The 72,089-nt window shown below is 39.1% G+C and overlaps 2 protein-coding genes and 2 long non-coding RNA genes across 5 annotated transcripts in view; 3 read left to right on the top strand and 1 right to left on the bottom strand.

The window, feature by feature from the left end:
- Positions 1-2,856, top strand: part of galt (galactose-1-phosphate uridylyltransferase) — a 142,127-nt gene extending 139,271 nt beyond the window's left edge. The window contains exon 11 of the mRNA XM_065290227.2: positions 2,477-2,856. Within this exon, the coding sequence (XP_065146299.1) occupies positions 2,477-2,548 (72 nt within the window). The 3' untranslated portion in view covers positions 2,549-2,856. The remainder of the gene's footprint in view (positions 1-2,476) is intronic.
- A 9,167-nt stretch (positions 2,857-12,023) lies between these two features.
- On the top strand, positions 12,024-15,164 carry LOC135779504 (uncharacterized). Its single transcript, XR_010544806.2, has 5 exons — positions 12,024-12,334; positions 13,897-13,953; positions 14,094-14,155; positions 14,443-14,504; positions 14,664-15,164. It is a non-coding gene; the product is annotated as an uncharacterized lncRNA (long non-coding RNA).
- Positions 15,165-22,176: 7,012 nt separating this feature from the next.
- LOC141282858 (uncharacterized) lies at positions 22,177-36,719 on the bottom strand. Its single transcript, XM_073815946.1, has 4 exons — positions 36,628-36,719; positions 31,453-31,599; positions 29,827-30,075; positions 22,177-22,753 (listed from the first exon to the last, which is right to left on the bottom strand). The coding sequence occupies exons 1-4, from the start codon at positions 36,698-36,700 to the stop codon at positions 22,197-22,199; spliced, it is 1,026 nt and encodes a 341-aa protein (XP_073672047.1). The 5' UTR covers positions 36,701-36,719; the 3' UTR covers positions 22,177-22,196.
- Positions 36,720-37,738: 1,019 nt separating this feature from the next.
- Positions 37,739-41,259, top strand: LOC135779824 (uncharacterized). Of its 2 annotated transcripts, none has more exons than XR_010544870.2 (3): positions 37,739-37,818; positions 38,744-38,951; positions 40,491-41,259. It is a non-coding gene; the product is annotated as an uncharacterized lncRNA (long non-coding RNA). The 2 variants fall into 2 exon arrangements; XR_010544871.2 differs by lacking the exon at positions 40,491-41,259 and adding an exon at positions 40,222-40,315.
- The last annotated feature ends 30,830 nt before the right edge of the window (positions 41,260-72,089 follow it).

The raw sequence follows: 72,089 nt of genomic DNA, 5'->3' as shown, positions 1-72,089 counted from the left end.
AACAAAATCTGAGATGACATGGACCTATGGACATGGATTGTTTTCAAATTATTATTATATTGCTGTCTGTGATTCTGTGAGCCTGGAGACTGCTGTGTACATTCTTAGTATATGTCATTTTCACTTAAATGTGTAATATGAATAAGTAGAGCTCATATATCCTTTATTAAAATGAGTGGAGGCTTGGACCCGGAAACAGTATTCCTAACGTCATGACTTAGCAGAAAGATCATGATCACATGGTCACTTTCAAGACCTAATTTCCAAACTTGCACGTAAGACCTTATACATAATGCGGTTACTGCCATGTGATTTTTGCAGGAACACAAAGATAATGCTGTGGTCTCTCTAACTTCATGACTGAGCTGCTTCTGTTTGATATATCCAGCAGCAATCACCTCTGGGGTGATTTAATGTGCTGTAACATTTATTAAGGCTTTATGAATGCGACTCTCCCGGAGCGGGCCCAGCTGCCAGTGTTTATGAGACTGACCTCTCACTCAACGGCGGCAACCAGTCCCCGTCAAACTGTGCTGCGTCGACAATCGCTTAGGAATTAAAAAGTGTTGTGACTGAAAGATTGGATCATAAGGTGACATGCAGCAAGGACGCTTAATCACACTCCCTGCGGGGACTTATCTCATCAGAGGGCGACCGGGTGGTGGTTTCTCTGCTGGGTAAATGTAAATATGTAAATGCTGGCTTTTAATTTTTTTGTAAGCAGATTATTATAAGTGCTGATTGACCATTTACATAGTAACTGTATGGTAAACAGTCTTTTACCACTGTGCCTTTAAGACTTCCTGGTAAATTTCCAGTACTAGTTTGCTAATTTACTATGGACTATTGAGATAGCAAGAGTCTACAGTAGTATATTTATTTATTTTGTATTAAATTATAACATTTATTTAGTATTCAGTACAACTTTCTTTTCAAAGTAAGCTCGAGTACTCAAGCTTGTAACCTCAAGCTTTTATAAAATGGTTTACTCACAATACAAATATTAAAGCAAAAAATATGTATCAATGCAACTTTCATGAAGTAAAATCTCTAAAACATTTCTTCCAATGGAAAAAATAGTCCCTGACTCACTGTGAACAGGAACAGTATAGTATGTTTCACACATGTTTACTTTGCTAAGGGTGCTGTGCAGTGATACTAAGAATCATTAGCTGTGTCCCAATTCAAAGGCTGCGACCTTCTAAGGACATATTTTAAGATCGATTGAGGCTAGTAAGGCCGTCCCAATTCAAATGCTTAGAATGAAGCCTCAAAATGCGTCCTAATTTCTACGTGCTGTTAAGGATAGATTGAATGGATCCTTAACAGCCTAGGCTATCCCAAGATTCATTGCACGCCTGCAACGTCTGCATATAACGACTGGATATTCTAAAATAAACAATTAAAACCTTTATTAAATAAAAGTGTGCATTTATCAGAAAACATTTTTCTTGTCACTGTTTTTGTATTTTAAGTTATGTTTTGTCTTAATATTATTAAGCACCGATGTGCAACAGGGTTTGAGATACATTTTCTCTTGTTTGGTGGGTGTGTCAGAACTGCAGTCCATTTAGCAGCAGCGTAAATAAACCACGCAGTACTAAAGAGACAGCTCGCACAATGGGTTCAAGTTGGAATGTTCTCTTTCATTCTCGACAGCAAGGGCAGTGACCGTAACATCATGTGTATTTTACAGTATTAAACACGTATTTATAATGATTTCATCAGGCTCCAGAAACATTTAAAAAAGAACACAAAGCATGGCCTCTCAGCTACCGTGGTTGCAACTCTTGGGTCATCACAACAGGGTGTTCAACGCATGACTATTTCTGTTTTATAAACGCAGCCCAGGTGATGCAAATGATGGGTCCTCCGAAGGTTAGACAGTCTCAATTCAGTTCTCTTTGTGGACTTCTGAGGCTGCCATCTTGAAAGATCGAGTGCTCGCCTTTTAAGGTTGCATGGTTAGAAGGTCAGATCCGCTTGAATTGGCACACAGGTATTGAGTGCGTGGTTTTATTTACCTTAAAACACAGCTATTGACCAATCAAAATCAAGGACTGAAACTAACAGTTTTATAAAATAAATTCTAAACATAAATGGCTATAGTTTGGAACTGTGTTGGGCACTATGAATACAGCATATATATATATAAATTTGTATCTATTATATAGTATATCCTCTATTTCTGTCTCTCTCTCAAGGTTTTTCTACCTAGGACTTTTTTCCCACAGTGTTTTTTAATCCCTATGGAGTCAGCTGACATTGGCTTAACTTTGTGAAACAGTAACAATTGTGAAAAGTGATGTATGAATAATATTGAAGTGAATTGAATTTTGGTGCACTGTAAGTTGCTTTGGATAAAAGTGTCTGCCAAATGCATACCTGTAAAATTTAAATGTAAACTAATGTGTTGTAGGGTGTGTGTTACTTACTGTGTTATCTATATCTCTGTCATATTTTCTCATATCAACAGGCTGCTGAACAGTTAAGAAAAATCGGAGAAGAACATTATAAAATGATAAAGACAAAAGGAATGGAGAACTAAGAAGAGTGTGACCTGTCGGCCTTCATCTGTCTAACAACCAAATAATGAGAACATGAATCTGGGAGAAACAGATGGAGCTGTAAGATTGCATTGTTGGAATTTGACCTATGAACTACTTTTTGAACTACTTTTATTTTGCTCTTTCAAGTAACAAGTTAAAATTGGCCCCAAAGTTTCTGTCGAAGGTCTCTTAAGGCCACATGATGTGAACTGTAATTGGAGGAGTTGGAAAACGGTAACTGGACAACGTTAATTATGTTCTATTTGTAAAAATGTAATAAATAAAAAATAAACCATACACTTTAAAAACCTGATTGACTGCCTAATTGAATGCTTCAGATCATGCGGTTTGTGGAAATGGTTGCTTTATCATTCATCTAAAACAAAGATACTTACTAAACCGAATCACTCCAAACTAAATATGTCAGATTGCAAGTTGCCCATAGACGGCTGCACTGTGATGCCATCTTCCACAGTGAAGAACCTAGCTGTGATGTTCGACAGCAATCTATCATTCGATAGTCGTGTGTGTGTGCCCTGGAAAGGAAAGCAGGCACCATAACTGAGGTTTGAGCTGTTCGCTTTGGCAGGGGCTACCCTTGATTGTCTTAACTGGCGAGTTTGGATTGCTTTTGCTCGCCATTTCCGAGTCCCACAAACGAAGACGCTCACCATCATGATGCCCTGTGTGTACGTTTGGTCATCATGCACAGGCTACTGTTTGACGGAAACAATCACTCTTGTCTGAAGGGAACTGTCAGTGACATACATTCGCAAGTAAATAAGAATTTAGATGTCATGTTTGCTGCAAATGGATAAAACAACTCAGCACGGCACTGAATACAGAGACTGGATTGAGTGTCCATTGACTGTGGGGCGTGACCAATGCATATGGATCGTCTTTGCTCTATAGACATTACAGTTTTTCTCAGTCGCTTTGGTACATTTCTCGAATCATACTCACAATTTGCAAAACAGTAAGTGCATTTCTCAAAACAATTCGTACAAATAGCAAAACACCATGGATAACCTGCAAAAGCCACTCTTTTACTCAAAATCCTTAGTTCATCTCTCAAAATTAAATATCTGTGTCAATGAACATGTCAGTGCCATCAGAATAACAAGTCCTTGTGTCATTGTGTACGGATAAGACAGTCAAATTGTTTAGTCATGTTGTCAATATAACAGTTTACTCTGGAGGGATGTTCTGATGTAAACTATGGCTAAAGATTTGATGACAAGTATTGTAAATTGTAAGTTATACCTTAGTCTAAGTTATGTGGGAGTTTGATTGCAAGAGACTGGACAAAATTTACATTTACGCTTTTACTGTTTGTACTGTAATTGGTTGACAGACCATGTCATAATGAGACAGAAAGGAAAAGACAGCACTGCATAACATAAAAGTAGAAATGTGAACATGGGACAATATCTTTAGGGAAAACTCTTCCACCTCCTGACCCAGCAAGCATGTTTGGCTAAAACAAGGCTAAATTTTGGCTGCCAGTAAAAGTCTAATAGACGTCTAACCATGACCCAAGAATAGACGATGTGTATACTTGTAAAAGAAATTAAAGCAAACACCTTGAACACTTGTTGACTTTGCTTACATGTTGGAATATCATACATCTTCAAGTTATTTTGGCAAAAATGGCATGTAACCAAATTCAAGGTTATTTAGGGTAGAAGTGGGTTACTATTGGGTCTATAGTTAGCCATCATTTCAACGTCTCGGTTTTTGCTTGCTGGGGGACGTTTCTGTCTGTTAGAGAAAGTCAAAATTCACCTGCGAGCAATTTACCAATTCAGGACAGATTTAGAAAAAAACGTCTAATGGAAATGTATGGAAATATGTTTGACCAAACCCTGTATTATGAGAACTTGTTCAACCATTTTGCAAGTAAAGACTTATACTATGAACCAATGCCTAAATGTTGTGTGGAGTGAGACTATTCAACAGAGACCCATTATAATACATTTTGATCAACATGACATAAGCAATTGATAATGTAGGAAAAAGCAGAGAATTGTACATAATCATTTGCATGGATGTACCAAAGCATTTGCAACTTGTTCAAAGAAATGAGAAACTGCTTTTTTGATGTGCACAAGTGACACAATGATGTGAGAATTGAACAAGTAGTTTTGAGAATTTCAATTCTGATCTGAGAATTGTACCAAAGCGACTGAGAAAAACTGTAACTGTATAGAAAACTGAAATAAGTATTCGTTAAGTTATAGTAAATTTTTCTGACGCGTCTGAGCAATCAGCCACCTCAGCTTCACCCATGTCCCACCTCTTTACCCATTTTCGGTTATCCGTGAGTGATTTGCGGTGACACGTGGCCAAGATGGCGACGGCACGCAACGTCTACTTTAAGTTTCAAAAACGATCTTCAGAAACCAATGGGTGACATCACGGACACTACGTCCATATTTTTTTACAGTCTATGCTTCATACTCGTTTAAACACACTAGCATTCTAAATGAAATCTCTGTGTTATGAAACTGTTCAAATAATCACACTTATTAACATATGAATGAATGCATGTTTGATATGGTAACATTTTGCTGTCATGTTTATACTTTTTACATTCAGGATAATGCCAATGGTATTTCAGAAAGTGTTTGGTAAGTGGAAAATGCATAGATGAAATTCTAAAGACAAAGTTAAACTCTGTACTTTATGCTATGCAAATGAGTTCCTCACAGTGAAGAGAGGGGGGGCACATTTTGTTGGCTTCCTCTGACATAAACAGCTAGTCAAGGTTCTGCATCAGGAGGTGCCAAGATGCAAACTCCTCCCTATTTAAAGTTATAAATGTACCTTTTTTCCAGACATTCCACGTTCTGAGTCTCCTGCCTGTGTGCTAGAGATTGTAACAGGACAAACCAACACCTCAAAGCTCTGGTTCTCACCCCGAAGAGACATTAACAGAGTACCATCCCTCTGAGTCCTCCTGAAAAGAGAGACATTAACAGAGCCACTACCGGACTGCTTATTGGACCGCACAGAACGTAAATATCACATAACCAAACCTCTTACCTAAAACCATGGCATTGGTCTATTCTATTAGTAGCTATTTACCATAGATGCTTTTCAATATTGCATAACCTATTTATTTAATGTTTAGCAGATCATTCTTTGATTATTTGGGTTATTAGAAATAAGATTTTCATCTTATCAGAAACAGAAAACATTCTGCCATGAATTCATCTCATTCACTTCAATTTTCTATTCTTTGCATTTTAGTTTCTATCTTTTTCTATTATTTAATATTTTAGTATCATTTAGTAGTGTTTTTAGTTATTCTTGATCTATTTAGATGATTTTTATATTGTTAAAGTGAAATTCTTTAGCTGGTGCCCCGAAGTAGAGGATGGAGGGGTCAACTGACACAGGCACACACTTGAGGTGAAACCTTTAGTGTGTACGGCACACTACACAATTGTTGTTGTGTGAAAATCACTAAATTAATTGGTGCCCTTGTCAAAATCACTACACAGCCACACAGAAACTCCATAAATTACAGTACATATAGTCAAAATATCCAAGCAACCACACACTCTAGCAACCTTGTAACAACACCCTAGCAATCACACATTAACTAGTGTAACTGCTTTAGAAAACAACACTAGCAACTGTGCAACAACATCTTGTCAACTACCCTGAAATGTCAGAAACTGTGTATTTCCATCACAACAACCACACAGAACACCCCAGGTATATCTAACAACACTAGCAACCACACAAAACATCTTAATAGACATATGTTAATGGTACAAATGCACTAATAAGTAAAATTTTGTTCATAACTATCAGCAATAGCTGGTATTGATATGTCTTCTACAGTATGCTGGATACAGCTGAGTCTGAACACTGAAAATGCTTCGGGGGATGCATGCTTAGGTAGGAAACATCAAGAAACATCCGAATCCAAAGTTTGCTTCACATCTCGTCTCCTGAGATATCTTGTTCTGATTAAATTTTTGAAGGCAGCATATATGTATCCTTCACTGCCTTTGATATTGCACAATTCAATTGCTTGTGCGTCCTTAGGGGAAGGGAATTGGTGGAGCAAAGTCGACCTTGAAAGATTAAAATGGCGTCCAAGAAAGCAGTCACAGGACAGTTTCTGTATAAATGAGTTTTATTTTGTACAACCTTTGGTTACAGTTATCCCAAGAAAGGATCAGATTTATTAAATGGCAAATAATAAAGCACAGATGCCGTTGGAATAAAGCCATTGAATTATTAGAAAATAATGCACACTCAAGGTGGTATTATGGCACGAAGCGGAGCAGACATTGCTCTGGTGGTTATTTTAAGACATTTGACAGGTCATGTGTGCGTTTTACAGAAAAATAATCAACATCCATGGAACATTTCTCAACCAAACAGAACAAAGCATTCAACAGCCCTGTGGTATAATGGCACAAATACAAATGACGAGTGCAAATCTCAAGTGCGCATTATAATTCTGCTTAAGTCCTACGACGTAGCCTCGACAGCTTAGGGTACGTGTCGGTTTTCATATACTTCTGCACACATGTAGAGTGCTGGTAGGAAGTATCCACGCATGTACCCACAGTAGGAATCCAACAGCCAAAGAAGAAGCAGCTTGACCAGTAAACCCATAAAAAAGGAAGAAGCTTGTTGTGCATGATTTGAGAAGACCAGCAGTGATGAAGGTAAATAGGCAGCGACTTGTTGCAGTTTAAATCACACCTCAACTTGGCCACTTTGTTCTTACCATCGCAAGCGGAAAGTCCTATGAAGAAAGGCGACACAGATTCTTTTGACCTGACAGGAGGGGTTTTATCGGACCAATCACAGCGCTTGCGTCTGAAAGGGAAACTCGTACAAATGCATATGCAATAAGGTCAATCGCAAAACAACTGTGTCCTTGCATTTACAACGCTAATATTTTACTGCATGTCTTTAGTAAATCCTGACAGTAGTTATTTAATGGCAAAAGAGGTGTTTGTGCTGATTCAAGCTGATAGTAATTCTGGCCCTTACCTGTTTATTGTCTATGTATAATATAATTTATGTTAAGCCATCTATAAAGCCTGTCTAAAACGTGCAAAATATGCCCTTGATAATTGCCTGATAATAGAGCAGCGAGGGTATAAGACAGCTGCCTAAGATTTTAGGTGCAGCCAAAGTCTCAAAGCTTAGATGTCTGTAACAGGAAAAAATGCTTAAAGGTTTATTTGACTATCATGGTCCCAGGGCAGATTCCTTAACGAGGAAAATGTGTGCAGCAGAACCGTTTCATTTTTCAGTACTGCACCTGCCAGACAGGAGTTCGATTTACTGCAATGCCGAAACAGCTGACATTGAGAGGTGAAATGTTTTTTTGTGTGTGTGGAGCCAGTTTACAGTGGCATAACAGAAGGTTTCTCTTCTTTGCCAGGTGCTCCATCTTTCTCTCTGTCGTTTTTCAGTGTACTTAAGAACGTGTGCAGGCCCAGTCTGTCTGTGGCGGCATCCATCTGTTCAGGTGCGTGTTGTCATTGAAAACAAGGGGTTAGAATTGTTCACAGCAGAGGCGGGGACGCTTGAGCTCTTAGGGATGCTGCTTTGAAATCATAAATCATGAAAGGAAGCATTTACGTGTTCGGTTTGAACACACATAGGTTTTTATTATTTATTTATTCATTTTTTTTTTTTTTTTTAAGAAAAAATACTTCTCCAGAAACTTCTTGCATCATCTGAACTTTTAGAACACATAGGCACCTGTCCTTGATTTGTATTCTTTTCAATGACACTGCAACAGTATCCAACTTTTTTGTCAGATTTCAAATGTTTTCAAAGATGGCACTTAGAGAAAAAAAACAAGAAGCAGAGGCAACTGTTGTTCGTTTTTCTTAAGTTATTATTTTATTTTTGTTGCCTCTTAACTCCTGACACTTCTCTGCCGAATAAGTCTACATGATAACTGTCTTGATAAGAAGGGATCTTCATGGGTATAATCTATTCCCTGAGGTATCATCTATTCCACTGAAGCGTGTTGTAAACCCCACAAACATCTCATGAACCGCTCATAGGTGTTCATTTTTCTTTGATACAGTTTATATTTATATGTAGGTTGTCAATTCTGTTACTAACCAGGCCTGTCTAAAATCTTTAAGGAGATATGTGTTTATTAAAAATATGTTGTGCAATCGATCCAGGATTTTACCTTCGATAGAGAGCTGTAAGTTATCTCAGCAGTGAGTGACATTGATAATAGTGGATCAATTTTGGTTTTAAGAGACTATTTAAACAATCTATAAAATTGCAGGAGGGCTAATGCATCACGGTCGAGCTGCTCGCATTTGACATCGAGCGAGTTACTCTTGCTGTGGGGTTTGAAATAACGTGTTGAAAAATGGCTTTGTCAAAGACTCATGGGAGATTACTTGATGCTTGGCACTGTTCCAAGAAAAATGGGAGATATCTGCCCAGACATGCTTTAATTCCAGAGCGTTTGCGTGCGGTGTGAGAGCTTTGGTGAATTATAATCTTTTGCCTTAGAATAATTAAAGGAGGCTTTTTACAAGTACTTCTTTTAATGTCTTGCCAATAGTTAACGCTGTAATTAAAGGCAATAAATTTTATGCCAATTGCTAGTATAGATTTAAAAGAGAACTGTTAACATTGGGATATGTTGAGATGCTTTTTGAACCAACTGACCTTCAGTCTCCACGTTCTGGTCAAAAAAGTGATGCTGCAGGTGAAAAATCTTCATCTAGAACAAACTCATCCAGACCCAGTTTCATTTATTTACATTTTGTTTTTGAATGAAACAACCACTTTCTTGTCGAATCTCAATGAATAAAAGCAATTTTGTTGGATGTCCTTTTATTCTGAAATATCTCACATTACTGTAATGGGTTGCAAAGAACTGTTATATTGACTTGAAAATTACATTCACAGTTCTTGGTTTAAAACAAACTACTTTGCGGTTGTTTCCCAAATACCTAAATAAGCCTCTTAACAATACATATGGTATGTTTTGCCCATTTTAAACCAATTCCATTTGAGCAATTATTCTGACCTTCTACTGCAAAATCACAGTACATGTAAACACACACAATGCCAACTGTACTTTCACGCCTATCAACCAGATATAATCTGGAATTCCCATACACCATTATGATTTTTGTTTCATAGCACTTGGACTCAACATTTCCACAGTTTCCTTTCCATGAAAGGCTGGATGCTCAGTTTCAAGTATAAAGTTACAGCGTTTATTGCCTTGGCTATGTGTTACATGAACATCTCATACCAGTCTCTTACCACATTTTGTAGCACGTCCGCTTGACAACGATCAGCTATTCCAGGAACATCTGTCTAAAGCTGATGGAATCTTGGCAAGCAATTTCAAATGGCATTTCAGGATTCCAGAATGGGGAGATCACTCATTCAAAAAACATTCCCTGGAAGACAATCACTTCTCAGTGAAATGAGTGGTGCGTCAAATTTGTGCAGTATTCATGGTCTCCAATATGGCTCGCGTAGCCAGACCTTTAATCCTTAAGGTCTGGTGTTTTTCGCTGCTTTTTCTGGACAAAGCCCGCCTACCTACAAGCAATTCAGGAGAACGTAAGGTTACGACTGTAACCATGGTTCCCTGAGATAGGGAACGAGATGCTGTGTCATGGTAATGACATTATGGGGAACGCTATGCAGCGTGACGCACGTGAAAATTCTTTCCAACTAGGTCTATATATAGACGCCGGCGGATGACGTCATGTGACGTCGCAACGCGAGGCTATAAATAGGCGGAGAAAATGTAGGTCAAACAGCTTCTGCTAAAAAGAATCGAATGCTACAGGCACAAGGAGTTATGGCTAAGGGACACAGCGTCTCGTTCCCTATCTCAGGGAACCATGGTTACAGTCGTAACCTGACGTTCCCTTTCAAGGGATACTTGACGCTGTGTCATGGTAATGACATTATGGGGAACGAGATACCCACTACGCCATAATTAATTGTGACTGTCTGTAAGTGTGAAGGTGTCTACGCACAACTTAAGACGTAAAGACCTGAGATCCAGGTAGAAAAGGGAGGTCTAAAATCATAATACCTCAAAAAAATGTGTGGGGGAGATTATCCCGCCACACAACAAATATCCTGCATGGAGGTCCCTGACAAAGGGGCCAGATAAGACGCCATACTCCTATTCGAGTGTGCCCTAATCCGTAGAGGTGAAAGCATATTGCGCACCTCATACACTATAAAAATAGCCTCCACAATCAATTGTTGATTGTTTGTTTAGAGGAAGGATGTTCTCTCTTGGAGAACCTAACACAGACCAAAGGTTGGTCGGATCTTCTAAGGTGGAAGATCTATTAATGTAAACATCTAAAAACCCCTCAGGGCATAGAAGATGTAGCCTCTGTTGATCCGCCGACTCTTGAGGAGAAGGATGAAAAGCCTGAAAGACCAATGTTCTAGCCACATCGCTAGGAACCTTGGGAACATAACCCGGTCTCGGGTGCAAAAGCCTTAATTTTTCCTGAAGCAAACTCCAGGCTAAAGAAGAAGCTGATAAGCTTGAAAGTTGCCCACTCTCCTCGGAGAAGTGATGGATAATAAAAAGGCTAACTCCAGTGACAGAAACTTATCTGTACACAAGTCAATGGGTTCGAAAGGTGCCATAAAGAGCCCTTTCAGAACTACTGCCAGGTCCCATACTGGAACTCTGATTTGTCAGAGTTAAGCTCATTTGTGTTTTTTGTATAAACATTAATTACATCTAGATCCTCAGAACTAGAGTAATTCACAGCACTCGGTTAAAACGGGTGAAGCCGACTCACGGGCACCCGTTGAAACACGAGGCTTGCAAGGTTTGTTTGATCAAACAAAACCATCGAGAGCGGAGCATTTAAATAGTATTTTCTCACAATGCCCGCACGCCTCCCCCTCGGGGAAAGCGTGTGTGTATTCCGCACCAAACACACACACACAAAGCTCGTGCCATCCCCGTCAATAATAATCTAGGACAGGGGGTAACACACTTCTAAATCCCTTTCTTTATCCATGTTTTCCTAGTTTTTTTTAAACTAATCTAATCTAATCTCACTAGATATAGGGCCCTATTTAAACGATCTTAGCGCAGCGTCTAAAGCGCACGGCGCACGGTCTAAATGGGCGTGTCCGATGCCACTTTTGCTATTTTAACAACGGGAAAAATGGTTTGTGCGCCGAGCGCAGGGTCGAAAAGGGTTGTACATATTTTCCTAATGAGTAATGGGTGTGTTTTGGGCGTAACGTGCAGTAAACCAATGAGAGACTCAGCTATCATCCCCTTTAAAAGCCAGTTGCGCTGTCGCTGTGCGTAATCCCTATTTAGATAACGGACCTTGTAAACTGAAGAACTAAGCGGAGGAAGAAGGCCACCAGTTTAAGAATAATGTTAAAAAAGTGTTGTTTTCATTTTTATTGAATTTTTTATTATTAAAACCTTTAAAAGCCTTTTTCTTTTTCTTACACTGTTAGATGTCGCTGTAGATTTAGCAGCACTGTACTGTAAAAATCCACAGTACTATACTGTATGTGTACATTACAGTACAGTACTGCAGTTCATAATGCATTCTGGGTAAATTTGTTTGAGCGGGAACATTTTACAGTATATTTTGGTCTTGATGTAACCTTGCTGTAGCCATTGCTGTAATGTGCCAGGTGTACTTGCAATAATCAGAGAAAGTGCGCCAACGTCAAATCACACAGACAGAGGGAGCGCACAACTCTTGGCTGCAGCTGAAGGAGGACGATTGATTTCTGTCAGTTCGGTAAGTTTGAAATATTTCTGTTTCATGAAAACTTAATTTTTAGTTTAAGAATGTTGTCAATAGTTTGTCACAATATTGTTTTAAACGTGCAATGAGAGAGAAAAACGGTCGCCAACAAAGTTTCAATCTCCCTCAGAAAGTAAGCTCACGTTACACACAGATGTCTACCGCTGCTTTAACTTGCTTTACACCTTTTTTAATGAATATAGGGTTGTTTTAACTAAATTATGACGGTTTGTTGAGTTTATATTGTGTTGAAAGTGTGGTGACAATGAAACTATTTTTAACGAAATGGACAAAGACAACCCGCCAGCGCGGTCTTGCGGTCCCAGCATAACGGTCTTTAATCTCGGCGTTTCATCCGTTCAGTTAACGTCAGAGAAAAGTATGAAGTTCGACTGTTTGGCAAGGCTGACTCGTGGTTGTAAAACAGATAGGACTTGACACCCCGTACACAGCATAGTACCGAACTACTCCACAGAAGTGAAAACAAGAAACCTCATATTTAACTGGATACATGCATCGAACTCATCGCAGCTTTAACTTCGACCAAATATAATTCAGACCTGGGCTCATCTTAATATCAGATGAACGAAAGGGATTGCCGCGCTTATTGTTGTTGTTATTATATTACGTTATATCAGCAAAAGCAGAGAATATCTTCTCTTAAGCGTTTTACACGCCCAGTAAGTTGTCCAATACATTTTTATGGCATATTGTTTCCACCACTTCAGATGCATTACACGCTGTATATAAGTTTCCAAAACGCATCAAATCAATGCACGAAAAGAGAATGGGCTCCGCATTTACGTACCTTTGTCTTCTCGTCTCTGTCATCTGATCCTTCAACTCTGGATGTAAAATAGTCCATTATAACATCGTGTAGGAAACTGGCATCACCAGGATTGCTCAGATTTAGGCGATCATGTTTATCTTTAAAGTGAGCAGCTAGCTACTAACTTGTTAAAAAACTTTGCGTGAAATAGTGTTACACCGCAGCCGTCCGGGTAAAACATTAAAGGGACAGTCCTTTTACCTTGTCACTATAAATCGCTATTTTCTGCAGTAAACGAGACATTTTCAGAGATTTTCTGTAGACAAGATGTTATAGAATAATAATTAAAAAAGACTTATTTAGATATTTATATATAATATAACAACTAATATATATATATATATATATATATATATATATATATATATATATATATATATATATATATATATATATATATATATATAATGTATATATATATAATGTTTTACAACTGACTTAACACTTACAGTAATGTTTTATTTGTTAGCATAGCATGATATTAGATTTAAACACTTAATACATTTTTAAATCAATCACTTTGTCTCTGCACAATGAACATTATCAAATATTATTAATGTTGTAAAATATATTGTTCATTGTTAGTTCATATTAGCTAAGGCATTACCAAATGTTAAGGAATAAACTCTTATAGTAAAGTGTTACTAAGTTTTCTTTTACCATTTCCTTCACAATGTCTACTTATTTCTATGGCTAACAGATTTTGTAACATTTGTCTTTTTTACAGTCTTACCATTGCTTGTAAGTCGGATTGGGTAAGATGGATCATCTTTAAAGGCACCAGGCAAGTACATGATGTACAGTTACAAGTCATGTATTTTTTGACTGCAATATTAAATGCTTTCACGTCACATGTAAAAGTACACAGGAATGTGCTGATCACTTTTTATTTGTAGTTTACCTGAGTGTCATTGCACTTTTCAGGAGTTAAGGCAGATGTGGAGGCACAACGGGTGACACCAGACACACACCAAGCACATTGTTCGGTAAGTTTGCACTTTACCACTACAGTTTCTTTAAATACCCATGTATACACTCATTCACAATTCCCACACACAACACTGTAACACGACCATACACAACATGTACACAATTGTCTTAGTTTGCCATGTAGAAATATACAAACAGAAATATTCAGACTTTGGTTATAAGAAATTTAATTTAATAATTGTATTTATTTAGCAGAGGTGTCCCTGGACTTTATTGACAAAAGATTTTGTTTTCAGAATAAAAAGTTGTGTCCAAATCAGTAACAATTGTACTTTCTGTTCAGGACATTCAATCATGACATGATCCAGGTGGATGCTGTCCATTGAGGAAAGAGTTTGTTCAGCGGTAAGTGAATCTTCTGTATTTTAATGTAATTAGGTGTGGAACAGTAGAATAAGAGCAAAAGGTTTCAGAATAGGAGTAAATTCAAGGCTGAGTTTAGTTTTTTAAGAATCTTTTTCTATCTTATATTTGTTGACTTAATGTTTATGATATTTCTAACAGGTTTCTGGATAGAATTAATTCCAAAGATGGGAAAAAGTGCACATCCAGACAAGGAGCAAGCAAAAAGACAAGGAACTTGGTGCAGAGAAAAGCTGTGGCCATTAACCCCCATGTGAACAGCTTCATGCAGTCCCTGATTGAGTTCGAATGGACGACTTCAAAGTAAAGGCCACTGTGGTCTGTCTGCCACAGTTTAATGCATTTATTTTTAGTGTTAAATGAAATTCAAGTAGAATATTTAAAACTATGGGCCAGTGTTCTTTTTACCACAGTGAAATGTTACCTTTTAGTCGATGATGGACTTTAAACTGAAAACTTCAAACTATGGAAGAGTGTTCTATTTGCCAGAGTTAAATATGTTACAGCAGGGGTCTCCAAACTTGTTTATACTTGTTGATTTTATTTTATGTTACTTGATTATATGTTTATTATTGTTTAAAATCTTGTTTTAAATATGTTTTGTTTCGATTAAATGTTTTTTAAATAAAATTTTGATACAAACATTGCTTGGATTGCCTTTTAATTCATTATGTCATGTCAAGGATAGCATTTTTACCATATTAATAACTATAGATTTAAACCTAAATATCTAGCTATTTTATATAATATTATTGTATTAACTGTAATAAGTAATAAATAGTATTTATGGGTCAATATAGACATTACAGTAAATTACTGTAAAAATAGACTACTGTAATAAAATATTGTAAAATTACAGTACAGTACTGCTTTGTAACTATACAGTACTAGTTTGTGTACTGTAAAATGGTATTACAGTACAGTACTGTAAAACCAAAATACAGTAACTTACTGGCAACCGTGCTGCCAGTACCGTACTGTAAAAATACAGGGAAATCGTTAACAGTGTAGTCATAGAAGTACAAATATCAGGCTTTGAATTGCTGTCCTAAATGTATTGATATCTTACATAATCAATCTAATCGCATAAAATGATTAGCAAATATGCAAGAAAAGGTTTGTATTCTAAAAATACAAACAAAAGATAAAGGATTTACAAACGCGCAGAGAGCCGAAGCGTTTCAGCACTAGAACAGGGCCATATGGCCGGGATTTTTTACAAAGCATTATTTAAAATGTTTCTCATCTTACCATATCCACAGGTACAGTGTCATCATGTACAATAAATCCGTAAGATAGCATTTAAAAAGTTTAAAAATAGATGCATTTGTTTAAAGCAAAGCATTTATTTACTTACCAGACTGCAGGTGAAGCAGCTCTTTGTGCCTTCTAACGTCTCATAATCTGTCCTCATTTATGTCCAAGAGACTCAATAATAATCTTTTACATTCAATCCTTTAATCTTTCATATTTAAAAGCGTTTCTGTGCTGCTGCCATTCATGTATGTGATAAGCAAACCCGCGTTGTCGTCCCGTTTAGGCGCATATTACTAATGCGCTCTTTAAATAACAAAAAACACTATTGCGCCATTGACTTTAGACTTTAGACCAGGTTTTTGTTGGTCAATGGCGTAGTCTATTTTAGTTTCCTCAAAATAGCAACGCGCCAACAATGCGCCTGAACACACCTCGTTTTCAGACCAGAACGCCCATGAGCGCAAAAGGGGGCGCAAATGCATTTGATATTTACACAACGCGGCGCTAAACGTGAAAATTATAATTGCGCAGGGTGGAAACTAGCAAAAGACACTTGCGTCGCGCATTGCGCTGCATTGCGCCGGGTGTAAGATAGAGCCCATAGAATTAGACACATTCACACAAGCATTCGCTGAAAATAGCAAAAGCTGTTTGATCTACATTTTCTCCGCCTATTTATAGCCTCGCGTTGCGACGTCACATGACGTCATCCGCCGGCGTCTATATATAGACCTAGTTGGAAAGAATATTCACGTGCGTCACGCTGCATAGCGTTCCCCATAATGTCATTACCATGACACAGCGTCAAGTATCCCTTGAAAGGGAACCAAACTTTTTGGATCCACTAACTGCCTCAAGCAAAACTCTTAGACATCTTTTAGAGAGTTAATGTCACAAACTTTGCATATATTTGAGAATTCAATGTTTAGCTGATCATGATAACTGGTCATTATTATTCACGTGAACATGACTGATTCTCTTCCTCAATGGAACGTCAGAGCTTTGTTTTTCAGGGACAGGAAAATCGCGACACTCGTGATTCCTGGAAATCGGGTTTATTTCAACCAATCAAAGACGACTTCGACATTCCCACAGGGTTTCCAGAAAAATGGGCGGAAAACATCAGACGTTTAGCCAACAATTTGTGGGCGTGACGTCTGAGGCAGTCAATAAGGCACATAATGCTGAGAAGATGAGGATAAAATCACAGAGTGATTCTACAACAGATGATTATGGTAAAATTGTATGCTCGAGTTGAATGGTTAACATGTATTCCTTGACATATGTTTTTATTCCTGTGGAATTTTTCAAAGTTAGGAATCTTAAGTTGCTTGTTTGCCCACATCCTGTTGTCCTTGAAACACACACGATGACTGCAGTTCAGTGGACAGATGCTCAAGTACTTACCTACAGTCCTGTGTGTATGTGTGTGTGTGAGAGAGAGAATCCTCTACCTGAACACACCTGCTGTAAATGAGGCAGGAAATTGAACGCTTCCCTTGGAACAGTGCTTTTACCCCCCACCTTCATCCAGCAAGCCTCCTCCTCCATGTCTTTACTTCGGTGCACCAGACTGTATTTGCCAAACTGTAAATGTTACTCATATTAATCACAAAGCTCAGGAAAGCCAAGAGGTCACATGGCATAAAGATTTTAGGATGCTGCTGCATCTGTATTTTTATCTAAACTGAGAAACTTTTGAGAAAAAGTTTGGCCAACATTATGCTGACTGTCAAAAGTCTGTCCATGTCAAATTACCATTGTCTCAGTTCAACAACGAAGAGGACACACTGTTCGATGTGGACTGGGACACACTTACTGAAGGCCAGTGATAAACTGCATTGGCTCAGTGCCACACTTCAGCGATTTTAACGACAGAGCTGTTTTCTTCGCAACACACTATGCTGTTCTGCCCATCTGTTGTCTGTTCTTTGTCTTGTTCCTCCGCTTGATCCTGTTTATCTAATGTAAGGTGATATCACCCGCTTAAGCAGAATGGGGACGTACAAAAGCTTTTACCATAAAATTCACCTGTCATAAATGTTGTGTACTGCTTTATTGACTCTATGCTTTACAAGCTTAGACTACATATAGCAAATAAATTACGTCTTCCTTTGGACAAATAGAGCCAAAGGTTTTTCCTCGTTTTTTTATTAGCCTCACTACTAGCCTTTTATTTTACGCCTCACCAAACATCCTTTTGCCCTTGTTTACAGCATTAATATGTGTTCAATGAAGGTATGAATTAGATTACTGTACGCCGAGGTGCACATGAAAGCTAATCGTTTAGCTTTTTGGTGCGGTCAGTACAGTTAAGCGGCTAATGAAAAAAGCTCTATTCATCAACAACACAAACATGGATTTTATATGGATGAACTGTCTTTTTGCGAAAACGCTGAATCGGCATTATAGGTTTAGCGTCCTTCACGTGGTGAATTCGTAACAGAACTATGGATTATCACAGAGTGCTGTGCTTTTCTCCTTGTTAGCTTGTTATGATCGAACCCCCATTTGCCCCTATTAATTAAACAAAGCTTTTCGTGTGTTGACCTGACTGCAACAAAAGCTCTACGTTATTCATTATGCTGGATTAACACATGGGATTGATTGGTGGATCATTCTCTGAAGATTTCTCACTTTTACACCAATGCTTTGATACTTCTGACTTCATATTTGATACAGTGAAATAATAAAAGTTGTTTTGGCTTTGTTCAGGCGATAGTAAAAATCTCCTAAAATTTGAAATTCTATAGACCCCTTCACAGTTCACTTCACAGGCGGTTCCCACTGCGCATGTCGGGGTCAGAAAAGTCATGCATCGTGTGCTTTGAAAATCGCACCAGGTCTGCCATTATGTTTTTTGGGATTCCTGCAGAATCTCAAAAACAAAAAATACAACATCTGTGGCTGCAAGCAATTAAACGTGCAGACTGGGACAATGCAAAGATCAAAGAGACTTGTTTTTGTAGTGCTCACTTCATTTCAGGTAAGTCATAATTTTTTTAGCCCTGTTAGATTAAACTAGAAAGCCTAGATGGTATGAACAGTTTGACCCCATGTTGCGCGGGCACCCGATTTTAATGTTTACAAACCTTGAAGGGGTCTATATAAATCTGCTTTTTGGAAATAGTCCAGTCAGTTAAATCAGATTTTGAGCAGTTTTGATGGTTTTGAATGCAACATGTCTATTTAATGAACTGTGACATTCAATACGTAATTAACAGTGCATGAATTACTGAGCGTTTTCAGACACATCATATACAGTAATGTCTTATGTAGCCTATTATTCAACGTATACGTTCAACTCCCCCACAGCATTGTCACAATGTATGAGAAAGTATCAACTTGCTGATCTATACAGTGTTGGCCACACTGTCAAAAGAAAATTATTATATTTTATCACTTACTAAGTATGTCATGGGTCAGTACCAATTTTTCCTGTTAGGTGTGATATATTGGTTTACATTTATTTAGTTTAAACTGATACTTCTAGAATTTACAAAGCATAAGTAAAGGAATTTTAAACTGTAGTACTGTAATTCTAACTCTAATGAATATCCGTTGGTTATCTCTATTGATATTCTGCTGCCTTGCATACTGGGAGGTTCCTGAGATTATCTTAGTTTAGGATTTGTAAATTGTTACTACTGCTTTTTGTTTATAATTGTACCATAAATAAAAAAGTTTTCCTTTTCCATGGAAGATGCTTTGTAATAATGTACAATTGTGAAAAGTTATTAAGAGCAAATATTTTGCTTTTGAAAAGGTAACATACTGTAAAAAATGTGATATAGATGAGGATATCAAGATGTGAAAATTATAATCCTCAAAGAAATAAACAACATTGTATGTACAAAACTATGACAAAACCCAAGGTAACAAGGTAACAAAAAAATAAAGGGCACTGATCTGCACAGCCGAGCCACTGGGGTTGTACAGATCTGTGTTGGGTTTGAGCTCAAAAATGATAGAAAACCACGGAAAGTGGAACAACAGCACTGCTGACATCCTGAGGGACTACATCCAGACAGAAGAATAAGTAGTTTCCATTCTACCAAACATAAACAACAGTACAATAGTGTAGTGGTGAGAGATGTGGTGGTCTCAGATGACAGTAGCATCAACAAGTAGTTTAAGAACAAAGAAATGCCAGGGACTGTAAAAAAAAGTTAGGAATGATGTGACAAGACAAAGCCAAGTTAGTTTCAGTGGCAATGGGGATTTTAGGGAAGCTGGGAAATTGACTTCAATAGATCACAGGGAAAATGGAAACCCATGCCTCCTTCCGCAAAACCCTTCACCTGTAGAACAAAATATTTAAACATGGCTCAAATGGGCTAATAACGGTCTTCTGTGGGTAATCAATGTGATTTTGTAAGAAAAATATCCAGATTTAAAACTTTATAAACTATAATAACTAGCTTCTTGTAACAATGTCATCTTGGACTCCGCAACGTACCTTTGACAACCAACGCTAACTACATTAAAATTCTCTCTGGAATTGCATGAGTCCAAGATGGCGTTGGTACCGTAAGCTAGTTATTATAGTTTATAAAGTTTGAAATATAGATATTTTCCTTTCAAAATCGTATCAATAACCCACAGAAGACCTTTATTAATGCATTAGAGTCATGTGGATTAGGGGAGATTGGGACACAAAGTAACACTTTTTGGCTTTGGCTTTATCATTTAAAAATATTTAAGTTGAATAAATAATTTTTTACCCAAGCAACAAATACATCTCTGTTACAAATGAACACTTAAGTGTGTTTGTGGGACCTACCGTTCTCATGCCAACCCAGTCTCACGGCAAGTCGTGTTATAGTAACGAAAATTTTGATTAATTTATTCGTGTTTGATGACACGAATTTCCGCTGTTTTTCGTGTCTCTGAGACAAATGTATTTTTCGTCCTTCCCAGCACGAATTTCTATCAAAGGCTGTTCGTGTCTGTGACATGACTTTCTTTATCGTGTCATTTTATATTTTGTTTTCTCATCGTTCTTTTCTATTTTTTGGGTAACACTTTATTTTGATAGTCCATCTGTTGACACTCTACTACTTATCTACTACTATTCTGTAGCATGTCAACAATGCATTAGTTGACATTCAACAACAGTGGCTCAACAGACCAGTAACAAACACTTAACTAATTGCCTAATGAGAATAAAGTGCATTTCAAGTGTTTATCTACAGATGTTACAGAAACTGCCTGTTGATTGTTGGTATATTTTTGCAACAGACTATTAACTAATATTCAACTAAACGTCTGTAGATTGTCAACATCTTGTAAGCTGAAAGTCAACTGAGTCATGTCAACCTATGATCAATAGCATAATATTGTCATCCTTACAAGGGTCATTTAAACAAAGGTTTAATCGACTATCTGTAGTTTTTAACTGAATCTTTAGTTTATTATCTGTTGAGAATCTGCAGATTATCATACAGTTGAGTTTACTAACAAATGGTTTATGATCAGTTGACTTTTAGTTGACATTCTCAACTATGTGTTTGTAGATGCATTTTAGGACTATCTAATTAAAGTGAAAAAAAGTTGAGAACAGTAAACTGTCTATAACGTATCAACAGAACACAGTTATACTAATCGTATGCAGCACATTACCATTCAAAATCTTTAGTTTTATTATTTGTTGAGAATCTGCAGATTATCAACTATAGATTAGTTGCTTATCTACTGCTGGTTTACTAACAAATGGTTTATGATCAGTTGACTTTTAGTTGACATTCTCAACTATGTGTTTGTAGATGCATTTTAGGACTATCTAATTAAAGTGAAAAACAGTTGAGAACAGTAAACTGTCTATAACGTATCAACAGAACACAGTTATACTAATCGTATGCAGCACATTACCATTCAAAATCTTTAGTTTTATTATTTGTTGAGAATCTGCAGATTATCAACTATAGATTAGTTGCTTATCTACTGCTGGTTTACTAACAAATGGTTTATGATCAGTTGACTTTTAGTTGACATTCTCAACTATGTGTTTGTAGATGCATTTTAGGACTATCTAATTAAAGTGAAAAACAGTTGAGAACAGTAAACTGTCTATAACGTATCAACAGAACACAGTTATACTAATCGTATGCAGCACATTACCATTCAAAATCTTTAGTTTTATTATTTGTTGAGAATCTGCAGATTATCAACTATAGATTAGTTGCTTATCTACTGCTGGTTTACTAACAAATGGTTTATGATCAGTTGACTTTTAGTTGACATTCTCAACTTTGTGTTTGTAGATGCATTTTAGGACTATCTAATTAAAGTGAAAAACAGTTGTGAACAGTAAACTGTCTATAACGTATCAACAGAACACAGTAATACTAATCATATGCAGCATATTACCATTCAAAATGGGAAAAGTTTGCACACCCAGTACTTAACCCTGGATGACTAGTCGATAGTCGATACCAGACTATGAAGAACAAACACTATAGGCATCACATCAGAGAAATACGACTCTTTTATTAATAAACACTTCCTCAAAAAAAAAAAAAAAAAAAAACATGCACTCGCAGCACAGAATGTTTTTTTAACTTGACCAACTGTACACCAACTTTGCTCAAGATCACAAAAAAAATGAACAAATGAAAAACAACTTGATTTAACAACTATCTGGTTCACATTATGTTGCACTATTTTTTTTTTTCCGTTTTTTTTAACAGTAAAAGGGATGAGCTGATTGTTGTTTTTCATTTCATTTATCTTTTCTGCCAATTCACCAACAATTTTTTTCTGACAATGTTGTGCTAGTTTCAAAAGTGTGTATTTTCCCTTGAACTGATCCAGTACACTTTTGTCTACTATGTAAATCTCTGCAATTGCTGCTGTGTCTTTTACAGCATTTCTTGAAACCCCAGCTTTCTTGAAAGCTTTGGTCATCCTGAAACCTTTCTGCACAAGTTTAAGGACACGTTGATATCTTCTTACCACATCACTGATTGTGGCAACTGTAAAGAAAACAATATTGTAAATATAATCCCAATAATTTAGTTTTTTGTGTAATGAATTAGTATTACAGAATTTTTTTTATGAAAAATTACCATGACTTCAATAAATAAAGCATTTGTGAGCAATGTACACCCTAACCACCCATTGCAAATAAACAGTACTTAATAGGGGTGTAACGACACTCCAAATCAAGCTGAAAGAACGCAATACACCACCCTCTATACCTTTGGCAATACTCTCATTACGTTCCAGAATACCCCAATCCCTGCTACCCTGGCCGTGCAATGGAGAAGCATTAAGCTGCTCACGCTCAGTGAAAGTTCATTGATAATGGCCAAAATATACATGGGTTGACAATGTAAAGTAAATTTTACATTAAAAGCATTTAAGTAATGTCACTATTACATAACACTTTGTCATGGTTTTTGTCAAACCACAAAAGCACATTTAAATGATTTACAAGTATGTTTTAAATTGAAGATTGATTTTGTCCTAAAAACATATTTTATAATTAAACTAAAAATAGACATCACGTTAAATGCTAATATTGCACCGGGAAAACGATTCCATCTTACTGTTACTCGCATCCTGTACTAATCTGTCATCATCACCTTTAGAAAAACAAATAAAACCAATGTATACTATCTGCAGGGGACCTATCATAAAAATCTTTTTCCATGGTTAAGTCCTATAATTGGGTCCCCAGTGCTTCTATCAACCTAGAAAATCTGAAAAAGATCAACCCAGTAACTTAGTTTTGGTAAACAATTTTCTGCAAGCATGTGAAAAAATTAATCATTAAAATTTAGCTCTCCTTGTGATGTCAGAATGGGATAATACCGCCCCTTAATCTGCACTATCCAACCACAATTTTAACATGCTAAAATAAGTTATCTATATACTTTGAGCTTAGACTTCACATACGTACTCTGGGATTTATTTGACATCTTAAAAAAGTCTTGTTAAATGTCCCCTATAAATAAGCTTTTTGGAGAGGTTCAAAAATGTTCATTTGTGACTAGTTAACACTAAGGACTGATGATTATTTTTATAATTGATTAATTTGGCGATTGTTTCTTCCCAATTAATTGTCTAATCAGATAAAAACCTAAATATTTACTTTATTAGAATTTTCACTTAATATACTTAAAAAAGGCACTAAATTAGGATATTCACATGTAGAAGTGTAGTTTGTGGTTCATTACAGTTTTTCTCGATTGCTAAAACACTTTAACCAGGCTTTTGAACTAAAATTTTAAAACCATAATGCCATTTTTCAAGAAGCACAATCATTTTGCTGAACTATAAACACTACTCCCTGCTTTAACACATGAATCAGATTTGGTGAACTTTTACTTCAAAACTCTACACACAAATCCCTACATTTCTCAGTGCTTACACCATGTGGTCATATGGAAAGCCCTAGCATTCAATACTGTTCACGCAAGTCAGCACAGCTTAGGCTCAATTAGCAAACAATTACCAAGGTGGAAACACTAAGAGTCAAAATTGAACACACATCAATCAGATCCTTCAATAGATAGATAAAAGGGCCTGAATCTGTTCACTGAGCTTTGGAACAATGGATCCACAGAGAAATGAAGGAATAGGTCGAGGAGAAGGAGGAAGAGGAGGAGGCAGAGGGAAAGAATGAGGACGTGGTGAAGGAGGAGGAAGAGAATGAGAGAGAAGAATAGGAGAAGGCAAAGGAGAATGGAAAGAATGAGGACGTGGTGAAGGAAGGGGAGGAGGAAGTTGAGGAGGCAGAAGAGGAGGGAAAGAAGGAGGATGTCGTGAAGGAGAAGGAAGAGGAGGAGGCCAAAGAGGAGGTAAAGAAGGAAGACGTGGTGAAGGAGGAGGAAGAGGACATGGTGAACCAGGAGGGAGAGGACATGATGAAGAAATAGGTTGAGGGGGAGGGAGAGGAGGAGGCAGAGGAGGAGGCAGAAGAGGAGGGAAAGGAAGAGGACATGGTGAAGGAGGAGGAAGAGGAGGAGGATGTGGTGAAAGAGGAGGAGGGAGACGAAGGGCAAGGTGAAAAGCAGTCTCAGATGAAATTCGAGCCACTCTAGTGACCATGTCCTTGTCCATGGTATGACTATGAGGGAGGCTGAGCAACGAGTGCAGCCTAATTTGAGTCGCTTCACCGTTGCCTCCATCTTTAGAGCCTTCAACGAGGAAACAGATGGGTGTACTTACAGTAAGACTGATCTGTACAGTAACTTTAGTGTGCATACCACTGTTGGACTATGCTACTGAAATATAGAAATGCATCACATTGCCTTCCATACATGTCTGAGGGTTTGGTTTTTCAGTAAGAGTGAATGGTTTTGAGTTTAGAGCTTCATTTTGACCTAAAAATATGATGTTTGAAGAATTGTGTGAGACGTTTTGCAATTGTGTTTACCGTTTTTAGAAAATGAGGCATAGTTTCAAGAAATGTGTTTAAGCAACTGAGAAAAACTGTAATATTTGTATAAAAACCCAATAACAATTAAACAAATACAAACTCACTTATATTAAAGGACGAAATGAAACCTTTATTAACCAGCGTTCTTTTGTGAATATGCTTCCGTCATTGCCCTTCAGTGTTGCCGGATCCGCATAACAAAACCAGCCCAATGGCCATTTAAAATGAGTCCAAAAGCATCCCAATAATTATTCACAGCCCAAATACCATATTTCCATCCCTTCCATCTCTAGCTAGCAGAAAAACATCAACCTGCTAAAACAGTTTTAAAGAAGCCCAATACAAAACACTGCCGAAAGGCCCGGACTGGGGCAATGCAGGTCCACTGGTCGCGCAGTAAGAGGAAGAAGCACCTAAAACGTGCAGCTCACGTTATATGAAGAAAAAGTGCCTGGCTTTAAGCATGCAGCTCGCGCTGTATGAAGAAAGAGCGCCTGGCTTTGATTATAAGCACACCGCTAGCGCTGTATGAAGCGGATCAGGGACACAGCGCTTTTCAGATTAATGAGCTTTGTAACAAATCCGAGCATTTAAGGAAGACAAAGCAATCAACAAAAAGGTGAAAAATAATGTGTTTTTTTGAAACATAAACCACGTGAACACATTGTATTATACTAAATAGACAAAAGAACATTTTTAGCAACAAAATAGGTGCTCTTTAAATAAAGAGTGTATGCTAGGGGTGGGCGATATCTTGATATTCAAACTATGTCGATAAATTTTTAAAACTCGAAATGGATTTTGACATATTGTATATATCGATATAATGTTTATATTAAAATCTGATTTCGCCACTTTGCCTTATCTGTGTGATGTGCTCGCCCCCGCCTCCTTGCTTTTGTTCCCCCTCCCATCGCGTGATATCTCATTTAACATGGCGGCGCCCGTCACGGAATCAACACTGGCCACCACGAATAGATCTTCCATGATTCCCATTTACATGTATATTTTACTGTTTAAAACGGCTTAAATTCATTGCTGCAAGCGCTCAGCGCGCCCCTCTCTCTCGCGTGCGTTGTGTGAAGCGCTTTGACAGCGCGCGTCTCTCTGGTGACAGTGAAAAGGTGGCAGTGCTTTAATGTCCGTTTCTCCGTATACTTTCTTTTTCGCGTAAATGTCATCAGTCACGGATGTTACTGACAGAGAAGACGACTTATTTAGTTTATCATCATGACTAAACAAAGGTTAGCAGTGGTGCTTCACACACACAAACACACACGTTTTCTTGATGTGAGAGCTATCTCTCTCCCTATGATGCGGTGTGCAAGCGCACGTGTTCTGTAGTTTTCTGTGTAATAACAACAACAGTGTTCTCTCTCATATTTAACCCCTCTCATATTTAACCCATAACCTAAAACGCCAAAAATTCCAGGATAAATACCCTTATCTCCTGAGGGTTTTCAGAAAAATACTAAGAATTGTCAATGTCTATCAAAAAACTTAATATCTGAAGTTGAGTTGTTTTATTTTCGATAAAAAAAGACCTTGTGGATTTTGACATATTTGTTTTGCAGTAGTTTTTTGGGGAGAGTTTTTTCCAAGCAAAGCTATCGAGATATATATCGGCTATCGAGATATAGCAAAATATACCGAGATATCATTTTCACTCCATATCGCCCAGCCCTAGTGTATGCATTGTTTTGCATATATTGATCAAAGGAATTCCTGTACAAATGTATAACCTTTGTTCTTCATAAGCTATACAAAAAAGAGCCTGTGCAGAAGTGAATTCTATTCAGAGACGTTGCTAAACCACTCACCCCAGTGTAAATCTACTGTGCCTCTGTATAAATCTCAATTTCAAATTTTAACAATTTGCTTTAATCGTTAGTGTTTTCATTTCCATTGATAATTGCGGCACAAGAAACCCCTGAATCTGTATGCATTGCAACCAAGTAATAACAAAATTCACTTTACAAAACAATTAACCGAGATGCACTGAAACTGACGCAGAAATCCATGTCCAGGCGCTGCCAAGTCCGAGGCCTTCAGGTGGAGTAAAGAATTAGGCTACTTTTATACCGTTTCTACAAGCTGATTTTTTTCAGACTAGTTAGATTATTTTGGGCTAGTTTTAATGATCATTGGACAGAAATACTTTAAATTTATTACTGGTTTTGTTTCGCGGATCTGAAGTTACACAGAAGTTAAGGTGACAGTTAGGGATGGGCAACTCGATTGCTCAAGTACTCGAACGTAGCATCAATGATCGACCACAAAAATGATGATCATGTGGGTTTATTTATTTATTTATTATGGATATGGTGGCATTTGGAAGGCTGGTTAGCATTACAAGCGCATCTGATAGTAAAGACTGGGTCTGGAGATGTGAGTTTGATGTCGTGTCGAGCTACGCATACCGGCGTATGACATCAGTAATGTTACCATGCGTGATTAAAAAATAAACAGATAATTCCGCGCACCGGCGCCGCAGCAACCCGCCGATCCCGTGAAGCCGGCCACACCTCACATCACTGAGGCACTATGGTTTAAAAGGATGCCGTGATTTTCGGAAATACAGTCAGTCAGGTGCAAAATGTACAGTGTTGAACTCTTGCATTTTATACAGATAGATACACTTTGTACATTTATGGTTGTATAAAAGCTTAATATTATGCAGAGTGCGTCATGTAGAAAGCGCTTCGGTTTGTGTTTATTAACCCTTTAGTTTCACTTCATCAAGCAGATATTCCTGTAAGGGGTTTATTTTATAAACATTTAATTCATTAATAATGTAGTATGTGTTCATTGTTCTCTCATAGTTTCTTCAAAATTAAGTTTTATTTGAGTGTTTTCAATAAAAAATATTTTCATTTTCGCCCCGCCCCTTTGATTCCTCCGCCCCCAGTTAATCGAGTACTCGTTCTTCAGACCTATGGATTAATCGGAATGAAAAAATGACATAAATGCACATCCCTAGTGACAGTACATGGTTAAGGTACTGTATATGTATGAAAACATGATAACTGTACTGTCTTTGATTTTGTATGATATGAATCAATCTTTCAGATATGAAATTAATATATAATTCACTACCTCTAGTTTAGGACATTACATAAACAGTTGACAGTAACTATATTGCTGAGATCCTCAGCATTTTAAATGTATACCTGTTAGTGTTGTCAAAAGTACCGGGTCTTCTGTGCCAAGCCGATACTAAAAAATAAAAGAAATAAAAGTCTACGGTACCAGCTAGGTTTTTTTAAGTACCGGAACAACCGCGGAACCGGGTCCATCCGGGTCTACCCGGAACGAATGCGCCGTTTGACAGGTTGTCAGTCGGAAACTTTTCATAGACGCAACAAGAAGACGTGAGCGATGCGAGTCGCAACGCAGGTTCACTGAACTCCACAAAATCATTTAAAGATGTGCAGAGTCGTGTTCCTCGCTTACAGAAATACTTTAGATTTAAAGAGAATGAGTGAAGTGTCCAGATAAAAGGAGGAAAAACATTAAAGGCGTCGGCTGGATTCATTAGAGTTCAAGCAGGTGAGCTTCAGTTTTATTGCATTTGCATTATGAGTGTTGTAGCATTTTAATGTTTGAATGAAATAAACCCCCGTTTGTAAACTTAATAGTAAGTACAGTACCAGCGGGGCTAATGCTCATTCCTTCAGGTGTTCTTATTAACCTTTTAATGCTTTAAAAACTTTTACATGGGTAAAATAAATGAGAAAACATGTTTTCTCTTTTTGATGAAATGTATATACAAAATTTTTGTGTTAGAAAGTAATGAATGTTCGTCTAGCAATGTATTTCGTTTTATGCATGCAGGTACTTAAATCTATTTAGTATTTTGTAAATGTAATATCTCAGTTTTGTTATTTAAAAACAGCTATTTAGTGTCAGTCATCTAATGTTGTATATGCATCTATGTTTAACCAGTTGTCTTACTGAAGTTTTTTGTATTTGTCTTTTAAAGCATCAGAGGATGATGTTTATCAGCATGAAGGACACCAGCAAACACACAGCTGCTAAAACCTTTCAGCAACAAATGCATTTTATACAGAATGGCAATGCTTTTATATGATTATTTTATAATAACATGTAACTTTATTAATAAAATTGTGTTTAATTTGCATGTTTTGTGTTTTGCTTTGGTACCGAAAATGGTACCGAGAACTGTAAATTTGTACTGGTATCAGTACCGACTACTGAAATTTTGGTACCGTGACAACACTTATACCTGTTTACCTTTCCTAATACTTGTTGCAGTGTATGTAAGGTGGGTTAAGCAAGCGTTGTGCTTCTCACTTCTGCATGCAGCAAGCTTTTAAGAAAAAGTGAGAGAAGTAATAGGCCCAGTAAAGATTTATGTCTCGCAAAACCCCTAATTCTATTTGTGTTTAATACACTAAAGGAGGCAGTATGTCATATCTCAGAGAGGTGTCACTAACTGGAACAAACTAATTTGCACTACTGTGTTTTCAAAGTTAAAGAAAAGATCCCCATCTTTTAGTATTCGTTGCTTTTTCCTTTTGTGCTGAACCCGTACCGAATCATGACCCCTGAATCAAAGTATGTACCGAACTGTGACTTTTGTGTACCGTTACACCCCTACTAAATTTTTAATAAGTACAGTGTGTCTTGAGCGTACCATACCTCGCTCTCCTTTTCCGTTTGACCTCTTGACCTTTTTCTTTTCCTTATTTCTTTTTTTGCTTCTATTTTTGTGATTCTTCTTTTTACGCTTCTTTTTCTTCTTGTCCTCATCTGAAGAGTCAGACGTAGAGCTAGAGCTGGAGTCAGAGCTTGAATCAGTGCTGGAGTCAGTGGTAGTGTCAGTGCTGGAGTCCAATTTTATGGCCTGTGGCTCCTCATCTTCAGTGGCCATCTTCTCAATATTCCCTTCTGTAAAATGATAAGTTTAACATTTAGTGCATGCAAATTAGAGCTGCAACTATCGACTATTTTTTCAACCGATTAATCTATCGATTATTTTTTCGATTAATCGAATAGTCTAATGATTTTTTTATACATATAATTCCCCAACAAATAATAAATGTAACATCTGCCATTGACGCTAACATTTTATTTAAGCATTTTCTTAATTAAACAAACACACAAACCAAAATTTTCAACATGAAAAATAAAGTGGCAGTGCCACTTTAAAAGAGGCATTATTCACCTTAAACAATAAAATAGGCATATATTAATATTTTAAACATTAGTTTATGATTAGTACATGCATTAACTCAGCATTAGTTCAGACTGAAGTAAAAATAAGTTCATTGTGATAATGATTCATGAACCCTTATATAAGATGTAATGGTTATATTATTACTGTTAATATTATTACTAACTGCATTCTCATTTAACTTTAACATTTAACTTTTCTTAAGTTCCGGGTAAAAAACAAGTTCAGTTAGTATGATCTTCTAATATTTTATAAACAGCGTTTACGCCGCTGTTACTTTAAATAAACGCATGTCAGGAATACCTTACAAGACAAGCTTCTGTAATATCTGCGCACATATTCGCAAAAAAGACGTTCATTGGGAACTCCGCACTGCCAGCTGGCTTTCAGTGCACGCGGGCACATGCCTATCAGTTCTCAATGTGACAGTAACTTATTATTTCATAACTTCTTAATATAAAAACATGTCCTGCTTTTTATTTACTGTTTCAACATACTGCCCAGAAGCGATGCAATGTCACGTCTGTCAGGCGTCTCGCAGCTCGTATTAAACGAAGATGTAAACGCAGCTGTATTAAGCACAATATGTATTGATTCTGTTGTTTATAGAGTAAGTATAAAAACTTACTGTAATAGTTCAAATTCTTACGCTGACGTCTCGTCATTTTGAGGTCGGAGAGCTCCAGGTTTTCTTCTTTTAAGATGATCATACACAGGTGTTGCGCTGCTGTGGTATGCCATTTCAGTTTTACACAGGATGTGTTTTATTTGGTCTCTGCTTAAATTATTCCCACACTTTTGAGCGCGTTCTGTCTGTTTGGTATTACACTTGTATCACCCGGTCGGAGCTGAAGCCGCCTTCATTTCAAAATGTAAACAGTGCGACGCATCGACGCATTTCCGGCAAATCGACGTAATTACGTAATCGACGTAATCGACTACGTCGACGCGTCGTTCCAGCCCTAATGCAAATAATTAAGTCACTAGATCACTAATCCAGTTAATCCTCAGAATGGTACAGTTATGTTGTGACAGAAGTATTTTGAAGCCTACACAGATTATGGAGAGCCATCTGCTCCACCTGTACAAACCTTGTTCTTTTGCAGACTTCTCTTCAAGCTGCTTCTTGAGAAAGTCATTTTCCTCCTCCAGCTCATTCACTCGAGACTGGAGCATCTCTGCCTTCTGCTTCCAGAGAATATGTTGTTTGACAGGCTTGAGACTATCCACCTTACCAACTGCAAAATATGTCAAATACAATAAGATAAATTATGAAGATCAATGTGGTAGAGGGGCCTAACGCCTGTTTCACACATACTCTGTATGCAGTGCGTTTGCGTTGCGTAACTTTCAATGTGCCCACACTGCAAAAAATGATTTTCTTACTTAGTATTTTTGTCTTGTTTTCAGTTAGCCTGGCTCCGCCCTCCTACGTGCTTCCGCTTAATTTTCATTTCCCTTCAGCAGTACGTCTGGGATTGCTCTATAGAGTTTCGTTTTCTCCTGCAAAAATCTGCAGGACCAATCAGCGAACAGATGGGGGTGGCTAAGAACGATGACGTTGAGGTCGCGCGTCAGTTTGAGTTGTAGTTCAGTAATGGCAGCGGAGAAAGACGTGAGAAAAGCTATTCGGTCCGTTGTTGCAAAACTGCCGAATATACACAAGTTAAAGCCGGAGCAAGAACCAGGTTTGCTAAGTTTTGTTTGTCTGATTATTCTGACTTGTTGTTTCCGTCCGGTTTCGGTGCATGATATACGTCATGACCACACGTTAGCGATTGGCTTTGGCAGATCCTGAGTGACTCTGGGCAGATCCAATAGTTTTAAACTTCAACAATGGACCCTCCTTAACGGAAGTAACGCTTTCCAATGGAGCGTGGCCAGACTCTCTGTACAAATGAAATGAATGTACGAGAGTCTGGTTGGACCAGGCTAGTTTTCAGTAGAAATATTTAAAAATTCTTAAATTAAGATGCTTTTTCTTGATGAGCAAAATTACTTAAGTAAAGAAGTCTAGTTTTTAGACAAATAATATAAAATTTAAGTGAAATTGACCTTAAAACAAGCAGATTTATCTGCCAATGGGGTGAGAAAAAAAATTGTGAAATAAGATTTCTTTTTTCTTAAACACTTAATTCAAGTAAAATTTTCTCACCCCATTGGCAGATATTTTTGCTTGTTTTAAGCACAAATTCACTTAAATTGTATATTTTTTTTGTCTAAAAACTAGTATTATTTTCTTAGGTAATTTTGCTCATCAAGAAAATACATCTTGATTTAAGAATTTTTAGATATTTCTACTGAAAACAAGACAAAAATACTAAGCAAGAATGTCATTTTTTGCAGTGCATGTTAACAGGTTAATATGGAATAATGTGTGGATCTTTGAATGATTGTAAGAATACATTTCCTTTAAATATAATGTTTAGTCATATATAACGTTTTTAGAAATAATGTTTTTTTCACTTGTTATTGAGCTTAGACTTGTTAGTGCAGTTATAACAGCGTGTTTGGTGCATTTATAAAATAGTTTATTTCAGTAATATTGCTGTTTTTCTGGTAATAATACATTTTTTTTTTTTTCGATTGCTAAACGACAGTGGGCACAACTGGAGTCACATGTGCAAAACTCTAACTACAGTCTGCACAAAAGCAGTTCATTTGGACCAAACTCTAGTTCGTTTTTCATTGCTTGAACATAGTTTTCAAAACTCTACACACTTATCCCATGCCTTTAACCACAACCTGCACAACATTGTGGATTTCCAGCACTTTGTTCAAATGCTAACACCCTGCTGTCAAAACTGTGAACCACACATTCAAAACAGAATTGATTTCAGCCTTGTGCCCAATAGAGGAGTTTTTTCTCTGCCTGGAGGTGGTAAGAGTTTGATCAGCACCCACATGACTAAATGTCTCTTTTGGAAGCCATGCATGCCGGATGTAAGGACACGAGCCCAGAGTACTGCCAGGGATGGATAAGGCACTCCAGAAGGTTCTTCCCCAGGTGCATGGCAAGAGACAACATTAGATGTGATCAGGGGCGCCGTAAGGGGGGGGAGTTAGGACGATTCTAAGGGCCCATGAACTTTTGAGGGCCCCAGCCAAGGACTGTGCCGCACACGCAACCCCCTTAAGCTGAGCCCTCTTAGCAACCCCCATCTTTACTCTGCGTTTCAGCGCCGTCTTCAATCCACGGTCTCACAGTGCGCATGAACTTCAGAAGAGAACAAGGTGTGTGTATTTACTGCTATTTGCTATGATGTCTGCATATGTGCACTTCCTTACTATAAATGCAGTTCACACAATGTGAAGCTGGAGCAATACAATGCAGTTTTCTTTCCACTGTAAAGCCTTCGCTCTGTTCACCCCAGTTTAAAAAAACCCAAGGGGATTAACGTTCGCTGTTTTGTGTTATGATTCTAATGCGAAATCAGCCCTTATAGACCCTTTTACAGTTGGTAAACATTGTGACGTATTTGTGTGGGCGGGGCTTAGCTGGAGGCAGAAAGAGCCGCCGAGGCTATGTTGACAAGCTTAAACTAGCATGTTTTAGGAAGGATTTATTAAACATTTATGCAGAATTAGTTTCGGATCAGTCCGAATATGTACAGTCACTGATTCTGCGGGACTGTGACAGGTATTTTTGTAAATTAACTCTTGCGATTTTAACCAGGTTTTAGATATTTCCTAGACAACATATGAATTACTTTCAGGTGGATTTGCGTAATTTTGTCTAGGCTTACTGTTTTATGTAACCTATCACTGGGCTAACTATGATTAGCATTGTGGATTATTTTAAGAGACTATTCAAACGATGGCATACACATCTATCGTTGTATGTTTGTTTAACATTTAAGCTAAACAATAGCGCGGTTGGCGACTTTTCACCTATAAAACAGAAACTTGCTGATTTGTACTAGATAAAACCAACACAACAGTACATATGCATAGATTATTTTACCTGATATGAAGTGTGCACTGCAAACACGAGTATTATTTATGATCGTCTCCGTCTAGTCTGTACGCCGTATTGCATTCAACCACAATTGTCTTCTTGATTTCTGTGAAGAAATGTCTGCCGGGATCCGGTAAAAATTTATTTTTTAAACCAAAAGTGCGGTTCCTTCTAATCTGGCAGCCAAAAACACAACAAGATGACATTTTAAAGTCAAAAACTCAAACTTTTAGCGCGCCGGCTATGAGTTCCTACTTATTTTTTGCCTCCAGCTAGAGCGGTGACATCACAGTGACGTGGGTGATTAAGGGGTCTATAAGCTGTTTTAATTAACGTAGCCCGTATAAGCTAATTAACATAAACTAGAAATGTGACCGGTTACACACTAGGCCTGGCAAACTCGATTCCTTTTAAGGATCCGGGTTATTGTGAGTCACTCACTAAAGTGATCCGGGTTGTGTGATTCACTTGAGTCATTTGAGTCAGTATTGCTAAATTGCCAAGGAAACTCAGTACAGACCCACTTGTAACCGGCTGATCCACGCGACTCGAGATTCTCAGAGCCGGAAACATTGCAGACTCGCAGACCATGGACATGAGACTCGCTCTACAGATCCACTAACCGGCTGATTCGCGTGGATCAGCCGGAGCCGGTTAGTGGATCTATAGAGCGACTGAAGTCTCCTCAAAAGCAAATACATAACAAAAGCCTTTCACTTCTGAAATAACATGCTTATAGGTTTTAGGTATGGTGTGTACGGTCGACCATTTAAAAAAGAAGCCTAATAACAATAGCATAATAATATAGAGAAAATATAGGAAAAAAACTGATCCGCAGGTCTCTCGAGTTTGCAATGTTTCCGGCTCTGGGTGAGAATCTCTGGTCAGTTCTCGCGCAGATCAGCCGGTTACGAGTGGATCTGTAGTGTGAGCGAAGTCTCATCAATAATGTTGAAAGAGGTTTGTGTGTGTGGTGGCGCTGTTAATGGTTTTACATTGAATTGTAGTAGGACTCAACTAAACCGGGTTAATGACACTAGAGACTCGCGACTCATGAGTTAATTTAAAGATCCGGGTTAAAGATCCGAGTGAGTCACGACTCGAACAGGTCTTTTGCACACTCCAATGTTTTGTAACGCAATATACCAAGGAAGTATTTTTATGCAGTCGTGAATCGAGCTGATTGTGATAAAACTGAAATGCAACTAAGGCTAAACTAGTCCAGTTATGTGTATATTAAAGCTTCTCAACTCGTAATCTGCTATAGTTGTCATTCATTTTATTTCAGAGCCCCGTTGATTAAAAAACAGTCTGAAGAATCATTTAGTAACAGTATAGCTGTTTTCTTAAGTTCACGGTTTCAATGATCTGTCGTTATTTTTGATTTACTGTAGTTGCTGGTGTGTGAAACTTGTTCTTTACCTTATGAATAATGCTAATAATTATAATACAAGCTTTGGTCAAGCATTGTTGACCCAGTCTTATTTGAGGCAGAATGTAAATGTATAGAAAAGATGCATTGTTGTTGTTTTTAAATGTTACAATGTCACTGTGAAGTATACAGTATGTCAATGAGACTGTCTCTGAAAATCAGACTAAAGGCTCAAATCTTATTGTGAGATAAAAAGCTTCACAGTTAAATTTCAAGCATAAATTTCACTATGATTTCAATCGCTGACATGACATTACTCAGTCAATATTAAAGATATCCAGTTTATATTTTCACGAAATGTTCCTTACATTATATAGGATGATTTTATGTGGAAAACAGTAAATCACAAAGAAATACTTCAGCTGGGTTTTCACAGGCATGGTCACATTTATCTTTAATCTTTAAGAATGTTGCATTTTCTCTGAATATTTGATTTAATGTACTGTATTTTTCAATTAAATTTACATTGCACAATAAATTATCTTAGCTGAAGACATTTTAGGCATCTATAAATACTGATAATTGTGGTCAAAACAATAGCAAAAGTAACTGGAGGCAAAACGTGTTCCCAATGTCCCACTTATTGAAGTATCACAGCAACGGGCCAAAGGGCTGAATGCAGCTCGTTACATTATTAGGTAAGGTTAGTTGCTTTATTACTAGTTTATTAGTGTCTGTGTTTTTTCTAGCAACAGTGTTAAGACACGTGTTAATTATTTGCTTAAGTTTAATCGATTTCGCGCAAACGCGTATTCACGCACAACACACATTTGTCTAATCGCGTCTTATCGCCTTTTCATTTGCGCCTAAAGAAGCATTGACTTTATATTTAGTACATTCACGACACATACTTATACATTTATCAACATAACTTACCAATTTTCTGTACGGAATCCTCTCCTTCTCCATCAGCATTTCCCCTTCGTGTTTTAGCCCGGGTAAAATGCATGCCCAAAGCACTGTTTCCATTCCCAGGTAAGGGGAGGTGAGCTGATTGCCCTTGGTCAAATACGTTTTGTTTATGCTGAAAATAAATGTAAGATATAAATATTGCTTCATATTCAAGTAATATGTTTTCTAAAAATATTACAATAATTTCCAAGGAGTTGGACACTTACCATCTTCACAAGCAAAAGTTCAGTGTGGCGCCGCTCAGCCAATCAGACTGTAGAAGAGCTTGACGCGTCTCATTTAGTCACGTGTCAACTTTGCAAATTCACGTGTAACGTATGACAGATGACGTCACAGTACCGCGAGAGCAATTCAAGAAATCTTACGGAGTAGTCTAATTTCAACTCGCTCTCGCGGTACCTTGACGTCATCCTAATGTCGGTTCTTGCAGCGCCGCATGAAGTCGAACAAGCCTATTATCACGTTGCACCTTAAGCCAATAAAATAAAAGTGCGCCAGTTTTAAATTTTTGGGTTGTCTCACAGACACAGTTACTAGCTTAGGCACTGGCTGGCTCTATGGATTCACTGGAGAGAAAACTTTTGCGTAAAGTGTATGTTAAAGAAACAAAAAAATCATCTTTAAAATTAATAAAATGGTTGCAATCGACTGGCTTGCTGAGACACAAAATTAAATGCAAAAAGTGCAAGAAGAAAATGAAGATGGTTGCCTCTCAGTCCAAAGACCATTACATATGGTAAGAATATATATATTCTTGTATTAAATGGTGCTTACTAAAGTGTGTGTGTGTGTGTGTGTGTGTGTGTGTGTGCGTGCGTGCGTGCGTGCGTGCGTGCGTGCGTGCGTGCGTGCGTGCGTGTCAATCTGTCTGTCTGTCTGTGTGTGTGTGTGTGTGTGTGCGTGCATGTGTCAATCTGTCTGTCTGTGTGTGTGTGCGTGAGTGTCTGTCTGTCTGTCTGTGCGTGCGTGCGTGCGTGCGTGTGTGTGTTTGTGTGGCATTATTACTTTTCCAGACATCAAATTTACTGAAATTACTTACATTTACAGGGAGTGTCGACGTAAAAAATGTGGACGGTTGAGAAGAAGTGTTAGGACTGAGTCAGTTTTCTCACAATCACACTGCAGTCTATTCACATGGATGAAGTATATACATAGGTAAGCAATGCAACTAGAATATATAACCACAGAATTTTACATATAACACCATGTGTAGAGTGCATTTGTGTCAGGCCTGGTGCCAGGATGGCATAACTGGGTGGGCATTTTAATTTCTTGAGGGGGGGCCCACTTTTCCTTGTGACTCATTTTCCTGCTCCTTTTCATTTATTCATTCATTAATTTATTTATTACGGCTACCTATATTATTGCCTGTATTAGGCCTATACACATTCGTCTTTCACTATTAAGTCGTCTAACAATCTTGATAATCATAAATTAACTCTGTTATCTCTTACCTAATCTCAGGTGAATTATTTCAGTGCGCAAATGAAAAACGGCGCAGTGGAATTTAGCAACATAGATGGCGTTTCCTTGATTGATTTTTCAGCCTGCAAGGTTTTAAACAATCGTTCCTTAAATGCAACTCACACGAGCTAGTAATGTTGTAGTCACTGTCAGGCTAACAACTCCAGTCTCCTGCAAAAACGAAGTGACTGGAATAAGTTTAAGTTGAAGCACTGAATTAACTGAAAAAAATATCTAAGCTTAAACTAAACTTAAACACAACTAATATAAATAATATTTAAAAACATTATGGGAGGCGTTATATTGTGTGGGAAAATATAATTCAGATTATTATGCTACGCAGCAGTCTCCCATAAAAAAGGAGATAAAAGAAAACTGTTGCTTTGTGAACAGTAATAAGCAATACTTTTAAGAACAAGAAACAAACGTTGGTAAAAGTGATATCTATAATCGTTTATGTCTTCGCTCGGCATATGGATCTCCTTTGTTTCGCCATTGATGGCGTTTTCTGGTTAGTCACTCTCTGTGCTGTCTACGGTCCTGGATAGCTTTTTAATATCTTTGCTGCCCGTATTAATGTTTTATTTGATTTTGATAAATGTATTTTTTGTGTTAGATTTGCACAGGGTTTACGTCTACGGCAAGTAGACATGCTTCAAGATGGCATTGCAAAGAGCACAGCAACTCTCTCCATGATGTCAAAGAAACTCAGAAGAGTTTGTTTAAAAAGCCTAAAAAAGCACCAAAAGAAAACGAAGCAAAGAGTTGGTGGAGTTAATGTCCTTGTTCACATTGATGAGAGCAAGTTCTGCCACAAACGCAAGGTAATGTAATAAAATGTGCAATAGGCTTCACACAATGTATTAAAGTTTGCAGATCCTAAAAGAGCTGACATCAATATGTGAATCATAGTTTAGGAAAGATTTAAAGGTCCCGTTTTTCCTGATCCCATTTTCAAATTTTAGTTAGTGTGTAATGTTGCTGTTAGAGCATAAATAATACCTGTAAAATTATAAAGCTCAAAATTCAATACCAAGCGATACATATTTTTTAACAGAATTCCACTTTCAAAGCCTACACCGAACGGCCGGTTTGGACTACAGCCCTCTACTTTCCGGTTGAATGACGTTTGACTAAACTCCGCCCACAGGAATACGTCAGTCGCCAGCTAAGCTCAAACGGCTCTGCTAAGCTTAGCTGCTGTCGAATCACAACACACTAAACAAACTACACAATCAGAACTCGATACGTATTTCTGAAGGAGGAACTTTATAGAACAAGGAAGACATCAGCCTGCTTTAGCACAGTGAAAACAGCGCTATACAGATAAGTAAATTGTGTGAAAAATAACGCATTTTTTACACACAAAACATGAACACATTTTATACTGCACACCAAAAACACAGAAAAAAACAGGACCTTTAAGTAGTTAAGGTAGGTAGGATGGGAGAATAATAGAAAGGATATAAACATGTTGATGTCAATCTGTTTATATGAATTTAGCTTACTTTTATTATGATGTCATTACACTGATGCAGAGCTTGACATTAAAGGGACACTCCACTTTTTTGGAAAATATGTTCATTTTTCAGCTCCTCTACAGGTAAACATTTGATTTTTACCGTTTTGGAATCCATTCAGCTGATCTCCAGGTCTGGTGGTACCTGCCATTGAAAGTAAATAAGGGGACTATTTTCGGGCAGTGCGTAAAATCACTATAGTTAAGCGCAATGCTAATGGTCTAATCAGAATCAATGGATTATGCTTAGCTATGCTAAAAGTGCTAGCGCCAGACCTGCAGATCAGCTGAATGGATTACAAAACTGTAAGAATCAAATGTTTAACTCTAGAGGAGCTGGAAAATGAGCATATTTTCATAAAAAGGGGAGTGTCCCTTTAAAGCTTGTTCGGTACAAGTACATGTTTTGGATGGGCAAATGAGACCGGACAAGTAACTTGATCATGTCAAAGCGATACTAAAGATACAGAAGTGCTTGACTAAATATGACACACAGAAACTTGCATATATACTAATTAATGTATATACTGTATGAACACTAATGTACAGCTATGTTTTGTTTAATAACCATAAAGATTCCAGCAAATTTGTTTTAGCAACCGATTCATTCTTCAAGGGAAAGTGAGGAACCTACTGTAAACACACAGGCACTCAAAAAACTAAAACAAATCACTTGTGTTCTTATTTTGTAAGCATTTTTAATCTTTAACATAAAGTTTTGGAATTAAACAGTACATTTTAGATGTAGAGGGTATTATCATGTATTTACATCTGATTATTAAATATGTTCATTTAGAGATTGTTTTGTTCATTTTGTAATACTGATCACACTGTTTTTTGGTAGTATGCAAGAGGACGCTTTGGTAACACCTGGAAGAGAAAGAGATCATGGGTGTTTGGTATACTTGAGATCAAATCTGCAAGACGACGTCCCATTCTTCGTCTTGTGAAGAAAAGAAACAAGGAGACCCTTGTTCCCATCATCAAGAAACATGTGAAACGTCAAAGTCTAGTTGTGAGTGATGAGTGGAAAGCATATGCCAGTCTTTCCCAGGAGGGGTATAAACATGTCAGGGTCAACCACAGTAAAAATTATGTAGATCCACAAACAGGACTACATACTCAAAATCTAGAGAGAGCTTGGCAGACCTACAAAATGCAAATTTGGCGAATGCGGGGGAATCGTTCTGAGAAGACCTTAAAACAACACCTATGCTTTATAGAGTGGACCCACTGGTTAGCAAGAACATATAAACATGGTGTACTTGGAAGACTTCTCAAAGACATAAGGAACAATTACCACAGATCAGTTTAGGACCTTTTTGTAAACATTGTTGGTTAAGCATATCACACCGTTTATTTGTTTATTTTGGGGCATTTTTTTTTAAGTTACAGTTGTTTTCTCCTACACCACACATATTTCCGAAACGTCAGTTTAGACTTTTAGATTGAATAGTTAATTGAATTGTAATTTTTTTTTTTTTTTTTTTGAGGAAGTGTTTATCAATAAAAGAGCCGTATTTCTCTGATGTGATGCCTATAGTGTTTGTTCTTCATAGTCTGGTATCGACTATCGACTAGTCATCCAGGGTTAAGTACTGGGTGTGCAAACTTTTCTCATTTTGAATGGTAATATGCTGCATATGATTAGTATTACTGTGTTCTGTTGATACGTTATAGACAGTTTACTGTTAACAACTGTTTTTCACTTTAATTAGATAGTCCTAAAATGCATCTACAAACACATAGTTGAGAATGTCAACTAAAAGTCAACTGATCATAAACCATTTGTTAGTAAACCAGCAGTAGATAAGCAACTAATCTATAGTTGATAATCTGCAGATTCTCAACAAATAATAAAACTAAAGATTTTGAATGGTAATGTGCTGCATACGATTAGTATAACTGTGTTCTGTTGATACGTTATAGACAGTTTACTATTCTCAACTTTTTTTCACTTTAATTAGATAGTCCTAAAATGCATCTACAAACACATAGTTGAGAATGTCAACTAAAAGTCAACTGATCATAAACCATTTGTTAGTAAACTCAACTGTATGATAATCTGCAGATTCTCAACAGATAATAAACTAAAGATTCAGTTAAAAACTACAGATAGTCGATTAAACCTTTGTTTAAATGACCCTTGTAAGGATGACAATATTATGCTATTGATCATAGGTTGACATGACTCAGTTGACTTTCAGCTTACAAGATGTTGACAATCTACAGACGTTTAGTTGAATATTAGTTAATAGTCTGTTGCAAAAATATACCAACAATCAACAGGCAGTTTCTGTAACATCTGTAGATAAACACTTGAAATGCACTTTATTCTCATTAGGCAATTAGTTAAGTGTTTGTTACTGGTCTGTTGAGCCACTGTTGTTGAATGTCAACTAATGCATTGTTGACATGCTACAGAATAGTAGTAGATAAGTAGTAGAGTGTCAACAGATGGACTATCAAAATAAAGTGTCCCCAAGCGACAATGATTTAAAAATAGGAAAGAACGATGAGAAAACAAAATATAAAATGACACGATAAAGAAAGTCGTGTCACAGACACAAACAGCCTTTGATAGAAATTCGTGCTGGGAAGGACGAAAAATACATTCGTCTCCAGAGACACGAAAAACTGCGGAAATTCGTGTCATCAAACACGAATAAATTAATCAAAAATTTTCGTTACTATAACACGACTTGCCATGAGACTGTGTTGCTCATGCAATTACACCGAAAGTGACAGGAGTGCAAATGTTACAATTTACCCCACTGGTGGTTTATTGTAACAAACAGAGGGATTGTTGTTATGCTAGAAAACTGTATTTAAACACAAATAATTTAATATTATTCTGTCCTATGTTCTAGAGGAGGATATTTTTTGTTTGTCTGTCTGTAATAGTTAGATATCCACACATCCATCCATCAATGATCCTTCAAATACCAATCCTTGTATTATGCATTGATGCATATGGATCTTAGAACGAATGTGTTTTTAAAAAAAACAACACATTAACAAACTAAATGTGTTGTCCCAGAAACATTATATATCGAAACATTCCTTTGTTACTTTGAAAACAACTTGTGTTATATTTTAACACAAAATTACACATAATCTGTTTAAAGCATAACATTATTTAAAAAACATCCTTTTTTTAGAGTGTAGATATTGAAAAGGCTTCACAGTTAAGACAAAGGGTCATATTTGTCAGTTATTTCTCCTGCTATTGTATTTTAAGTTATCATTTTGATTAATGCTACATTGTGTTACAGCCAACCCAATCCAAAATGTTTTTAATTCCAGATTTTACTAGGAGTTGCTGACATGTTTTGAATTGTGTTATATTTAAGGTAACAAGACGTGGATTAAAAAAGTTGACTTACAATTCAATTCAATTCAATTCAATTTTATTTATATAGCGCTTTTCACAAAAGTCAATTGTTTCAAAGCAGCTTTACATAAATAGAAGCAGTGAAAAGCACAGAAAACGACAGATAGCACAACAGAATACATGATAGCATGAGCAGTTAAATTTGCTGCGGCTATGACTCAATATTATAATTGCACGTATTACTAAAGCAACGTATAGAAGAGGAAGCTAGGTAAAGCCCAAAAAGGCTGCCTCCCCGGGGTGAAAAACCCCCTAGGAGAAAAAAAAACCCCGTGCTTTTATCCGAGGAAAAATAAGTCCTAGGAGGGAAAAACCCTTGGGAGAACGGAAATGGAGATTTAGCGGAGATTAAGCGGTTCTGCCGGTGATCGTTGGTCAGGTATCAGCTGGGCATAACGTTGAAGGACGGCCAGTAGATCAGAGGTGTGCCGACTTTCACATCTACCGGGACTGGGTCTGTTTGTCTCGTCCTCGGGTCGAGGACGAGACAGGGAGAGAAAAACAAAATCGTATTAGCGTAGCAGCCGTTCATATGTATTGAAGTGTCACACAGTGATGTGGTTTAACTCAGCTTAGTTCCAGACAGACTAAATATTGCGGCATAATAATATTATCCACAGTTGAGGATTTAGCAAATTGGGGGCCCAATGCGAGGGTATATATGGTAAATAAGGGTCACCTTCCGATTTTTAAGAGAAAATGAAACCTGACGACCCGTTTGACTAAGGCCTAAAGCCCCACTGTCGTCGTTAATGCAGGTTCAGTGGCAAACGGGTCTATATTGTATACCATTTACAGGACCAGGAGAAGACGCCAAAAACATCGCAACCCGACCATACGTGTTAACCCGTTTGACTAAGGCCGGAAGCCCCACTGTCGTCGTTAATGCAGGTTCAGTGGCAAACGGGTCTGTATGGCATACTATTCATAAGACTTACGATAGCGCCAAAATCGCAGCCCGACCATACGTGCCAACCCGTTTGACTAAGGCTGGAGGCCCCACTGTCGTCGTTAATGCAGGTTCAGTGGCAAACGGGTCTGTATGGCATACTATTCACAAGACACACGAAAGCGCGAAAAACGCAACCCGACCATACATACCAACCCGTTTGACTAAGGCTGGAGGCCCCACTGTCGTCGTTAATGCAGGTTCAGTGGCAAACGGGTCTGTATGGCATACTATTCATAAGACTTACGATAGCGCCAAAATTGCAACCCGACCATACGTGCCAACCCGTTTGACTAAGGCTGGAGGCCCCACTGTCGTCGTTAATGCAGGTTCAGTGGCAAACGGGTATGTATGGCATACTATTCACAAGACACACGAAAGCGCGAAAAACGCAACCCGACCATACATACCAACCCGTTTGACTAAGGCTGGAGGCCCCACTGTCGTCGTTAATGCAGGTTCAGTGGCAAACGGGTCTGTATGGCATACTATTCACAAGACACACGAAAGCACCAAAATCGCAACCCGACCATACGTGCCAAACCGTTTGACTAAGGCCGAAAGCCCCACTGTTGTCGTTAATGCAGGTTCAGTGGCAAACGGTGGCAAACTATTTAATGCAATTCATTTTAAGTGTTCATGTAGAAAAGGTTTTTATTTATTTATTTGGTTGGTCTGTGTTATGACCGTGAGTGCTTTGTTCCGTGAAAATAACTATTGCGAGTTAAGAACCTTTACTAGACAAATTATGCGAATGCTTTGTTGAAGAGAAAAGTTTTAAGTCTAGATTTAAAATGATCGACTGTGTCTGATTCTCGGACATCGGTTGGTAAATCATTCCAGAGCTTAGGGGCTAAGTAGGAAAAGGATCTTCCACTTTTAGACACTTTTGATAGTCTAGGGATAATCAATAGGCCAGAATTTTGCGACCGTAGTGTGCGTGATGGATTGTATTCTGATAGTAATTCTCTAAGATATGAGGGTGCTAAGCCATTTAAAGCTTTGTAGGTGATTAATGATATTTTAAATTGGATGCGATATTTAACTGGTAGCCAGTGTAAAGATGCCAGAATTGGGCTTATGTGGTCATACTTCTTAGATCGAGTAAGTACCCTTGCAGAAGCGTTTTGAAGTAGCTGAAGCTTGTTGACCTGATTTGAATGGCATCCCCCGAGTAGCGAGTTACAATAGTCTATTCTAGAGGTCATAAAAGCATGAATAAGCTTCTCTGCGTCAGATGTAGACAGTATATGGCGTATTTTTGAGATATTTCTAAGATGGAAGAATGCTGTGCGGCAGACGTTGGCAATATGACTATCAAAGGATAAGTTGCTGTCGAACATCACACCTAAGTTCCTAACCGTGGAGGATGGCACCACAGTACAGCCATCTATGTGCAATTTGTAATCTGACATATTATGTTTGTAGCGATTTGGTTCAATAATAAGTACCTCTGTCTTATTGGAGTTGAGCTTAAGAAAGTTATGTGCCATCCAGTCACTAACATCGCTAATGCAGTCTTTTAGCTTAGAAAACGTGTGTGTTTCGCTGGGATGCGAGGAGATGTAAAGCTGGGTATCATCCGCATAGCAGTTCATAAATCATTTCTTTTTACTTTTATGCCATTTTATTTCATTTTCTGACAGTAAGAGAAAAAAACAAAAGCACATATTGCTCGTCCTTGTGAAGTTGTATAAAGTAGCTGTGTTACAATTAATTATTTGTCACTTTGTGCCCCACTCTCCCCTAATTCTGTGAAGGATGAATGCACTTTTTGGGGGGTTTAAAGACAGAAGTTGTTTTCTGATCTCTGTTTTCTATCGCTATAAAGCTTTGAAGAGCAAGGACATTTACTAAAATAAGCTCAAATTTTTCCAGCAAAACATTTTTCAAAATGTTTTCCCTTTTCCACGTTGTTTCAGCATGCTGTGCACGCACACAGGTTGACAAGGGCCTCATAAGACTATACATTATAGTCTGGTGCTGGACTGGGACAAAAATTCGGCCCTGGCATTTTGGCCCAAACCGGCCCACACTACATAAACTGCAAAAAATGATTTTCAAGAAAAAAATTTCTTAGTATTTTAGTCTTGTTTTCAGTAAAAATATCCAAAAATTCTAAAATTAAGATGCTTTTTCTTGATGAACAAAATGACCCAAGAAAATAAGTCTAGTTTTTAGACCAAAAATATCAAATTTAAGTGATTATGTGCATAAAACAAGCTAAATCTGCCAATGGGGTAAGCAAAAATTTCTGTAACATTTTTCTTAAACACTAAATGCAAGAAAAATTTGCTTACCCCATTGGCAGTTTTTTTTTTTTTTTTGCTTGTTTTATGCACAAAATCACTTAGATTAAAAAAAAATTGGCCTAAAAACTAGACTTATTTTCTTGGGTCATTTTGCTCATCAAGAAAAAGCATCTTATTTTAAGAATGTTAAATCTTATTTAAAGAATTTTAAAAATATTTTTTACTGAAAACAAGACAAAAAAACTAAGAATTTTTTGCAGTGTATAATTACAAATACCACCCAGCTTTGCAAGCCTTTAAATATGTATAGCAATAGCAACTCCAATTTCATAAAAGCACTAAACCGGTAGATGTCACGGTATGGCTATACACAGAAGAACCCAAACGCAGACACGACTGAAAGTAAATAATAAACTGAAGGTTTATTAAACACAAACACAAAAACCCACGTGGGGGTAAAACAGGTAAATAAACACGGATGATGAAACACGAAATAGAGGAACAAAGCAATGGAACAAAATAACATAGATGAAGATCACACGATTCAGGAAAACGTCTCGGTTACGTATGTAACCCTCGTTCCCTGAAGGAAGGGAACGGAGACGTCACGTCGTGACCGACGAATTGGGAACCGCTCCGCGGGTGACCTATCTACTTCGAGAAACTACAAAAACGCCAATGAACTTGGCATGCAGGTATTTGCATAATGCCGGCGCCGCCCCGCCAGGTGCGTATATAAGCCGCAGGTGCACAATACCAAATTAGCTATATTATTGCTGAGAAGCCGAGCAACAGTGCCCGGCCTGAAAACAGCAATGGAACAGCAAACTGTGGCGACGGGACGTGACGTCTCCGTTCCCTTCCTTCAGGGAACGAGGGTTACATACGTAACCGAGACGTTCCCTTTCAGTCGGTCACTACGACGTCACGTCGTGACCGACGAATTGGGAATCCCTACCAAAACGCCACTGCAGCTGAACCCTTCCAGTGTCTGTAAAAGCCCTCCGCCCTCCACATAGGGGGCGGAACCTAAGGTGAAATGCAGAAGGCCGGTCACTACCTGTTCCTTAACCCACAATAGTGAAACAGCGAACTGGGGAAGCGTCTAAACTGAGCGGAGCTAGAACACTGCGGAAGCCATCCCCTAAGAAGGTTGAATGGATGACATAAAATATGAAACAACCGATAGGTTGCTCATAAAAAGTCTCTGAACAAAACATAGTATGCAGAGAGATGCAGAGCAGGCTCTGCTAAGGAAAACGTGGAGGATTAGTACCCCACGGAGTATACACACAAATGAACCCCACGTAGGGGACAAATGTGGACGCCTAGCCTACACAGGTTTACAGAGAATATATCAGTGATAGGTTAACAGCGGATGCTCCGCAACACCAGCTATCAGGGCGGTGGAGGAGAGGCAAAAACAGTTTTTTTTAGACGTTTTTGCCCCGATGGCCTTCCATATTGGTGCAGATGTGCAGCACCAAAATAGAGGCTCCAAGCCGACACACGAGCCGACCCTCGGCATTCTTAACTAGTTAGTAGAAAGAACCCGAGTGGAAACCGGTTCGATACAAACACTATAGAATCTTGTGAACGTATTAGGTGTCGCCCAGCCTGCAGCTCTACAAATATCTTTTAGCGAGGAACCGCGAGCCAGTGCCCAAGATGATGCCACACTGCGTGTAGAGTGGGCACGTAAATTAAACGGACAAGGCACATTCTGCTTTTGATATGCAAGGGCTATAGTATCCACAATCCAATGGGACATCCTCTGCTTGGTGACAGCTTTTCCTTTCTGCTGACCACCGTAACAAACAAAGAGCTGATCTGAGGTCCTAAAGCTTTGCGTCCTGTCTATATACACACGTAGTGCACGAACAGGGCATAACAAAGCCGTGGCTGGGTCTGCCTCCTCCAAAGGCAGCGCTTGGAGGTTCACCACTTGATCTCTGAAAGGAGTGGTGGGAACTTTGGGCACAAAGCCGGGCCGGGGTCTCAGTGTTACGCTGGATGCAGCCGGCCCGAACTGAAGGCACGATTCGTCGACCGAAAATGCATGAATATCCCCTATCCTCTTAACAGAAGCCAAAGCAAGGAGAGTTAATGTTTTCATAGTAAGAAATTTAACACTCACACTATGCAGAGGCTCAAATGGGGCTTCCTGGAGTGATTTCAGCACCAAGGACAGGTCCCAAGGAGGAATAGAGGGAGGATGCGAAGGATTCAGTCTTCGAGCGCCTCTGAGAAATCTAATGACCAGGTCGTGCTGACCCACTGTTCTACCGTTTACGGGTGAATGGTGAGCTGATATCGCAGCGATATCGACCTTAATAGTGGATGGTGACAGCCTATTCTCCAAACGACACTGGAGATATAAAAGCACAACACTAATCGGGCATTCTCGGGGGTTTTCACTTTGGGAAGAACACCAGTCGACAAACAGGTTCCATTTAAGCGCGTAAGCCTGTCTCGTAGACGGCGCTCGCGCTGCAGCAATAGTGTTAGATACCTCTTGCGGTAAATCACTCAAATCCTCCGTGCCCCATCCAGAGACCACACATGGAGGTTCCACAGGTCGGGGCGCGGGTGCCATAATGTGCCCTCTTGTTGAGAAAGAAGGTCCTTCCTCAGGGGAATCTTCCAAGGAGGGGCTGTCGCGAGGAGAGAGAGTTCTGGAAAACAACTCCTGGTTGTCCAATACGGTGCCACCAACAGCACGCTCTCCTCGTCCTCCCGGATTTTGCATAGGGTTTGCGCAATGAGGCTCACCGGAGGGAACGCGTATTTGCGCATGTTTCGCGGCCAGCTGTGTGCCAATGCATCCACGCCGAGCGAGTCGTCGGCTAGTGAATAGAACAGGCGACAATGGGTCGTCTCTGGGGAAGCAAACAGATCTATCTGCGCTTTGCCGAAACGTCTCCAAATCTGCTGAACCGCAATGGGGTGGAGTCGCCATTCGCCGGGACGCGCAGCCCGAGAGAGCGCATCCGCCTCTACATTGAGCGTGCCCGGGATGTAAATGGCACGAAGAGACCTCAAATTCTTCTGACTCCAAGTGAGGAGATGACGGGCGAGATGCGACAGGTGACGCGAGCGTAAACCGCCTTGACGATTGATGTACGCCACGGTCGCAGTGTTGTCTGTGCGAACTAATACATCTTTGCCATGTAACTCGTTGCTGAAACGGACGAGCGCAAGATATACAACCCACATTTCTCGGCAATTTATGTGCCAGTGCAGCTGGGGTGCCGTCCAGACCCCCGAAGCCGCAAGCCCATCGTACGTGGCCCCCCACCCCGTGTCCGAAGCATCTGTGCATACTATTGCATGCCTGGAGACCTGTCTCAGAGGCACACCGGCTCGGAGAAACGCATGGTCTGACCACGGAGTGAAGTGCGACGACACGCAGGTGTAATGATAACACGGTGAATGCCGCGCAGCCACGCTCTCCTCGGGACTCGATCGTGAAGCCAATGCTGAAGCGGTTGCATATGAAGCAGTCCGAGCGGAGTTACAGCTGCGGCTGCTGCCATATGCCCCAAAAGCTTCTGAAATTGTTTCAGCGGGACCGCGCTCTTGCTCTTGAATGTATTCAGGCAAGTCAGAATCGACTGTACACGCGCTTCTGTTAGACGAGCTGTCAAATCGATCGAGTCCAGTTCCATACCGAGAAAAGAGATCAGCATCCTTCATGTCCGCCAGACACAGCCAGAGATGGCGTTCCTGGACTACCAGGGTAGACATCGCACGCCCGACGGCGCGTGCGGTGACCTTGGTCGCACGAAGCGCCAGATCCGTAGCCGCACGCAGTTCAGAGAACTCCGCCGAGTCGTGACCTCCCGCGTGCAGGTCCCTCAGAGCCTTAGCCTGGTGGACCTGCAGCAATGCCATGGCATGCAGGGCAGAGGCTGCCTCCCCACAAGCCTTGTAAGCAGCACCGGACAGCGCCGAAGACTGCTTACAGGCCCGCGAGGGGAGAGTAGGGTGGTCCCGCCAGGAGGAAGCGACACCGGCCGGACACAACTGCATCGCGACCGGCCGCTCCACTGACGGGATACCAGTGTACCCCTTGGCATCTCCACCCTCGAGAGAGGTGAGGGGTGAAGGCTGAAACGGTCGGTTCCGGGCGGAAAACGGGGTTTTCCACGACCGCGTCAGCTCTTCATGCACCTCGGGGAAGAAAGGCACCGGGGGCGAGGACTGAGAAGCCCTGGCACCCCCGAAGAACCAATCATCGAGGCGGGACGGTTCAGGTGGGGGAGGTTTAGACCACTCCAAGCCGACCGCCTCCGCCGCCCGAGCGAGCATGGCTGCCATCTCGGGGTCGAACACAGAAGCCGCAACCTGGCCCGAAGGCGGGAGCAGATCCGGATCGACGTCCGAGGCTGACAACCCCCCTTCCGATGTTACGGTGGACATCGCGTCGGGTGGAGGCTCGACAGAGCGCGAGGACACCGTAGAACACGGGCCGCTCGTCTCCATCGGGACCTCCGCTGGCAATGGATCAGGGCGCTGGGAGCTGCTGGACGAACCAGCAGACCGACCCAGCACCGTTATACGGAGATCATCCTTCGCAAGTCTGGTAGCTGCGCTCTTAGCAGCACCAGACTTGGAAGGCGGGCGCCGTTCCCGGAGAAACGACACCCGTCTCCGCAAATCCGCCATAGTCATGCCCTCACAGATGGAGCATGAACTATCACGCAACGCTGCCTCTGCGTGCTGGAGCCCCAGACACGAAAGACAACGCTGGTGGCCATCCCGGGGGGCGATGAACACACCGCATCCAGAAACCGAACACGGACGGAAATCCATCTTTAAAAAGACGACCCGACCGTGACACGAATGAGTGGCTGTCTTTAAAAAGACACAAAGCTCAAACGTGCTGCTCTTTTAGGGAAATCACTCTTTTGTGCAAGCTGGTGAAACACACAGGGATAGGCAACGCACTTACTCGAACTCAAGTCCTAAATTAAAGAGACAGAGAGAGAGAGAGAAAGGGTGGAGAAAAAACACTGCGAGCCTCCGCTGAGGTGTCTTTGCCCAACCAACTTCAGCAAGCTGAGATCTTATTTTCTTCCCTTCCAGAACAGGATCTACGAAGATCAGATAGAAAGCTTCTCGAGAGCAGATGTCTGCCGGCTTCGAAGCAATAAAGCTAATTTGGTATTGTGCACCTGCGGCTTATATACGCACCTGGCGGGGCGGCGCCGGCATTATGCAAATACCTGCATGCCAAGTTCATTGGCGTTTTTATAGTTTCTCGAAGTAGATAGGTCACCCGCGGAGCGGTTCCCAATTCGTCGGTCACGACGTGACGTCGTAGTGACCGACTGAAAGGGAACTGGAAAACAGGAATTATAACACTGAATCTGGACGAAGGAACGCGCACACGACAGAGAACGAGAGGGCAATATAAAGACACGACATCAATGGGGAACAGGTGAACATAATTAATTACGTAAGACACGAGCACATAAGGGAGTAGGGTAAAAGTGACGAGACACTGGGAACACGTGACACAAATACATAATGTGAAAACACGTGTCCCCACACAAAACACAATGCTGCCATGACCTTGCCCTCTGAAATAGGACCTGAATCATATACCAAGGTCAGGCAAGACCATGACAGCGACAAGATCGTGGGAACACGTGGAAGCCACATACACAATATGACTCCACGTGTCCCCACACAGAACATAATACTGTCATGGTCCTGTCAGATGTACTCAGACCTCAATCTAGCACGGAAGGTCTGACAAGACCATGACAGTAGAAAAGTGAGAGTTGACACAACAAACACAACAAACACTTCTAGAACGTGTTATTTATTAATGCCATAAAAACTATATATTTCACACTTATGAATCCTAAAACAAGCTTCAAAATTTGCCATTGGATTGCTGACTTATTACAAAATAAAAGTGCTGCTAACAGTAATATTGAAAACTGATTATTACTTCCAGTACTTACAGGAAAGTATTCATACATTAACTGAACTAAATTAGTGTGATTACAGTAATAGAGATTTTTAACATTATCTGTCAAGTGTGTTGTTATATACAATAAACATATATTTTTCTGTAAGCAGATCTCCTGGATTGTTTGATTTTGCTTGAAGAGAAATGATACGTTTTGAAACAGACCGATCAACGAAAAATCTACGAATCAGAAACACTCTCGTAGTCACAAGAGTGCAATTATTTTATTGCAGCTTTATCACCATAATGTTGTGTTTTTGACTCAGTTTTGTCAAGGGGTATCTATCTAAACTTGTGTTTTAAAAGCAGTTCTGCTTACCGCAGGCACTACACTCACTTCTCCCACGTCTCTCTCCTCACTGACACTTTGCGTGCTGGTGCTGCCAGTGCCACCACCGCCACCATCATCATCATCAGCGACGCGAGTTGATGGTCCTGCTGCCGCAGAAAACATTTGTGTTTTTTAACACATTTTGCAGCGTCTGCCTGAAGAGCCTGCTTCTTTTTGTCGCACAGTTTTTCTGCGCCTCCTTTGCGTTTTTTCTCTCTCTCTCTCTCTCTCTCTATTTTGACACGTGAACTGACCAACGATGCCCGCTCGCTTGCACAGAGACCAAATCGGTGATTGGGCCAGCTAAATGTCATTCAAAAAAAATAACCAATGGGCTGCTGCTTAAATGAGAGTGGGCCGGTCTGTCTAGAGGAAAAAAGGACGCTAACTGGGCTGCTAAGACAAAGATAGTATGAGATGTATCGGCCCAAAAAGTACGTCGGTCCACCAGGAAACTGCCCGGTTTGCCAGATGGCCAGTCCGCCCCTGGCGCCTTCTATATAGAGCTGATATAACAAGTTGTATTATTACAGTAGATAACATTTATGTTGGGTGTGTGATAAAAGAAAACATTTAAATTATGCTTTATTTATCATCAAAATGGCAGCTAATTTATGTTCCCATTCATCATCATTACACTGTAAAAAATCTGTATAAATTACAGTAACTTACTGTAGATTTTTACATTTATGTTATTTACTGGCAACAGTTTGTTTAAAGTTAAATAAACATGAACAATTTTCAGTCTTTATCTTTTACAGTAAGTTACTGGCAACCAGCTGCATAATTACAGCAAATGTTTTACAGTGATTGGATGTAGAATAAACATTAACTGTAGTTTATAAACAGAGAAAATACAGGATTTATCATGTTTTAAACAGATGAGTTTGTCTTATAGTCTGTATTTGCTTTTTATTATATTCACACTTAATTTGGCTTGTTATTGGTTTATCAGTGATCAGGTTTTACAGTGTTTTTCGTTGTAACCTGTCTGACCTCCAACTCTTACATCCAAAACTTTCTGAATGAAATAGTGCTGGCATAAAACATGTTTTGAAAAACAAAACGAAGAATTTAATGGTGGTGAAATTATCGACTGAAAGTATACATATATTGGTGCAAACAGAGCTGAAATAATGTGGCTATGTAGAGTAAGACTTAATAACAATAATTATTGCTATTTTCAGATGTCTTTTTACAAAACAGCGCAAGAATAAACAAGCAACTAATTCAACTAATTTAAATGTTATGGGGAGGTAACTCCCATGTGGTCCCTTATTGCTTATGGTGTATCATACATACAGCGCATTTATATACTTAACACTCTGCACCGCAAACTCTTTATTTTTCGATCACTCCCCAAAGAGACTTAGATAACTCTGCTGATTTTTGACATAGAGATATGATTTATACATCATTTAAAACGTTAAATTGTCTAGTTTTTTTTCTGTCCACTCTCAATAAAAACAGCATGTTGTGCTTTTCGCAAAATTAAGAAAATAAACATGATGCGCGTTTTGTTCTCTCTCCCTCAGTGAAGTCCTTTCAGAAACACGTCAGAAAAATTAACTGTAACTTAACGAATATTTGTCATATAAACAAAAGATAAATGTCTACATAATGCTTGGAATGTCTGCTTTTGGAAGATGTAAGTGAAATCGAAAACAAATATTGTAATTCGTTGTTAACTGTATTAGAAGAGAGAGATGTACCGTCTTTCTTCTGTTGCTTCATTATCTATAATGAGCCACGCCCCGCTCCATTGAAGAGAAGAGCAGAGATCATCCATATTCATTAGTCAACCCCACAGTCAATGGACATTCCGTCTCTGCAGCCATTCACTGCTGTGTTGAGTTTTAATCCGAGTGCTGGAAACATGACATCTACTTGTTTACTCGTGACTGTAACTAAAGTTATCTCCAGACGCGAGTGTGACTCGATCGACGTCCAAACGCACACACAAACACACAATGCCTCATATTTGAAGCGCTTTGTGGTATCATTATAAAAGATGCGATTGCACACATCACATACTTGTTTACTCGCGCCTAAATCTCCAGACAGACGCGAGTGTGTGTGCTTCGTCAGTGTGACGGGATCGATGTCCGACATATAAATCCTTATTTACTTGTGGATGTGTGTCAGTATCTCCAGACGCGAGTGTTTTCTTTGTCTTCCGTCAAACAGCTGAGCAACGGGAACGCACATACACAAACACGCGAGTCAGGAAACTCGACGCGCTTTTTGGTATTCTTATAAAATACGCGATTGCAAACAGTACAATCCTTATTTAGTTGCGTCTAAGCGCATATCTCCGCACAGCAAGTTTATTAAACACAGGATCACTCGCATGTGCACATATATGTGTATATATATATATATGTGTATATATATATATATGTGTATATATATATATATATATATATATATATATATATATATATATATATATATATATATATGTATATATGTATATATATATGTATATATGTATATATATATGTATATATGTATATATATATATATATATATATATATATATATATGTATATATATATATATATATATATGTATATATGTATATATATATATATATATATATGTATATATATATATATATATATGTATATATATATATATATATATATGTATATATATATATATATATATATGTATATATATATATATATATATATATATATAATGTGTGTGTGTCTGTGTGTGTGTTTACATTATATTGAAAAGTAAACCTTGTCATGGTTTTACTACAGAGAAAGTTACTTTCCTGTTGAACATCCCCACAAGGCTTATTATGTGGCTCATTATTCAACTCTTTTGTCTCTCAGCTGTCAATCACTGATTATTCAGGAGCTTTCCCGCCTCCACGCATACAGCCTTTCCCAAGCAAAAGTGTCTTAGAAATTGTAAATCAATATCTTGCTTTATGTGAATAAGTAGGCCATATGATTTTCACATCATTTTGAAGAAAAAACTCTAGACTACTAGATGTTTTTTTTGAAAAGTCTTGGGAAAACATGTTAAGAATGAGTTTTGTGGAGTTATATCAGTGAGTTAAAAATTTAGCTTTTTCAAAAACCACGCATAAACATTTTTCTCTCAAAAATACAAACATGTACATACATGTTGATTATATGATATTGTAGCCCAGTTTGTGATGAACACAGTGTTATGAGACTTTTGCCATTAATATGTTTTCAAGCAACTGAAAAAAGCACAAATGTCAGTGCATGTCAAAACTTCCCCAGGGCCCTAAAAACCCCTTAGACCCCAGAGGGTTAATATAAATTGCTGAATGTTCACTGACTGTATATCATAGTAAATGCCTAAATCTCTTGCTAAATCACCTACAGTATGAAGAGATTTAGAAGCATCCACTTTCCTGACATTAACTTCCTATTAACTTGTTGATAAAGCATGACTCAAGGAATAATTTAGCCTAAATCGGCATATAAACAAATTTTAAGAAACATTTTGCTTAAGTGTGCTATTCTCATGTGTACTGATGAAGTCTCGCACAGTACACATGCTTCAGCCCAGAAGAGGGCTGGTTTGGCATTGGGCGTTTCTTGTTTGTTCACATCTGTCTGCATGATTGAAGAAAACTCATTGCATCCCTCCAAAACACGCGCTACCACGGGCAAATGTTTTCCCAGGGGAAAAGGGTTTTGCTTCAGCCCTACTGACACATGTGCAACAACTACCAGTTCTGTCCATCACCCACTCGGCATCGCAAAGGATGTAATTGTGGAGCTGACGTATAATTAGAGGGCCTGTCTGTGAAGTAAGACCACATGAAATTAATTGAGTGTCAGGACGTTTTTGGATCAATTTCAGCCCAGTGGAACTGCTTCTACAACACCCTGGGGTGTGTGTGTGTGTGTGGCCCATGTTGAAGACATGGATGGTGCAGTTTTAAGCTCCTATTAGTTTGGGTGTTACGTCTTTGAAATGTTGAGGTTTAATGTGGGATCGGGATTTTGGATGGGCCTCATGCACTGTTCAAAACATTAAAAATGGGTGTGGAGAGGGTGTTTCAAATCACACATCTCTGTGTTCTTTGCTACAGGTGCATACTGTACTTATTGAACTTCCAAGGAATTCCCAAAGCATTTGCTACATTTTTTTGCAAGCCAGTAAGTCCATATGGCCTAAATGGTGTCCAAAACTGCTCCATGGAGATCACCGTCCTGCAGAGTTTATCAGCTGTTTATTTTTTAACAAAGGTTTAACAATTAATGCCGATCAGAAATAGTAAAAAATTAATTAATTTGAATTACTCTTCATGCAAACAGAAATCGTTATTAATTCATGTTCTCTTCAAAAATTCCCTCAATATAAATGCAGCAAACTGCCCCAACCAGACTGGGCAAAACCTTGTCCTAAAGGTTTCAATTAAAATGTATCTTTATTGTACAATACTGTATTATTGTCCTCACCTATTTAACCAACAGCTATAAAAACATGGCAATGTAAGAATTTTAATTGGAGAACAGATTGAAACTAATTGCCAAATTATTGCTAGAGAAAAACAACCAATTTTGCAACTGAAGTTGTGATTATAGTTACTAAAAATAAACCTTATGACAGCTTGAAAACTAGATCCAGTCCAGTCTAAATAAATTTGTGTTCAAGTAGGCATTTCATTTAGAAATCACCCTGAACAGAACGAAACTGTGTTAACCATAAATTAATGAAGTTATTTGTCAAATTTGGCAGCCACATTTAACACGTTCACTGCCTTTATTCCCAAAAGAGGCATGAGGAACATCAAATCTGAATAATCTGATTAATTTACTCTTTGAATTTCATGTGCGATTATATAAACTGTCAGCAGTCCATTACCATGAAATACACACAGGGTGTGAAAGCTGTAAAAAGTGTTAAATGAGGCTCATTGCTGAAGTCCCCTGGTTGGCATCGCAGATGGTAGGACGTCTGGGCCAGAGCTCGCGGAGGGTGCCATGCTGATAATTAAAAGCGGAGCAGAAGGTAGAAACAGGAAATGTGTTGCGGTAAGACGGTAAACACCAGACCCCTTCAAGACACCATCCGTTTCAGACTAAGGAAGTTCCTGTCGTAATATAAATTTGGAAAATTGCATAATTGTTTCTGGTTTAAATGGCCAATGTGGTCTATTTTTGTTAATTCACTAATAAAGTTTTGCTATTTTTGAAGGCCTTTATGATTTTGCTTGAATGACAGACTTTTGATGTGTACATAAAATTCACAAAATTCAGTTTTTTTACATTTACGTTTTTATCCAAAGCAACTTAAAACTGTGAGCTTTTTATCCGAGATTTTTTATCATATACTGAGAGATGCGACGGATCGGAAAGAGTTTGGAAGAGCATTCCACCAGCAAGAAATAGTGAAGATAAACGAGTAGGTGACTGATTTTTTGGGCTTTTGTGAAGGTAGCACGCATTTGCTGACTGCAGGTAGAGGTCCGCACTGTACTGTTTTTTCATCCCGCAAGGTTCTATTTTCCACCCGCTTAAAATTCACTGTGTGTTCAACTGCTATCTGCTTGTATTGCCTTCCTTCCTGCCACGACTGGTCCCGCAAAATTTCGATCTACAGTAGTTTCCAGAATCTCACATTTAAATGTCTCTAACCACAAAAGAGGGAGATTGAGTAGGCCTTCAACAAATATAAAATGTATTCAGTACAAACATTGTGTCCAATATCTTTATTCATTGTATATTTCAATGCACTGTCTGCAGAATAGAGAAAAAAATGAAATACTACGTCTGTCACTCATTATTAGCAAAATATGAATGTATGAATGTTTCAGCTTTAAAGCTGTGCCACAGATTGACCCATACTTTAAAACCTGAACTTTAAATTATGCAAATCTATGAGTCTGACACCCTTTATGCATTTGTTGCACATGTCATTATGCACAATTGATCAAACTTTGAAGAAAGTTATAAGAATTAACCTCCTTGACTAATTCTAGGCATAAGATACCCCAAAATATTAAATTAACAAGAAAAACAACATACTGAATCAGCAATATGTCTTATAAATTATATAGAGATTCCCTAAGCTGGTCAGCAGTTAATAAAACAATCACTATAGTTAGGTCGTAATTGATTTGTACAAAATACATTAAAATACATTATTTTATTAAACTATACAATACGTTGTATCCAGTTGTCTAGTTAACATATTGTAATGAGATGAGTGACATGGCTATACATTCTTTAATACTTTGTTTCTAGATTTCTATTAAGTTTTACCGACGTGGGCACCATTCTTACCTCTCTTTCTATCTCTCATCTCTACCATGTGTAATGTCATGATCCTGCACAAATGCCCGTTCTTGAGGTTTTAAGTGAGACACGGAGCAGCGTACCGATGTAGATTAACTGAGCACAGTGTGACAAAAATGAACGGGAAAAACCCGGTCGTGCAATCCGTTTTTGTCGTGGGTGCGACGTCATTATTTGCTTCCCGTAAGTTCACACGCACCAGTGCAGCGCATACACTAGCGCGTAGCAGAGCGAGACCTTCAGCCTATGTGCCCCTCTTGTGCGGGGCTTAGCCCCGGCTCAATTTAAACCCTGTATATGTATCCGAGGCATGATCGGGTGGTAACGTTCGATTCCGATAGAGTCTGAAACCACGTGATCGGGCTCAATTTTACGATCTCGTGATCGGAACGGGACATAATTACCAAAAACCGACCATGATGGCTCTTTTAAGTTGCACTCGTGGCACCATGGCCAGGTAAACAGGGCAGAATTATTTCAAAAACAAATTTTACTGTCAACACACAATGTAGGAATAACAGAGAAACATAAATTAATTAAGTACATAACATAATCACTCAAATTCTAAGCAACATAAACGAAAACCATATACTTGCCCTACTGACTAATGAAGAATTTTTGCCAGACTATATTAAACATTCGTGCAAAAAAGAATGTTGTTGATTGACACTGGTTTCAGTACTGAACAGCTCCTCAAAGCTGCCAAAAGTACGCCAGATTCCTGACCACTACCATCTTTTTACTCTGAAATGTAATCCCACGCCACAAGAATGCTAATCGTGTGCTGCAGGAATGCAGACCTCTAACTGCAGGTTTTTAGATGGGGTGTGTGTTAGCAGTCTAAAACAAGTTCTCTTGAATTTTTTCTACATTTTGTGCCATTCATTCCTCCTTCAGTTCAAGCAAAACTGGGTCCAGACCATGCTGATTAGAAGCATTCCCACATCATGATGCTGTCACCACCATATTTCAATTTTGAGATGGTTTGGTTGAAGCATGGGAAGTTTCAGGTTAGTTTGGCTTGTGCCATACATAAAACATTTGGTCAAAAACCTCTTTCTCAAACTGTAAACATTTTTCAACATCTCAGCTGGATCTCTTTCGTATATTTTTTGGAAGTTACTTTTTGAGTAAAACTTCTTTCCTGGCACAAGTGAGTACAACCCCAAATCAGAAAAAGTTGGGACACTGTAGAAATTGTGAGTAAAAAAAGAATGGAATAATTTATAAATCTGATAAACTTATATTTTATTCACAATAGAATAAAGATAACAAATCAAATGTTGAAAGTGATAAATTTCGATATGTCATGCCAAATATTGCCTCATTTTGGATTTCATGAGAGCTACACATTCCAAAAAAAGTTGGGGCAGGTATCAATAAGAGGCTGGAAAAGTTAAATGTAAATATAAGGAACAGCTGGAGGAGGACCAATGTTTAGGAATGGGAATGTTGTCCTATTCTTGTCTAATACAGACTTCTAGTTGCTCACCTGTCTTAGGTCTTCTTTGTCGCATCTTCCTCTTTATGATGCACCAAATGTTTTCTGTGGGTGACAGATCTGGACTGCAGGCTGGCCATTTCAGTACCCGGATCCTTCTTCAATGCAGCCATGATATTGTAATTGATGCAGTATGTGGTCTGGCATTGTAATGTTGGAAAATGCAAGGTCTTCCCTGAAAGAGACAACGTCTGAATGGAATCATATGTATCTAGAACTTGGATAAACCTTTCAGCATTGATGGTGCCTTTCCAGATGTGTAAGTTGTCCATGCCACACGCATTCATGCAACCCCAAACCATCAGAGATGCAGGTTTCTGAACTGAGCGCTAACAACAACTTGGGTTGTCATTGTCCTCTTTAGTCCGGATTAAATGGCGTCCCAGTTTTCCAAAAAGAACTTCACATTTTGATTTGTTGGACCACAGAACAGTTTTCCACTTTGCCAAAGTCCATTTTAAATGAGCCTTGCCCAGGGAAAACGCCTGTGCTTCTGGATCATGTTTAGATATGGCTTCTTTTTTGACCTATAGAGTTTTAGCCGACAACGGCAAATGGCACGGTGGATTGTGTTGACTGACAATGTTTTCTGGAAGTATTCCAGAGCCCATGTTGTGATTTCCATTACAGTAGCATGTGATGCAGTGCCGTCTAAGGGCCCGAAGATCACGGGCATCCAGTATGGTTTTCCAGCCTTGACCCTTACGCACTGAGATTGTTCCAGATTCTCTGAATCTTTGGATGATATTATGCGCTGTAGATGATGATAACTTCAAACTCTTTGCAATTTTTCTCTGAGAAACTCAGAAAACTATTTTTCGCCGCAGCATTGGGGGAATTGGTGATTCTCTGCCCATCTTGACTTCTGAGAGACACTGCCACTCTGACAGGCTTTTTATACCCAATCATGTTGGCAATTGACCTAATATGTTGCAAATTGGTCCTTCAACTGTTCCTTATATGTACATTTAAATTTTCTGGCCTCTTATTGCTACCTGTCCCAACTTTTTTTGGAATGTGTAGCTCTCATGAAATCCAAAATGAGCCAATATTTGGCATGACATTTCAAAATTTCTTACAACATTTGATATGTTATCTATATTCTACTGTGAATAAAATATAAGTTTATCAGATTTGTAAATTATTCCATTCCTTTTTTACTCACAATTTCTACAGTGTCCCAACTTTTTCTGATTTGGGGTTGTATTATGTAGGGCTATTGATATAGTGATTAAAGCAACATTACACCACTATCGGCCACTTAACTCAGATTGCTTCTCTCTTTCTCAAAACAATCACATTTGACTCGACTAAAAAGATCAGGTGCCAGTTTTCTTATCAGACATGAATTAGATTGGAGAGCTAAATTCAGTCATATACTTTGATATACCAATTTGGTTAATAAAGTGTATAACTGATTTCATCCAATGACTGCAACTGTATTAATCTCAGGCGAATGGCTTCGGCGCGCAAATATAAAATGAGCTAACCTACATAAAGACACAGTGCAACTCAGTGACCTAGGTGGGGTTTCCTTGATGTTTCAGCCTGCAAGGTTTTAAACATTTGATTCTTAAATGCAACTCACAAGAGCCAGTAATGTCACTGTCACGATCATTCTCAAAGAAACTGCGTAGATAAATCAGACATTATTTATAAAGGTGAACAACGGGCTAACAACTCCAGGGCAGAGAGACGAGGATAGAGTCACTCCGGTTCGCTATTTTAGAAGTCCAGTCAGAACAGAGAACAATCCAAAGAAAAGAGCAGGTGAGGAGTCAGGCGGGCAGCAAATAGATTAAAAAGCCATCCAGGACCACAGACAGAGCAGAAAGGGACAAACAAGGAAGCGCCATCAATGCCAAAAGAAGAGAAGAATGATGAATAAATAAGAGCGTGGGCTGAAAATGTCCCAGAATGTGCAACACAAACATCATAAGATCTTAAAACTGAAAGACATTTATGAAATCATCAGGGACATCTGCGATAACATAGGCCTACTGTTACCGTTATTTTCTTTGCCTACACATTCTATTTCTCCGCTCTGCCTGTTTCAACCTTATTTTTAGTCTCCTTTATTAGAGATGATAATTCAATAATGAAAATGAAAATTGCGTACAACAAATGTATCAAATCTTCATTAGTGGTGCTTGCTAAGTGCACACATTGCTAAAACTAAATCTAAAGTATGATAGACTATGCTACCATACTATGGAAATAGCTACTAATGGTAGTTATACTTTTTAAAATTGTCCACATTTTTTTGCCATCCAATGTATCCCTCTTGAGAAAAGATGTGCTATTGGTAACAAGGCACGATTATATAAAACAGGTAGATGTAGCAAAATTGACTGACCAGAACATAGAGACTCTAACTTATTTCATTCCGTGGCATTCTCAGAAACCGTGAGATATGCTGAAACTATCAATGATGTCTCTAATTCATACAAACATAGGCCATCAATTTTTACTAAGTGATGAGAACTTTGAAGCCAGTAGGTTGTGGAATAAAATACCATATTGAAGGTTTTATGCTATATCTAAAGACAAGGGGGTCTTTTCACCTGCACCACCTAGCAACAATCTGGCAACCTCTTTTTTATACTTGTGGTCAAGTGTTAAAATAAAACACTTATGTCATACCAAAATAAATGAGCAGCTTTCTGTACATGCACATGCGGTTGAATGTGTCCGGTCCAGGTCCAGTCAGAAGTGATCATCCATATGGCCCTCAAAGATCAGAACTTTTGATGTGTAAACTTTAGAGAGAGTTGCGCTACTGTGTCTTAGACATTTACATACATTTGGCAAATAGAGCAATGAAAAACAACTTAACATTTTTATGTGGGGCGAGCGACTGTTTATGATGCGCCTCTGTATGTGTGTGTGCGCGCTTTTGAGGGCACTCAAAAGTGTACACACGGAGAGACGCATTTCAAAAAGCAAGTGAACATAAAAGTCTTTCTATTCTTGACAGGGCACATACAAACAAAATGATCTCCACAGTATTCTTTTGCTAATAAAAACATTTGAGCTATTTTCAAAAACGCGATAAACACCATTTTTAAAAGAAATTAGTTTGTCATGTCATTTGGCTGTGTACTGAACATATTCACTGCTCCATGAACGTTTCATGCCAAATCACTACATTTCCTTGTTAAAATGTAGTCGTTCTTTTCCAAAGCGCAATAAGCGCTGGAGCTTATTTTTAGCCTAAACGCGATTTATCCTCTCGACCAATCAGAATTCGATGAGCGTTTGACGCATTTCAATGGTGGCGCTCTGAACAGATGTTTGTTTATGTTCATTCCTCAAAATGAGGATTAATGTCATGTTAATAAATCATCTGGAGAAGGTACCCGTTTGCAAGGCGATCTTCATCAAAGTGTTTGGTATGTACAACTTTCGCTTCAGAACTGGCTCGTTTATTACCGTATGTTTCTACTTTCCACTAAAGTTTTTTTCCTGTGAAGAAGCCTGCTAACGTAACATGAAAAGTGCTGAATAGTTCGATAGCCTGCTGATAGACTGACTGCCGTTTTGATACATTGACCATGATAAGGGGCTTTTCTAGATTGTGTGTAGTGCAAAAGTACAAAATGTGGCTAGTGAACATTGCAGGGATGTCTGTAAAGTTGTGCTTTTTGGATTGGACATTATGAGCGCGTTGTTACATGGTATGCTCTGTGTGTGTGTGTGTGTGTGTGTGTGTGTGAGGTTGATACAAACTGTGTGTGTGTGTGTGTGAGAGAGAGAGAGAGAGAGAGAGAGAGAGAGAGAGAGAGAGAGAGAGAGAGAGAGAGGGGTGAAATATATAAAGCAAAAGAGGTTCCTAACGCCGTACTAAGGAAAAAACTGAAATGGTTGAGGGAGTAATGGCAAGTTAGTTATGTTATAAATGTTTGTAATTTCTTAATTTGTTATTAGATTTTTTCCCACCCCTTTTTTCGCTAATCTGAAAAATTATCGGATCTGTGCCTCAAAAAACGTAATGTGATCCGAACCGTAAGTTTTGTGATCCATCACACCCCATCACGTATTGATTAAAGACATCAGTTTAAGTTGGAGAAAACAGCCGAATGTTTTGTGACAGTTTGTATTCAGAAGTTTAAGAGTAAAGTATTGTATTTTATTTAAGTATCGATTTTTTTATTATTTATTTTTTATTAATACATAACCTCACTGTATTCATTTATAATGTAACATTATAGCGTGACATTTATGTCAAAAATCTTCAAGCACAGGTGACTCCATATGGTGGAAGGGGGCCCCCAAATCAAATTCTGCTTAGCGCCAACAAAAGGCTCAGGCTCATGTTAGAGCATGGTTCAAACAGAGGGACATCAAAAAGAAAGTTTATTCAAGTGTGCTATGAGTATACTTCTTTTAAACTTAAAATAAGAAAGTATACTTTCAGTTTACTTTTTATGTCCTTCTCTAAAATGTACTTTAGGCACTTCTTAGAAATATACTTAAATTGTACTAAAGTATACTTGACCTATACTGACCGAAATGTCTAAGTATATTTGGCCTATACTTGTTTACTGACATATACTTAAAAGTATAAAGTAAAAATGCAACAACGAAAGCTACATCAAGAAAGCTGCAAAAAGCCATATGAATAGCCCTGGTGAAAAATAAATATCCTTTATTGTATTTCAAGTATATTTAACTTTGCAATAGTACATTACAAATATACTTAGAAAGAAATGTACCATCTTTGAATATATTGAAAGTATGCTTACAATTAAACTTTTAACATATTTCAAAATAATTATAATTTAGTATATTTTCTAAAAGTAAACTTTAAAAAATATACTTGGAGTTAAAGTTTTGTGCAATTTTTCAAGTATACTAATTGGAACTTATTTTAAAGTTTATTTTAGGTATACTTTATCTGTTAAAGTTATCATTATAATAATGCAGCATATTTATAAAATACATTATTTAGCATCCTCTAGAAATATTTTAAGTAAATTTTGAAAGTATATGTAGTGTACAAATGTATATTATCTTTATGGAGAATCTTTAGTGTTAGTAAACTAGTAGGTTATTAATTTAGTGCTGCAGGTATACTTGCAAGTATTATTTTACTATACTCTAAGTTAACTATAGTTTACTTTCAACATTTGATATGTTATCTATATTCTATTGTGAATAAAATATAAGTTTATGAGATTCCATTCCTTTTTTACTCACAATTTCTACAGTGTCCCAACTTTTTCTGATTTGCCCTAGTAAAAAATAAATATACTAAAATATATTTTAAATGCATTTATTTTATGCTAAGTATACTGCAAATACATTAACACATCTATGTACTAAATGAAAATACCCCATAATTGTACTTATTTCATGCTTTCTTCAAATGCAGGCAGAGTAACTTTGTGCACTAAAAATAAGTTGTAAAGTAGTGCAGCTTTTACACATGCCATTATGGGAGGTACACTTTAAGTTGAATTACAGTGTGCTTTGAGAAAGTATACTGATTAGGTTCTTGTTTCTATCTACAACATTGTTTGACTATAAAAAACTTGGCGTGTCTTTACCAAAATATTTGTCATAATACAAGTACTTTTTTGTGCTTGAAGAACAATTATTTTATTTAACAGAAAAGTTTCATATACACATATTTATCATACAGTATATAACTCCTTACAACAAAGGTTACTGTACTAATGGAAACAAAAATATAAAATGTATCATTGAAACTATATTTAAACATTTTCAAAAATATTTTTTACAACAATGACACTAAATTTACATGTATATCTCTCATTTCATTAAGTTTGTACATGAAAAAATAGGACTGCATAAACACTTAAATATCAGCCTAAGTCAAGAAATGCTATTAATCCCTTTCAATTGTTTGGCATTGTGATAACATATATTTTGTCTTTTGACCTGATCATGATACATTTTCTTTGGAGTGAGTAAGGATGGATAGCAAATACATTGTTTGTGTCATGCACTTCAGTTACAAATGAAGAGGATCTTTGTTTAAGTTAAGTTGGACATCTTTGCAAAGTTCATTTCCAATTCTCGCAAGCTCCTTAACTAAAACACAAGAGATATGTGTCTTGGAGGTATCCAATTTAAAAGCCACAAGACTCATGATTTTACAGAGGGTTCCATCTTCCAACTGAAAAACTGAGTTGTTTCTTTTTGTAAGTGTGGTGTTATTGTAAGAATGGTAAACAACACCTTTAGAAATAAACCGTTTGTAAAATAACCCTAATTGAACTGTCACATTACAGTTTTTCTCGATTGCTAAAACACAATAAAGGGCTTTTGAACTAAAATTTCAAAACCGTAACACCATTTTTCAAGAAGCACAATAATTTTGCTGAACTACCGTAAAACTTCAAATAATAGCTGAGTCCCAAATAGACGCCTGTCTCTTTTAGACGCCTGGTGTGACGACAGGTTTGGGTAAATAAACGCCTGTCTCAGATAAAGGCCTGGTCTGTTTTTTTGTTTCGGGTTGTATTTAATCTTCTAAAACCCGTCAGATAGTCTTTTTAAGACAGTTCTATCAAGCCCGTCTTCCCTAGAGTTCTAGTCGAGCGAGCCAATACAAAAAAAAGAGAAAGAGGCTACACAATAGCCAATCAGAAAATAGCACTGTTGTATCTGGGTAAGATTTCACGCAACAACCAATAAAAAACATATCCTTGTTTGCTTTATTTATACTGCCAATAATTTAAGACTGTTGTTATTACACAAACTAATTTGTTAAACACATTCAAATTAAAAATAAAACGTAATATGTGGTAACCTCCTGCTGTCATGCTGGAACAATTAAATTAAAAGCCTGTCTCTTATAGACCCCTGTCTCTTTTAGACGCCTTGGGCCTCATTTATAAAGCGTGCGTACGCACAGATTTGATCGTAAAGTTTGCGTACGCAAAAATCCACGGCAAATTGCATATTTATAAAAGCTGTCTTTGACGTGGAAAAGTGCTTAGCGCCACGTCAGGGTTTGAGCAGACGTACGCACTTTTGCTTGTCTGATTGCTGCAGGTTTTTGGAAATATAAGCCAATCTTGCTGCTCGAAATTTGGTTTAAACATTGAGAAGTGCTCTTTTAAATGTCTGTGACATTAATTAGGCATCGTTTAAAGGCGGAGATCTGAAACTGCTCGGCTGCGCACAAGTTCAAGTTCATTTGCGATTTATAGATTTGAAAGGGGTACGCGTGTTTTTTGCGCGTACGTTCGGTTTATGAATCACCATACGCATTTTTGATAAATGATCGTAAGATCAAATGTAGGATGGTTTTTACGCAGCATTTTATAAATGAGGCCCCTGGTGTGATGATAGGTTTGGGAAAATAAAAGACCGGGCTATTATTTGAAGTTTTACGGTATAAACACTACTCCCCTGCTTTAACACATGAGTCAGTTTTGGTGAACTTATACTTCAAAACTTTACACACAAATCCCTACATTTCTCAGTGCTTATACCATCTGGTCATATGGAAAGCACTAGCATTCAATACTGTTCACTCAATTCAGCACAGCTTAGGCTCAATTAGCAAACAATTACCAAGGTGGAAACACTAAGAGTCAAAATTGAACACACATCAATCAGATCCTTCAATAGATAGATAAAAGGGCCTGAATCAGTTCACTGAGCTTTGGAACAATGGATTCACAGAGAAATGAAGGAATAGGTCGAAGAGGAGGAGGAAGAGGAGGGGAATGGAGAGGAGGAGGGAAAGAAAGAGGAAGTGGTGAAGGAGGAGAAAGAGGACTTGGTGAAGGAGTAGGGAGAAGAGGAGGGAAAAAGGAGGACATGGTGAAGGAGGAGGAAGAGGACTTGGTGAAGGAGGAGGAAGAGGATGATGATGTGGTGAAGGAGGAGGAAGAGGACATGGTGAAGGAGGAGGGAGAGGAGGAGGACATGGTGAAAGAGGAGTAGGGAGACAATGGGCAAGGTGACAAGCAGTCTCACATGAAATTCGAGCCACTCTACACTCTAAAAACAAACGGTGCTATATAGCACCAAAAGTGGTTCTTTGCTCGTAATAATAGAAGAACCGTTTTTAGTGCCATATAGCACCGGTGAAGCACCGGTGAAGCACCTGTGTAGAACGTCTCGGTTACGTATGTAACCCTCGTTCCCTGAAGGAAGGGAACGGAGACGTCACGTCGTAACCGACGAATTGGGAACTCGCTTAGAGAGACCTATCTGCTTCATACTCTACTAAAACGCCAATGAACTTGGCATTGAGATATTTGCATAATGCTGGCGCCGCCCCGCCAGGTGCGTATATAAGCAACAGGTGCAAATATGGAAATTAGCTTCATTTCGCTGAGAAAGCCGGAAAGTGTGACCGGCCGATAAACAGCAGGGAGCAGCCCTGTGGCGACGGGACGTGACGTTTCCGTTCCCTTCCTTCAGGGAACGAGGGTTACATACGTAACCGAGACGTTCCCTTTCAGTCGGTCACTACGACGTCACGTCGTGACCGATGAATTGGGAATCCCTACCAAAACGCCACTGAGGGCTGACCTCTTCCAGTGTCTGCGTAAAGCCCTCTGGTTCCACTTAAGGAGAAGGAGAATTAGGTTTTAAGGCAGAAGGCCGGGCACTAGATGTTCCTTTAACCCCACAGTAGTGCCAGCGACTGGGAAGCGCCCTATCTGAGCGGTATAGGGACGCTGCGGAAGCCCCCCCCCCCGTTAAGGGCTATTGGTGGGCGAAAGTCAACCGTAGTTGAGGTTTAAATGACAGCCGTGGCTGTGTAAGCAAAGCAGTGCTCTGCTGAGGGAACGTGGGCTAGTAGGATTAACCCCACGGAAAAATACTCACAAAGGAACCCGGTGGGACGCAATGTGGATGCCCGAGCCAAACACAGGTTCGCGAGGATGCAGCTAGTGAGAGGCTGGCAGCGGATGCTCCGCAACATCAGGCTGCCAAGGCAGCGGAGGAAGGCAAAACAAATTATTACGCGTTTTTGTCTTGATGGCCTTCCATACTGAGCTCAGTTTGGAGCAGCAGTCGGAGGCTGTTCTCTGTGCTTCCCCTAACTAGGAAAGGGCACGAGAGGAAACAGGCTCGACACGAACACTAAAATCTAATGAACGTATTAGGTGTCGCCCAACCAGCAGCTCTGCAGATGTCTGTTAGCGAGGAACCACGAGCGAGTGCCCAAAATGAGGCAACACTCCTAGTAGAGTGAGCGCTCAATTTAAATGGACAAGGAATGCCCTGCAGATTATAAGCCAGGGCGATAGTATCAACTATCCAATGAGACATCCTCTGCTTAGTGACAGCTTTCCCTCTCTGCTGAGCACCGTAACAAACAAAGAGCTGGTCTGAGGTCCTGAAGCTTTGTGTGCGATCCACGTTGAAGATATTAACCTATGTTGAAGATATAAAAGCACAATGTTAAGCATTCTCTGGGGTCCTCGCGTTGCGAAGAGCACCAGGTGACGAAAAAGGGTTTCATTTTAGCGCGTAAGCCCGTCTTGTGGACGGTGCTCGTACCGCGTCGATGGTGTTAGATACCGCTTGCGATAAATCACCTAAACCTTGCGCGCGCTCAACGACCATACATGGAAATCCCACAGGTCGGGGCGCGGGTGCCATAATGTGCCCCTTCCTTGAGAAATAAAGTCTTTCCTCAGGGGAAATCGCCAGGGAGGGGCTGTCGCGAGGAGCATTAACTCTGAAACCCAATTCCTGGTCGTCCAGTACGGGGCGACTAATAAAAGGCTCTCCTCGTCCTGCCTGTCTGTGCGATTAAGCTCACTGGAGTGAATGCGTATTTGCGCATCCCCCGCGGCCAGCAGTGTGTCAGCACATCCACGCCGAGGCTGTCCTCGGTTAGTGAATAAAACAGGCGACAGTGGGTATCGCCCGGTGACGGAAATAGATCTATCTGCGCACGACCGAACTTATTCCAAATTAGCTGGACCGTCTGGGGGTGGAGTCGCCATTCTCCGGGGCGCGCAGCTCGGGAAAGCGCGTCTGCCGCTGTATTGAGCGAACCCGGAATGTGAATGGCACGAAGGGACCTCAGATGCTTCTGACTCCAAAGGAGGAGATGACGAGCGAGATGCGACAGGTGACGAGAGCGCAAAAACCGCCTTAACGGTAAATAACGCAACAGTCGCAATGTTGTCGGTGTCGGCTAATACATCCTTCCCTCGCATCTCCATAGCGGAGCGTACAAGTCCCAGATATACAGCGCACCGCTCGCGGCAGTTGTGGTGCTATGCACACCCCTGAGACTGCAAGCCCGTCATACGTGGCTGCTCATCCCGTGCTGGGGGCATCGCATGCTACAGAATGCCAGGAGACCCGACTCAGAGGCATATCTTGCTATCAGAAATGCTGGGTCTGACCACGGGGTAAAATAGAAATGACACGCAGGTGTAATGGTTACACGGTGTATGCCATTGCGCCACGCTCTCCTCGAGACTCGATCGTAAAACCAATGCTGAAGCGGTCTCATATGAAGCAGCTCGAGCAGATGTCACGCCGCAGCTGCTACCATATGTCCAGGAGCTTCTGAAATTGTTTCAGAGGGACCGCGTACTTCCCTCGAATTAAACCGAGGCAAGTCAGAACTGACTGGTTGCGCGCTCTTGTAAAACACGCCAATTAGTCGATCGAGTCTATTTCCATACTGAGAAAAGGATCCTCTGCACGGGGCAAAGTTGCTCTTTTCCCAGTTGACCTGATGACTTAACGAGCGAGATGCTGAAGCATTAAATCTCTGTGTTCGCGCACATCTGTCAAGAACGTGCTATTATAAGTTGACGTAAATATAAGCAGAATGTGAACAATGCTCTCTCTCTCGGAGATTTTAATGCCGTGACTAGCACTTTCATGGAGACACGGGGAGAGAGAGACAGCTCGAATGGTGTACTTAGTATTAGTATGTCCACTCCATGAACGCAGAGCGAAAAACGGTCTAAGGCGAGGGGAGATGGACACATGAAGTACACGTCTACAGGTCTATGCTGCAAACCGATCTGAATATTGAAATACGAGCCTCGGCGTATCATCCTAAAGGATCACATTTGTAGAGCCGGTGCGTAAATAAATCGGTCGTAACCCACCGCGTATTTTGGGTACTATGAGATAAAGGCTGGAAAAACCCTATCATCATTCTCGGTAAGAGGGACCGGCTCGAAACGTCCTTCGCCAGCAGGACATCGACTTTTGCACGCAGTACATGTGCATCGGACGCTTTCACTATAGTGAAACGAATGTCCGAGAATTTGGGGGAGTGCCGGTAATTGTATTTCGTAACCGAGGCGGAGAGTGCGTAAAACCCAACGAGACGGGCTGGGAACTGAAGCGAAGCATCCAGGGACCGTACGAGGAGAATAAACGACACTACCGAAGTACCCGCGGTGGGGCAGCGAAGCGAGACAGGTAGGACTGCCGGTGTGTCTGCTGTGACAGCATAAACATCTACAGTATGTGTGTGTGTGTGACACTGACCTGAGCCCGCTGAGGGTGACGGTCGTCTGGTCTCCTCTGCGGAGAGCGCAGACTCCGATGAGGGTGCTGGTGGTCCGGTCTCCTCAGTGGAGAGCTCGGACTCCTCAGGACACCCGCTGGCGATAGAGGAGAGGTAGGGTGAGCAGGTGTACGCTCACGGCTCTCTCGATCCTCTGGAGACCTGGAGAGGGAAGAGGAATGCACTCTTATGAGTGGTTAAGTGGGTACCGGCTGGACAGCCAGTGGAACATATGCAAACCAAGGATTTTCCACC

The sequence above is a fragment of the Paramisgurnus dabryanus genome, chromosome 10 (assembly GCF_030506205.2).
Source record: "Paramisgurnus dabryanus chromosome 10, PD_genome_1.1, whole genome shotgun sequence".
NCBI lineage: Eukaryota > Metazoa > Chordata > Actinopteri > Cypriniformes > Cobitidae > Paramisgurnus > Paramisgurnus dabryanus.
This window is presented reverse-complemented; position numbering and strand designations above follow the sequence as displayed.

Coding starts and splice junctions, on each gene's coding strand:
- LOC141282858 (XM_073815946.1), bottom strand. CDS start 36,700: ATGCATTTTACCCGGGCTAAAACACGAAGGGGAAATGCTGATGGAGAA. Junction 31,600..36,627: donor GGATTCCGTACAGAAAATTG/GTAAGTTATGTT, acceptor CATATTTTGCAG/TTGGTAAGGTGGATAGTCTC. Junction 22,754..29,826: donor AAACGGAAAAGGAGAGCGAG/GTATGGTACGCT, acceptor TTTTCTTTACAG/TTGCCACAATCAGTGATGTG.